Genomic DNA, 72,089 nt, shown 5'->3' with positions numbered 1-72,089 from the left:
TAAATATTCTGTGAAAACACCAAAAGTCAACCCTACAATAATGTCGTTTTATCTATATTGAGGTATTCTGTCAAAAATATCTTGATATTTGATTTTCTCCGTATTGTCCACCCAAGAGCACATTACTGACAAGATGGCGCTCTCATCCAATGATGTGATGAACCTTCACATTCTCTATTGTATTTCATAAAAATATTAGCCTACCAAAAAGATACTGTAGCTATTTTGATTGTCTTTATAAACTTCAATATTTCTGTAGAAACTTTGAGTTGATCTTCAATGCAGCTCAAAAAGTCAACTCAATTTGATGTATACTATTTGATGGATACTGAACATTGCTGCAAACTATTAATTTTCTGCAACGTCAAATTATCAGTGTAAATACTACTCTGACTACTCGAGCAGCCAGTCAACAAGTGAGCAGGCAACTTGCAAGTATCCCACACATCTCAAAGGTTACTGAAAGGCTACGAAGCAGCCGTGAATCAGGCAACTGCTTAACAGCAGCCTTGGCCTTTTCAAGGAACCAGCCACGGGTTGCTGTTTCCCTCAGTGATGGCAGTGTAAGTGGAACTAGAGAAGTAGTGGAACTGATGGCCATTTTGTTAAAACTGAAGAATTCACAATTAGATTTTTTCAGCTATAAGCAGCAGGAGGATTGAAAACTTATATTATTACTAAGTTAGAATCCACATATCAACATGGAGCACCGATGACATAAAATGTACGCTGCCTTTGTAAAATAACTGTATGTGACACATTATCTAAAAAACGCTTGTCTGACTTTTTAGGGCTCGCTAACAACTTCTGAAAAAGATGATGGAGAAAAAAGTCTCCAGAAAGTAATTACAGCTGGATTCTGGGCACAGCTCTGTGTAACATTATAGAGATCTCCTTTTAGTCTCTAGAAATAGGAAAGTTGAACATTACCGCTGACTAAAATAACTAAAGCATGATATTATAAAATAAATGAGAAAATATTACAAATCCCCATGAAGCCAAAAGACTTGAGTCTGAAGGATTTACTCTGATAACATGGTGATTATACTGAGAGAACAAGAGAGATAGAAGAAGAAAACCTGAGAGAAAAAGAATAAGACATAAGAATGAAACGAGTGGAGGAGAGAGGACTGCATTAACAGTGTATAAAGAGATTGTGGGTATTATTTGTTTATGTGTGAACTTTGCGGGAGGTGGTATGTATGTTAGGCTTAGTGTTTATGTGTTGTTATTTACAGTAGCATTAACAATTTGACCTGGTTTCTGTCTTTACTTCTTTTGAGGTTCGAGCCCCGCAGGGTCTGAGACTCGATTGTTTTTGCTCAGGTTTCTTATCCTTATTATTCTCCCCCTGCTGTTTCACAATGTCCCCCTGGGAGCCTGGAGACTTGTGTATAACCACATTTCTAATGATGTGCAAATGCTTCAAAACAAATGTTGCTCCTATTTGCCTAATGGTGGCGCTAAAAATAAAGTTTGAGTATTAATGTGTACTACTTATTTACTAATATACCGTATCTACATTTTTAGGGTATTATCTCAGACAATGTTCATAATTGGGGTTACAATGGCTCATGTGAGAATGATCACTGATTTATATCCAAATAACACATTAAAAGTTATTTAGGGACTGTATGAAAATTATTGTGGGCAGCTGCAGTGGCTAGTGTGACTACTTCTCATCCCAGATTTCTCTTTTATATTGTGGTGGTAATGTCAGAATTATTCCACTCTTAAACTTAAGGCGTACACATGGACTGTATAAAAATAATGGACAAGGTCACCATGACATCACCTATTATTTTGTGGTCTTACATCTGTCTGAGAAAAAATAACTTAATTCACTGGGTCAACCGCCCACGACTGTTAAGGTGGAATGTTTACTTGTTATGTTATTCAATGCATTAGGTGACAACATGATCCATCAACACACCTTAAATTTCAATGTGACAACTTTGACCGTTTCATTAATCTTTATTTTCTCTCTTGGATGACATACTTTTAGTAGGCCAATTAGTGGATCTTCAAGTGTTGAAAAATATATATTAATTTCAACCAGATTATGTGAACTGCATATATTGTAATCCTCACTTGGAGAAAAAAAGTGTTGTGGATTGTTGTTCCTGTGGGCTTTGGAAACACTAAACTCCTGCACTTTCTGGAGAAGGACTAAATACACAAATGTTATTTTTAAATATCTCATTGAGAGATACTCTGCATCTCGGTTCTGTGAATGATAAATGAGGTGCACACTTCCATCTGTGATACTGGTGAAGAGGTAATACAGTGAGTGCTGGACTGAGCAGTGAGTCACAACAACTCCGCCCACATTTGAGAGCACTGTTTCCAATGGGAACACTAAATGGACTAACACGGTCTAGGTACCATGTCTGAAAGGTTGCTTTTGATTCCAAAGGTACCATACCGAAAGTGTTGAAATGTGGCTATAGACTGCAGTGATGCCTTGCAGACAGCCTGTCACTCAAAGCAGCCCCGCACTTAACTATGCATAGCTTTAAGTCTTAATAAAATATAAATGGGTGAGTTTTTAAAAAATGTATCCAATGGTAAGTTGTTACAAAACACCTCTACAAAAACCTTTTTTGTACCAGGATGTATACATGTTTGTTTCTGCTGTAAAGTTGGACACCTTAACATGGGGGTATGTGGGGAGTGATCCATTCTTGAAGCCAGATTCGGCACTTCCATGGTGGTTTAATTTTTAAGCCATTGAAGGATACATAATTTTAAATTTCTTTATGCACTTTCTAATTCAGTATTTTTTTATGTATTTGAGAAGTTGGGGGTAGGATGTTGCAATTTTCCTCTTAGTCAAAGGAAGGGTAGGGAAGGAAGAATTTAATCATACTGAGTGGGATCCTTTTGTAAAGAGGTAAAACTTTTATTTACGATCCTCTCCCCACATAATCATTTTTGTACACTCCCTTGGCCTAAAATTTGATTGAAATACACTTTGGCAGCAGGTTTTCACTCCAAAGGCTTGAAAAATGGAAGGTATCCTGTATCACACAAGAAAAACAGCAACATTTTTAAAAAAAATTGGTGTAATTATTTTTATTTTCTGCAACAAGTCTTCCTCTCCGGTGTATATTCTTACTATGCTGTAATATACAATTATACTACAAAGAAAATTCAAGCCTATTTTGTATTATTTTCAGAGAGTAAGGTATGATTATACTGGTGTGTCCAGAAGACGGTAATCTTTCAACAGCATAGTATATTGCAGTTATTTGTTAAAGAATTTATTTCATTAAGATCAGACTCATCTCAGGAGGCTGAGTAAGACAAATGCTTTATAATTATTTGAAGAGGCGGACGGAAACATGCAAAAGCATAAAAAGAAGCTTTATTTCTTCTCCAGTCATCTATTGAATAGCACACTACAAGCTACATGAGAGGGAGAGGGGAATAATGATGAGAGCATCAAAGAGATGATTTGAAAGACAAAATAAGAGTGAAGAGATGTGGGATTTTGGACAACAGTAAACACAGACAGTAGGACCAACTGGGCACAGGGATGTGTGTGTGTGTGTGTGTGTGTGTGTGTGTGTGTGTGTGTGTGTGTGTGTGTGTGTGTGTTTGTGTGTGTGTTTGTGTGTGTGTGAGAGAGACATTGAGGATAAAGCAATCGCATCTCCAGCCTTCAATGTATGAACAAGTATTGACACAGACCTGTCTCTTCTCGTCCTGCTGTGTGTGTGAGTGTGTGAATATTTGAAGCTCAAAGAGGGCTCAAACTGGGAATAAGGAACTGTCCCGCACTACCCAAAATGCATCAGATCCAATCCCCCAGAGCTGAAAAATGCCCTGAGACTACTTTAAAAAATCACACTGATGAATCATGCTTCAGTTGACTTCATCCGTCATCATTTGTGTGTGCGAGCCAAACTTAATGAAACTAAAACACAGCAGACCATCAGATACACAAAACAACACCTCAGGATCAATACACATTTAGACAGCCTGTGCGTGGTTACAGATGCGCATACACAGACACACATAATGCAAATGCACGCACACACACACACACACACAGTTGAACATGAGCCAGACTCACACACACACTTAGCGTATTGATTGAGCTCCCTGTTAGCCATTTTCTCCACTAGCTGTACGGGCAGAGTGAAGGCTTACAGCTTGCAGTCTGGCCTCACCAAACCACTGCCATCTATCTACAGGTTAATGAGGCTCAACTAAGGTTTTTTTTTTCCTACTGTGCTTAGCAGTAGTGTAGTCAGGATTACACATGATTAGAAAGAACACACCTCTTTGTCTAGGATGGGACAGTAATATGTTCTGTATTTTAAAATGGTCAGTCCTCACTGAAAGAGTACTAAATGTTTATTTATTGAAAGGTATAATTCAGGATGATCTTTTATGCCACTGTACTGCCTTCAAGTTATACCCATTAACTACTTTGTGGTAGCAAAATATTTGGGAACAATGTAGTGCGACCTGGAAGTTTTCTTTTGTGATATCAAATAAAACCTAAATGAACTGTACTGCGTCTGCAGAATATTCTCTGCCATTATAATTATTACTGAATGCATTGCAGCTTAAAGGTGAACACCACCTAGATTAAGAATTTCAGTTCATTATTCAAATGGCCTAGGAATGCTTACACAATATTTGTGAACATGAGTTACTCTCTTTCAAAGCAAGAAACCACAGACGTCTCAAACTTATGATGTCATAGGGGACAAAGTCTGGAGCTGCTCTGTAGACAGTGAATAGGAGCCTGATTTTGCGGACCAACAGACTGAATGTTCTCTTGTTTATAGTCAAATGTGCTTTATCCTATTGTAATGTTTAAGGAATGAAACAGAAAATGCACCCATATACTCAGAACATTCCCCTGGGTGCTCTCAGTGTCACCTATCTTTCAGCATTCATTGTCTACAGAGCAGCTCCAGACTTTATACCCTATGACAAGGATACTCAATTGTCTTTGCCCAGGGGCCACTTTTGCAAAATGGCAAGAGGCCACTTAATAAACAAATATAACATAATAATATTTATCAGTATATATAATAAATGTGTTGCCTTTTTATAACCCTTCAAGGTTTGCTGTCCTCACTCATCTTTGTCAAGAGGCAAATCCAGTTGCAGCAGCCCTGCACACAGGTCAGGTAAGCTGGGGTGTTTCTAGGATTTGAGAACATTTGGGGCTTAGCCCAGTCCTCTGATGGGGGGTCTAGGGATCCTCCCTTGCTTTTTATGCACTCTGTTATATTCTTTACATTTTAACAAGAGCAAAAAGTCCCAGAATGAATCCATTTATTTTCATGAATTAGAAAATGGTCAGAGGGCCACCTGGCACCCTATCACTGGCATGGTGTGCCTAGTTTAGAGAGAGTTGTTCATGTTTTCTTTGCTAATAATTAGAACATGAACCTGGGATACCAATGTCAAAGTCAATGAGAGCCAAGCCCTGATGTCACATCCAGGCTAGCCTCTGTTTCACTATCTGAGCTAGCTGCAGCTCCTCAATTCATCCATGGACTAGACCAGTGGTTCTTAAACTTAAACTTAAGCTCTCCATGTACCACCATTACCACCATGGAACCCACTGGTTGATACCAGAAAATAAGAAGCTAAAATGTTATCAGATGATATCCAATGGATTTCGACATTGCATTTCAGCAGATACGTCCTGCCTCATTTCCTCCCCACACAGACTCTTACCTACAAACAGATATCTGCACACATATGCAGATATCTGTTTGTAGAGATTACCACCACTATAACAGATGTTGAAATACAGTAGTGTAGGCCTGCCCTGTTAAACTACGGACAGTTCACACAGAAGGCAGGTACATTCACAACAGAAAGATTTATTGTTGACCATTGTCAGTGCCTCCAGTGGTGCATGGAGTATAGTTTGAGAACCAGTGGATTAGACCATTTTAATCTGCAATAATGTAGGGTTTATATGATGATGATGAAATTATGTTTGTTAAAAGCTGTTAAAACCGTTTACTTGTTGTGTTCCAATGCTGATTGATCAGTTCTTCGTGTTATTACAAATGTCAGTGTGGTTTTCCTCTGGTTAGGTCCTAGTGTCACTTTGGCCCTCTATATGAAAGTGCTTAGATTCAAATAACACTATGTTAGTGAGAGGATATCTGAGTCCAGTTTCAAGATAAAGCAAAACGTTTTTTAACGCTGCACAGTTATTACAATAAATCATTTTGTACTCCTCAGTGATGTTGAAGTTCAAGTTACAATCAACCAGGAATGTTCGCACACATATTTAAATTGGCCAACGTAGGGCCTTGATGGATTGCATCACACTGGATTGCCACAAAGTTTTTGGCCAGGTTCAGCTTTTTGCAACACCACCCTGGATTTTTTCACTTTTACTTGATAAAAGGTAAGTAAATTGGCCTGGGCAGCCTAACTTATGCTGGCACAGTACAAAAGAGTTACACAATGCAGTAGTAGCTGTAGACAAGTCTAATGCATGACAGCAGACAGTACATCACACTCCAAGTCTGCAGTAACTACTTGCATTGACAAAAATGTTCACATTCCGCCTGCATACATGACAAATACAAACATATGCAAACAGATCGAAATACATTTAATACTATTGTTCATGTGCTGGAGAAGCAGCAGTGTTTTCTAATGAGGGCTCGTGTGTTGTACAGTTGCAGGCATGCTTGGAGGTGTAGAGTGGATGTGGGGAGTTTGGAAGGGAGAGAGCATGAATTCGTAGCATTGTTAGCAATACTCATGCTAGTGGAAACAATTCCACTATAACAAATATTACATGCTACCCGCTGTAAGCTGTTTCCTAATGTCAAATGTACAAAACAAACAAGATTTTCTTTCCTTTTTAAGAGTAGATACAGGACCTTAAGAGCAAATTCCACTGAGGAGGAGATGTTATAGGTCAACTTTTAAAGCGAATGCTAATGGCCATCACACAGACGCCCCATGAACCCAGCATGGGAGTCTGCCAAAGACTCAGAGACTAAGACCACAGCTTAGGACCCACTAGGCTGGTACACACACAAAAACATACGGAGACATAGTGCTAAAGCAAGAGAAGCTCAGAGGGATGGGGATACACAAGCTCACACATTCACACAGAAAATAGATCTCTGAGTCCTGCTGGCTTTCAGACAGACAAATTGTCTGTCTCTAGATAATAGAGCCTCAGAAGTGAGGATGAGGAGCCGTCCTGAAATTCATCTATTCATAAAAAAAGAATAAGAAAGACTGAAAGAGGAGATGCAGAAGAAGTCAGAATGAAATAGGAGAGAGTGAAGAAGACATCTCAGCAGAGTAATAGAGATAGGAAGGCCTCAGACAGAGAGGGGGCATGTTAATTAGGGAGTAGGTTGATAACAAATGTATTAGCAGGCCTCTGAAGGAAGGCAGAGGAGAGGAAGAGGGGTGAGAGAGATAGGAAAAGGTTAACAGAAAGAGGAAAGAGAGGGGAGACACTGGAAAAGAAGGCAGAGAGAGACACAGGATAATTATGAAGTAGTTGATAAAGAGGTAATAAATGTCCTGGAGGGGAGCAGGAGTGACAGAGACAGAGGAGCAGTGGAGGAGAAAATGAGGACTGGGATCCATTTGATAATAAACTTTGAGCATCGAATGAAAAGTTATTACCGCTTTTATTTATTAACTTTGGGGAACAACACTTAAGCGGTGATGTCGAAAGGTCAGAAATGATGATAAAATAAGGGAGGAAACGTCCTTTGAAATGGTTAGATCACATTTTTGCTAAAAAAAAAAAAAAAGAACTGCCTAGCTTCAACATGGATACGTATAGAGGGACAATTAATATTATATTAAATACAGCTGATTGCAATATTTAGCTTACACTAGCTGAAAATTTCTTAGGCTAATTAACAGTCTGGTAAAAACAGCCCGTATGGTTGTTACTGTTCTGCGCTAACCAGCTAGCTGGAATTGCAAAGCATGGTTAAAAGCTAGCTGCTGCCTGTGAATAGAGAATTCATAGAGTTCACAAATTGTGACATGTTTTACTGACGTTTTCAGAAATGGCAGAGGACATTAACATTTTTAAATAGATGGTAAGTTAATATATCATACTTTTAGTTGTATAGACTAGAGTTCATTTCATAATATGTCTGAGGAATATATTGGTATTTCAAACTACCCCATGTTTTCCCTCCGTCAGATGCCTTTGCATTTCCTGCATTTCATGACCCACTCACCAGCTGACTAAATTGTTAGCCTTGTGGCTTCTAGATGCTGACGGTAGCATTAATGTTGCTGTTGCCTTTAGCACTTGTGCTCTCACGACGAGTTTGGCATTTCGGCCGTTGCCATCTTGGTTTTTTGGAACCAGAAGTGACCATATGTGGACAAGATACTGGAGCCTTTAATTATGCATAACTTTAAGCTTTAATAAAATGTAAACCTGTAAGATATATAAAAATTCACACCCGAACAGTTGTTGTGAACGGGGAAATTAGCTATCAGGACCAAACCATTTTTTTTGTGCTGGGCTGTAAACGTATTTATTTCTGCTGTAATGTTGGGTATTTTAACATGAGGGTCTACGGACTGGCTTCTGGAGCCAGCCTCAAGTGGTCATTAGAGGAACTGCAGTTTTACGCATTGGTTTAATTTTTCAGCCCCATTGGTTGCAGATTGGCTCTATTTGTGTTTATCTGTCTTTCTCTTTTTCTCAGTTTTATATCCCCAAAATAAGTCTGGTAAAATGTAATTTTTCATGCAAGTATTGAGAACAGCCGAGCTGTGGGATTTTTTAACCATTGCCTTTGAATGTAACAATTTAAAAACTCCCTCTTGAATCATTACATTTTTTTTTCTTTTTTTTTGGTTTTACATCCTTGGAAATCTAAATAACACAGAAAATCCATAGGGGCCATAATTTAATCACTAATTTATCATTAAACATATAATTTCAAATAAAATACTTTGTACCACTTTTGTGCCCAAAATTAAAAAATGTTTTAAAATCTAAAATTCAGTTTAATACATGGCTTTCATAATCTGCATAAACAATACACCTCTAAAACAAGGTGTAAAATGCATATTGTAATTTTTACAATCACATTTTTAACATGCAGTGTAGAAAATATGTTGAGAATTGTTACGCAAAAAATTCTCCAATTAGTCTTTCAGTTCCACCATCACCATCATCCTTTTTTTTTTTTTACCTACACACTATGCACTGTCATAATAATAACCAACCTAAGATCTATATTTTTAATAAAAAGTCCACTTTTCTGCACTAGCTGTGAGACATTAATCAAATATTATGCTTTATTCATTTAAAACATTTCCTGCAAGAAGTTAAATCTAAATATTAATATTTCTGTTCATTCCCAAGTCCCAAACCGTTTAGCTGGTAATCCCTTTGGCTCTTCCCTTCTCTGGATAGCCCAAGGGACACACAGACATACGCACACACTAAGCTGGTCTTTGGGGAGCTGGGTCCTCTCCTTCAGGGGTAATAGGAACCACTGAAATGTCTTTATTTTACTGCTTAGTCCTACTTTGTTGAGTGTAGTGAAAATAAAGAATCAATGACAGAGCATTATGAAATACAAGATAATCTATTACCTTATCATCTTGCACCACAATGTAACATACTGTAGGAGTTGCAGCATCTCCCAAATTTTAGGGTTTTATGTGGGGAGGTTTTCTCCATCTTTGGCTTTTCCCATGGATCGCCTGTCAATCAAACAGCTTCTGCACTACACTTTCTAGAGATCACCTGTCAATCACAAACTGCAAGTGGGGTCTTTTGCTTCTGTTTCTCCATTGGTGGAGTTTGAATTGCTGTAGATGGTGCTCCTTTCTTTGTCCAGCCGTGTTGCTCATGCTAATCAACCATTTCTTTTTCTTTAAGACAAACTAATGGGAGACATCGAACACATCACAAGGATTTGCCCAGGACTTGGTAGAACAGCTTTCTCCTTTCGGCGGACATGACGGACAAGCAAAGCTAGCTTGCAAATACATACTGCAAAATATGATCTTAGTGCATTTTCCATTATTTTACATTCCATGTCTGTCTCCTGACTCACTGCCAGCCAGGCAGCTTCTCTCACACGGGCCAGTTTGTATTTTTCAAGGTCAAAATCATATCGTCTGCTTAAACACGCCAGCAATTAATGTCTCCTGCATGCATACTTCTTTGCATAGTTCACTTAAGTGCAAGTCCACCTGATGCAAAGATGCAAATTTGCTTTGCTGCTGGAATCAAATGTTTTATTCGTGCCTCTCACACTGAATGGAAGTGAACACTCAACAAACATTTGCCATTGCTGATGTCACGTATTTGCTGTGAACTGATTTTGTCTCCCTGGGATACTTCAGAGCTCTAATAAAAGACAAATCCATGTTACAGAAGAGTGCAACTGCTTTCTTAAACTTGATTTTGTATACTTTATCTGTTGTTCCTGAATGCTTTTAAAAGAGCATTTCAGCCTAAAATCAAATACACATTTTTTTTTTCTTACCTGCAGTGAAATTTATCAGTCCAGACTGTTTTGGTTTGAGTTGCTGAGTATTAGAGATAACGGCTGTAGAGATGTCTGCCTTCTCTCCAATATAATGGAACTAGATGGCACTTAGCGTGTGGTGCTCAAAGCACCAAAATAACCACACATTTGAAAAATTCAACAGCAATGTCTCTTTCCGGAAATCATGACCTGGTTACTCAAGATAATCCACAGACCTTGCTGTGAGCACCTTCATCTAGGAACTGTTTACTTTCTACTGAATTACACCGACAAACTGAATCACCACACTGAAGGAAGTGTGCATCTGCTCATGAACAAGAGGATCCTGCTTTTGTGCAAGATGTAAACATTAATGGCGTCTTCCTAAGATGGGCTGTAACGTTAGCTAGCTCAGTGGTGCTTGGTGAGCTAGCATTAGATGCAGTAGAAGAAAAATGTATAATTTTATTTTGGGGGTGAACTGTCCCTTTAACATGCTCTATTTGTATTTGTCCCTTGTCTGTTTTTGGCATACTCTGTTTCATAATGTAATTCTGTAACCTGTTTTGTAATGGTGTTGTATCTTGGTCAGGTCTACCTTGAAAAGAGATTTTAATCTCAAGGGACTTCCTGGATAAATGAAGGTTAAACACATAAATAAATAAGTAAAATCACTTCCTCAGCTCCACAGGGGATTTCCTTGAAAAGACCTGCATGACATCAAGCATTTACAGCAGTAAATAATAAAGCTTTCATAAACTGACAGCCGTTTAAAAGCTGCTGTGTGAAGGAGAATGGTAAAACAGACAGTTGTGCGAATACGCTGCTGATAATTGCCTGAAATTCTAAATTTCCTTTTTATAATGATCAAGTTAACGTCTCCACAGCAGCACATTGAAGCGGGTTTTGCAGTGTACAGTCCTAACTGTGCTCAAAAATTAAAACATCAAAATGTTGTGGTAAAACATCTCTTTATGCCAAGTAAGACATAGCAGTCCCATGTCAAAAATGCAGGTGTTGTGCTTTGATAAGAGCATCATTAGGCAGTGTGTTAGCAAATGTCTTCGGGGTTCTCGTGTTAACACTGTAGACCAATTACAGTCAAACACACACACTCTCTTGCCATCCCTCTCTCTCTTCTTTCACTCTGCGTTTCTCCGGGTCTCGCTGCCTCTTTCTACCCGGTGTAAATAATGTAATTTGTCACAGACAGGCCTCCATGTAGGAGATGACCTTTCGAAACCTCACAGTAAATTGGCCTCAGCGAGAAAAGCTACGTCATTAGCCCTCTCTGTCTCTGTCTCGCTCACACTTCCTCAACGTCTCCCTGCTTTCAAATTCAGTTTTATTATTTCTGTTTAATTTTAAATTCAGTGTTTAATCTACTGTCCTGTGAGGCTAACTAGCTCCAGCTCTCTGTGTCTTTTCCTCTTAAATGTGCTGCTGCCACACACTCGCTCGCACACACACACACACACTCACACACAAACACACAATCGACTCGCAGAGACGTGACCTTTAATTTAAAGGGGGTTTGATTGGCTGATGTGACCAAAAATGTTTTTCTTAAAACACTCTCAAGTTCTTAGTGTTCTGTGTGAAGTCTGTCCTTTTATATTTATTTGTGTATCTTGTGGTTACAAATGTGTCTGTATTGTTTCTGTGTCAGATTGCTGACTGTGTATCTAGATATGTATCAAATCATCTAAAGCCCACATGTGACTAGTAACACATGGGGACCTCTAATAATTTGTAATAATTATAGTGGTCCTTAATCCTGTATGAATCTGCTTTATCTGTAATTTTTCATGCAAAATTTCACCACAAATTACCTACCATATTTGGTAGGTATATCTGCCATACGCAGACGTCATGTAATAATAATAATAATAATAATAATAATAATGATAATATTAATATTGGAGTTGTATGTAGACTTATTGTTTTCTATTATATACATTGAGGCTGCTTTGGTAATTATCAAGTCCATCAGAAATCTCAAAGATGAGATGGATGACGAGACATTGTGAGGCAGAACTAGCTCTGTTGGTTTAACTATTATCAAAAAAAGATAGCAGGAGAAAAGGAGGTTAAGACTGTACTGTAGTGGTGCTGTGTATTGTTTCTGTGTTGAGTGAAGCTAAAAATGACTGTGAGCTGACAGATACCCAACGGATAATGCCAGTAATGAAGACTTACTGTGTTCTGGACACTTGCTGCAGTAAATTCACTTTATTGCCTTCTTTTCTCTGAGGGAGGGTCTTACGAGTCAAAACAAGTTTGACTGACTGTTTTGGACCAATCACTCAAGAGAAATCATAAAAAAATCCTACCAAGAAACACGTGAACACCTGTGAACACTCACCGTATTCTGGACATGTACTGCTTTTAACTGCCCAATTGCATGCTTTTTTAATGCTCTCAAAGCATTCTTTTTTTGTTTTAAATCAAATGTCATTGAATAAAGTATCATTTTTATTTCAAAAGACTTGCATGAAGTTATTCTCCATTTTCATGTCTGGCAAAGTAACTTTACTTTTAAACTTGTTTAGAATAGATGTTTCTTGGAGGGCCAAAAGATACAAATGAGGGAAAAATGATGACACAGATATTTGATTCCTGACCTGGAGGTATTTATTTAAATAATCTATGTCTAAAGGTCAATACTGTGATGTCCAAAATACAGTGAGTCTATGTTAAATTTAAGTAAAATACAGGCTTTGCTTATGTGAATGTGCTGCATGGAACACACATGTGGGGGTCAGGGGCGTAAGGTAGTTACGACTGGTCCCAGTGCATGCTATTGTGACCCTAATGCATGCCAGTTACTAGGTATGAGACACACACACACACACACACACACACACACCCCTGGCAACTGTTGATACAAAATCCAAAGGAAACTAATTTAGGGAGCTTTGCTACTTCTCCTTCCTGTTTGTTTCTCTCTTGTTTAAAAGGCACGGCTGCTCACTGGACTCACAGATGTGCTTAGCTTTTCAGTTTTGATGGATTTTGCGTCTAAACTAGCTGCCATATTGTAACAGCTACATGTTACCCAACAATCATCATTGCATACCTGTGCATGTAAAAAGATAACAGAGAATTAGAAATCATCCATAAAATTGAACAGATTTTTTTTTATATGTATAGTAACTATAACTATAGTTATAGTTCAGAGTTTTTATAGTTTTTGTAGGATAAGCATTTCATTTTGTTACAAATTGCTACTGACTACTTTACCCAGAAAAGAAAAGAAAGAAAACAAAAGCAAAGAAAAGAGAGATGATGGGTTTGCATTTCACAGCAAATGGCACCATTTTTAATTTAATATGTTTTTTTTTTGTTTTTTTTTTAATAAACACAGGTGTAGTTCCATGGCGGCAATCTGAATCATTCCCCTGGTGGAGGTATAATTTCTACATCACATGAGGTCCCCTTGTAATACTAGTCCTGTGTGAACAGGGCTTTAGAAGGAGAGTTACACACCCCTAAGATAATGCAACCACAAGATATAAGATAAGTTAAATGTCAAAGTTACTGCTATGCTATTTAGCTACATGATTACATAGAAAAGCAGTACATGGAATACTGTCTTGAATATAGTCTTATAACTTACTTCATATGGTATGAATTGTATTAAATGTATAGTCCAGTAATAAGTGAAATAAAGCAGCACATACTGTTGTTACTGTAATTTGCTAAACAGCTAGCTAGAAATTGCTAAATATCATTAGCTGTTTCCTGCAGATAGAAACCAGCCGGCATCAGCTTCATGAGTTAATCTTTCTCCTCAGTTTTCTCCAAAACTGAGCATGGTAAAATGTAATGTTCATGTGAATTGTAACTATAACCTGTACAATGTTTTGTAAGCCATTAACGTCAAATATAATCAAAATACAAAAAAAAACAGGATAAAGAAAAAAAGATGAAAATGTTCAGTGTTGTAGCATTTTAATTTTAATTTTAACCAGCATATTTTTGTCAGTCCTAACCTCAGTGACAAAAGCAACTGTGTAGGTATGGAGGTTTACTTAAAATTACAGAAAAAAGTCACTACAGTGGAAAAGTACAGGAGGTCCATTATAATTAAATTTATAGTGTCTTGTCACAAGATTTAAATAATTAATGATTATATCCACTTGCACTGTATACAGGATTTTAGAAATAGCCTACTGTGGTCCCCAAACACACCTGCCCTTCCCCATCTATGTTTTAAATAGCAGTAACAAGTTTGGGTTTTTTTGACAGTAGGTGTAGTAATCCCAACATGTACGTATGTCTGAACTCAGTTTTGAATATGTTGAGCTTTACTAGAATAAGCCAATTTAAAAAAACACCTACTGTAGTGTAATTTCTACACTAACTGTAGAGTGCCAAAGATCCCTCCAAGTTGCTAAAATTTTGCCAGAAATTTCCCAGATACAAACATGGAGGACATGACTTCAGTGCCCTCGTGTTAGTGATGCCTGCGGTGCCTGCCCTGCGCAAGCTGTGTGTAAAATTACGTGTGACTTATCAGAGGTCTCAGTATGCAGCTCAGCAAACAGGCTGGTGTGATGAAACATCGAGTATGCTTTCCCCTCTGCAATCTACATTTATTTATTTATTTATTTATAAATGATATAATTATAATTGCAGGTGCAGGATTACAAAGGGGAACCTGTGCAGACTCATCACAGCATCTTGATTTTCACCATAATGATGATGGACACAATGAACCTGCTAAAACATTCAAGTTCAGAAGGCTAAAACATCCTCTAACAGACAGCTAGACAGGCTCCCAATATGTCTGTGTAAAGCAAGAATCAAGTTGGCTTACTGCCACCTTAAAATACTCACACACACACACACACACACACACACACACACACACACACACACACACACACAAACACACACATTTATACAGATACAGTCACAAAGTGGGTATCAGCAGTATCAACTGCCAACTACAGCAGAGAGGAGCGAACTATAGAGCACTGGGTTCAAGGCAGGGTGTGTGTGTGTCTGTGTGCGTGTCAAAGAAAGACAGAGAGCGTGTGTGTGTGTGTGTGTGTGTGCTTGTGTGTGTGTGTTTGTGTGCATGCGTTATCATTCCTCAGCACCATGCTCCTCTTGGCAGATGGCTCTGCCAACCTCGGGGGCCTGGGGTGTGTGGGTGTGTGTGTGTGTGTGTGTGTGTGTGTGTGTGTGTGCGTATTGTCTTGGTATCTTGGGGGCACAAGGGCAGAAGCTACCTGGTGTTGACTGCCAAGACTCTCGCTCTCTCGAGCTCTCTCTTTCTCTAAACCCTCCAACACACACAGACGTACATACACACACACACACACTCCTGCTGATATGCCTTGCCCAGTCACGACTTTTATTATGTACGCGACTGAATTTTGTTTTTTAATAAGGTGCAGCAGTTAAAACTGTTTTTTAAAAATATGCTGTAGTAAAGAAGATGATAGTGATTATTATTTGGATTGCAAAGCTTATTATATTTACATGTAGGTAAGAGTGCTGGTAGCAGGAGACTGATGCTGGTGAATCACCCGATGTTATCACAGAGAATCACATCGTTACATCACCATGACATAACTCTCCTGTCTGAGTCACTGTTACAGAGCAAACACTGCACTTCATTAACTAATTACTAATTAAAATTTCACAACAAATTATAGAACACTACTTCAAGTAAATACTTGATTAACTAAACTAATTCTTAATTAGTTTTAACAACAAATTAAAGAATGTAATTTCAAGCAAGCTCTTCATTAACTAACCTGACCCACTCCTAATTCAAGTCTCACAGCAAATGAATGGATATTATCTGAGGCAAGCAGTTTACTAATTAAATTAATACATTACTAAAAAATACACATTTCATATTACCATGCACTCCATATTGAGGTGAGCAACAATTTCCAGCCACTGTATGCTGATACGTATCTGATGGATGTTCCAATTTCTGGTAATTTTCACATCACTTTCTTTGTGGGTTTAAATGTGGTAAAAAAGAAAAAAAAAACTCAGCTCACCCGCCCCTTATCTCTCCACTGTGAATTCTCTGATAAAGAAAACAACCCCAAAAGTAATCTTTAAAAAAAGACATAAAAAGCACTCTGGAGCAATAACTACACAGATAAATACGAGTATTAAAAGGTGGGTAACTCTGCCAATATTAGAACAGCAGCTCCAACAGTGATCTGATCCCATGGGGGAGATCCGGTACAGTTATGTACGCTATTCTGCTTTATAGTCTAATTAGTAGTTACAAGGCTTTTAGTCACATCTATTGACAAAGCTATTGCATTTTTGCACACCATTAACTGATAATAATATCTCAACACAATGAACAATCTCCATCCTGTACTTGGTAGGCTGACAGCTTACATGTGAGCTGTTTGAAACGGCCTCTGATGTGGGGAACACTCACTTCTACCCTATAAGTCTTTTTTAATAAAGATATTGCAGCTCAGAGAGACATACCTCAGTATAAGTACTTGAGCTGCACTCATGAGTGACTTTTTATTGCACCTCATTGAGCCACTGAGTGCCTGTTGGGTCTTATCATCTGATGTTTGTCATGGTGATTTGCTGTGTGTGAATGCTGTTGTTTTTATTTTAATCATAGCTTTATTCTGTGTTGGAAATTTCATTGAATTCTTGAAGACGTTACTAATAAATAATCACTTTTTTCACTGATGATGAGAGATGAAGAATGTGTGATGGTCTAGCTACAGAGTTCATGTTTTTCATAGTCCAAAATTTCATAGTAATTCAATTTATTTAAAGATTTAACAGAAATATTTTTCCAAGTCAATAAATAAAGTAGAGGTTTGACATTTGGGGATACTTCTGTTATAGCTAATAGCCATATTGCACTTAACTGAGCCCTGTGGGCTTTCAGCTAATTATCCATGACATGCAGGGGGAAAGTGGAGTGTGCAATAATCAAATTTATTTAGGGAAAGCATACGATGTCCTGTGCCAATGGAAGTGTTAATGTTGCAAATAATAAAGAGCTTTCTGAATAGTGATGGTGATCGAGAACCATTTCCAGCTGGGAACTGGTTCCAAGTGTCCAATCCATCAGAGGTGTAGCTTATTAGTTCCTTTAACGGATGCCTACATGTTCTGACAGCAGGGTGGGGTGATATGGAGAAAATCAAATATAGCAATATTTTTGACATTGCACATATTGTAGGGTTGACTATTGGTGCTTTCACATTTTTTTTTTGATAAATAATCACCAGTCAAGTGGATAAAATAACTGAGTAAAGGTAAATAGAACAGTCTGGTAAGTTTAGAGAATTACATCACTTTACTGTAATGTAGGGCTGGGCGATATGGCCATTAAATAATATTGCGATATTTTTAGGCTATATTGCAATAAATGATACACATCTGCATATTTTGAATTCTCCACTAAACTACTGCAGACTACAAATTACTAAAATACTAAATAAACTACTTTTACGATAATGTTTAATGAAGTGCTATGAAATTATGCAATAAATTGAGTTTAATATATTTCCCAACCCTGCTGTAATGCAGCCTTTAAAACCAGGAAAGACATTTAGAATATTACAACATCCAAAATCAAAGACAATGTCTAGTCTCATATCACATTAGTGATATAATATCAACATATAGCCCGGCACATTGTGGAACAATGACGTCAAATTTATGTGTGCTGGAAACTCCAAGGTGTGGCTTATTTCACAAAGAAAGATGACAACAGTGTTGCTGCAATGTCTGTATGATTTCAGCTCAGGGTGGAAACACCAGCAATATGCTGAAAGATCTTTCTGCACAACATGGACTTCCAGGAATGCCATGACACTCTACGCACGAGTGCCACTGCTTCCCAACCAAGCAGCACGCCCGTTACCAAGGGTAAATACCCCGTTATGATAATATTAGCGTCACACAGACAGGCTTAGCAGAGTTTTTCTTTGACTGAAAAGGCCTGAGTGAAAATGAATGTTGTGAAAATATTCTCTCATTTCATCCATTTTAGATGATGACAGACAGACTTCCTACAGTGAAGACAGAGTGTAGGCCTCCTTTTTTCCCCCACACAGCAAACGTATCAGGAATCAATACGAAATCAGACCAATAAGCAGAATCGATAAAGGCAGTGATATCATTAAAATATGATCAATTCCCTTGAAAGACTACAAACATGGCCACAATATCCATGTTAAAGGGATTCACAAAGACATGAATGCGGAACGTGTTTCGATCAGTTTCCTTCAGATCTAGTTACCAGAGTTCCTCCTCCTGCAGACTATGAAAACATTAAACTGGAGCAGGTAAATCACACCTGTGCCCTTGGCCAGTGATTATTAGATTTCATCATTTATCCAACAAGAAGCACAAAACATTTGACAAGTTGAAGTTGATGCTCTGGCAACGCAGCATGTAACAGAACATATGCGTTACTGTGTCCCGCTGAGGTGCAAATTATGGCTGATGGAGCCTCCAAGACCTTCGACACCCCTGAAGAAGTCGCAGCATTGAAACACTACCCTGGACTACAGATGGCAGACAGCATGTGTCTGGACGTTTCCAACACTCGATAAGTCTTAAATGCTTTATTCCTTCATACAGTTTGTTTGTTTACACGGTCAACACAGTTCTACTTTGTGTAGGGAATTACTGTATGACTTTGCCAAGATCGAACCCTAGGCTGAGGTATAATGTTGTAATGGTTAATCTCTGTGTTGGTGTCAGACAGAATATATCATACTATACTGTATGTCAGGTAGATTTTGTTGCAAAGGGCCACCATTTACCTCCTTTTATTAGACTAAAGTTAACTTGGGGTGCTGTTACAGCGTTATAATACATCTGCAGAAGAAATGTCCAAAAAAAATCTTAGCACCTTTTTCACTTTGTCAGTGAATACGGTGACACACCTGGGACACATCTGACAAAACTTCTGAAAAAGGTTTGATTTTTAGTGTTTAGTGAATTAGCTCAGGATGCTGACACTTCTTTCTGATATTACTGATATCCTCAGTCTACTTTCTGCTCATTGATTTTCCTCTGTAACAAAGAATGATGCCTCTGAGTTCACAAAAACCTTCTTCACTGGATTAGATCTGCCATCCACTTCTATAGAGGGAACAGAAGCTTCCATTACCACTGATGTAGCTACAGAAAACATACAGAGGAGGAAAGCCCCTGGACCAGATGAGAACAACAGTAAAAGAGTTTATTGATATTACATGTATAATCACTCATTTCCTCTCATCTTTAGGGGATGCCAATATTTCCTTTCCATCTTTTTCCAGTGTCAGAGAAGATGTCCTTAAGCAGGCCAACTGCTTACATCTGAACTGAAGGTGGGAGGAAGGGGACCGTACTTTCCTTACATCTTGGTTGGGCAGAATTTCACTGATAAAGATAAATGCTCTGCTGAGGATTTTATATCCCATCCAGATGGTTGATATTTTATTTTCTTATAAGACACTTAAGAAACTGAACAGATGGCTCAGCTCTTTATATGGAGCAAGTGCAAACCTTAAAATGTCTACTCTCCAGCTCTCTGCTACAAAGAGGGGTCCAAATTTACTCAATAATAAAGTTTTAACTATTGACCTGTGTCTTATACCAGATCAGTAACAACCAATTTTTATACCTTAATTATGAAAAATGACTTAAAAGCATGGAAGATAAAGGTTTTTGTGTGAGGTGATAATATAAGTGGATTGTCTGCTGAACAATTAGCTCAAAGCCTCCTTAATTATGACTTCTTAAGATTCTTGATATTGAGGCATTTTATTATCTCCTCCACTACTTTGATGACTGACAGCAGCGCTGTTTCTAGTGTTATTCTACTTCAAGTGTTTCTATAGATATCTCTTGCTAAGGATAGTAAAAAGACGTGGGAAAAGCAGCTGTCAGCAGCAAGTGCTCATGGCATGTGAGAGATATCTGTAAGAATGCACAAACTGTATGTAATCGCACCAAAGCAATTCAGCTGAGAATTACTCACATCCTTCACATCTCCTCTTGAGATATGGTGGATGCTCTTTTTAAAAAAAATCCTAATATGTCACAGATGTGGTACTTGAGCTCTTTGTTTACAGCCTCGTGTCATGTTGCAGTGATACTGGATCTAAATCCTAAAAGAAACTGAGAAAACATTTTAAGTTGATTTGGTTATTCTGTGTCATTATTACTTCCTTGTTAAAATGTATGAACAGCTGGAAAGACACATCTGTATAATATTACATCCTTTGCAGGAAAAAATTCAGTCTGCATTGGATCACTGACAAGTCCCTGCAATTACGCTTTGGCCCAGAATTAAATAAATACTCCTGGAATACATTAAATCCACATGAAACTGGTGACTTTAAAAATCTGGAAACACTCTCTTAAAGCTGCTCCAATCAATATTTTTTATATTAACAATAGATCCAATTGGCTGTGTTTAAAATTGTTAATTATATGACAAACCAACAGAGAATTATCACCCAACTCAGTTTCCTTCACCTCTGCACAGCACTTCAGCATCTTTGAGCTCACCCAGTTTGTCTTACTGCCCACAACTTCAGGTTCAGTCTCACAGCTCTCATCAGTGTTGTTTTCAACTGTAGCAGCAGGGGTGGATTATCAGACAATGGGCCCCTGGGCACGGATAAGCAAAAGGCCCCCCACCTTGTTCAACCTCTTTTTTTCCCCTGTTGTTTTGCATCATTTGTAATTGTAAGGCATCTTTTTGTGCATTTTTGGTCTGTTTGTGGTCGTTCTGTGTATCTTTCAGGTAATTGTGTGTCTTTTTTTAGCAGTTTTGTGTCTCTGTGTGGTTGTTTTGCTCCTTTTCGTAGTTATTTTGTTTCTTTGCATCTCTTTGTGGTCATTTTGAAGCTCCTTCTGGTCAATACATATTAATTTGAATAACATTTTGCAGGTGAGGGCCAGGGGCTCCCCCTACACCTCGGGCCTCTGGGCCTGTGTCCGATAGGGCCCTTCAGTAATCCTTTCATGTGTAGCAGGCAACTATTTTCATCAAGAAAGCTCTTCAACCACATTGTACCTGACCAGCACCAAACCAACAGACAGAGTAGGCAACTACGAGGTGATCACAGCTGAGCATTTAGCAGCTAAAAAGCTAAATATTTTTCAGTAGTTGGAGGAGACCAAAAGCAGAGCTAAAAGAAGAGTATATATTGGACATTTAGTGGGATATGTTAATATGGCAACATGTTTACCTTTGTTTTTCTTTAAAGAAGATAATATGTTAGTATTTACACCTTGTTGCACTGCCCCCAAGTGGCCAAAAAGTCAACTAATGCAAATTTAAATAAGTAGACTGGCTTTACAGTGGGGTTTCTGCTGAAACAATTGGCCAATTAATCAATGTCAACCAAAAAAATAATAATTAAAATAATAATTAAGGACAATTTTGATGAATCATATAAGAAACTTAGCATGCAAAAAATGTTAAAGATTTCCTGGGCTTAGCTTTCTAAATATGACTGACTGCTTTTCTCTTTGGGTTCTTCCTTGGGTTTTGAATTGTTGGTCAGACAAACAAAAAAAAAAAAAAAAGAGAAAGAGAGAAAAAAAAAGATGAGGGCTTTGGGAAATTTTAGTATAATTGGCAAAACAACTGACAGATTAATCAGTAACAAAAAGAGTTGTTATTTGCAGCCCCACTTCTAATTATTCATGGTTTGTCTGACTGGATTTATTTCATTCTGCCAGTGTCGTTACAATTTTTGAGTGAAATTTGTATATTTGTTTTTCAAAAACATTGAGACTGTGTGTCAGGATTTTTTCCTTACATCCATTTTGTTTTAATCAGCCAGTTGTTGAGAATATTTGTATTCGTTTTAGTTATTGATTTGCATTTGTCTTTGTGTATTGTTCATGTGGAACAGAACAATAATAAGTAAAACCGAAAATTGACGGATGTTTTCTTTCTCATGAAAGGTTTCAGGACCACGGACAGCGACTGCTTCCTCCCAGATGGACTTTGGGTGATCTCACTAGTTTTCTCAGCTTCTTCACTCTGGTTCACACATGCTGACTGAGCTCCTATTTTACAGCCCTGAGGGATAATTGTCCCACCAGTATGGGATAAAGAAGGATTTCTTCCAGATAGAAAGCTTCCTTCAGTGTTATCTGCCGTTAGTTTTTGAGCATTTGTTTGTGAATTCTTGGCAGTTTGGGATGAGACACAGCTTCCTTTCACAGCCTCTGAGCTGCTGGTGATGCTGGTGTGAAGTATCATCAAGTGGAGCTGGTTTGGCAAGCCGAGGCCCATCACACGGCGAGGGTGGAAATTTCAGTGTGATGAATGATTTTGTGCGTATTGAGCTCACACGTGTGACTGAGCTGATTGAGAGCTTGGGAGGATTGACGGGCAGATTGAATATTGGACTGCGAGACTGAACATTGAATGCATTGACTGGAAATTGACTCTGTCACCATTTTTTTTTCCTGCAGACCCCATCTTCTCCACTTGTGAGCTTATCCCCAGACTCAGATTTTTAAATTGTGGAAACATCATTGTGACTACAACTACAAAATGTTGAATCTAGTTTTACATTTTAGGGCAGCATAAAAAAAAATCATTCAAACAATTTAAAGCTCCAGTCATAACAATAATAATAATAATAATAATAATAATAATAACAGTAGTCAGAGTGTCTTCCCACAGATGTGAACTTTTAAGCCCCCAAACACGCAGCTGTAATCTTAGATTTCTATGCTGACGATATGTGTAATCAATTCCCTAATTACCTACTTAAACGGTTCAACCAATCACCATCAGTGTCAATTAACAGTCAAAGCGATCTCCCCCAGATTCCACTGCCATGATTAGCCAGCTACATGATGGGCAATTACAGCGAGGAGTACGCAACATTCAATGCAAGCCCTATTACAATTATACAAAGCCTTCAGATCTCCGAGCGAGAGAATGAAACAAGGAGCGAGATGGGAGGAGGAGGGAGAAAGAGCAACAAAGAGGAGAAGAGATGAAAGGGTATTTCTTCAGGAGGAGGAGGAGGAGGAGACCTACAGTGTTGGATTCGTTCAGATTTAACAAAGGCGTGGGGAGCTTCAAGATTGTTTTCTCTCTCTCTCTCTCATTTTTTTTTTTTCCCTGAAAGGGAAAATCCACTGTCAAACAGGAGCCGCACATCAATGGCAAGTGACAGACTTTTAACTCCAATCTGACTGATTTTCATGGTTTCTATTGAAGGTGTGTGTCAGCTTTTATGCCTGTAAAATCCATTGTAAAATCTGAGGAAAAATAGGTCCATTTGAAAATAACTTTCTCTCCATTCTGGTTTTCTTCTCCGCAGTGGAGGTGTTCTCTTTACAATCTTGGACAGTTGAGTCCATTTTAACATTTATTAGCACTGATACATCAGCTACATCAAAGCAGCTTTTCCAGAGCTGCTGGTAAAAGACACTGGTTAGATTCTGGTTAGGAGCAACAACATCATGTGCAGCGCTGGCTTCATTCCCGACCAAATACATGTCATCATGTTTTCTCTGGCCTGGAGGATGGAGGAATTTCTATTTGTCTAGATTAAGGATTTAGTATAGTCACAGTGAACTGATTCGTATGAGTCAACCACGTTTAAAGGCAAAGGTGTTTATACCCATTCAGACTGGCCACGCTCAAAGACACTGCAAATATCCTCCTCTGGCTATTGTCTACTTCTTCATGTCTTTTGCAAGTCTCAGCACATTGGATTGTATAAACGGGGCTAACAGTGCATATTTTTTGATTTTTTTTTTTTCAATATTTATTCTTTGAAAGCTTTTATGGTGTGCCACTTGTTTACACATTGATGGAGGTAGTTAAGTGAAGAACGTAAAAAGAGAGGCTGGGTAAGAAGTTAAAGCCTTGCCAACTTTGCTCACCTGCCAACTTTCTGCATGTCTGCATACCTGATCAACTGCCGCTTAAGACTCCATACTCAAAAACAAAGAATTAGAAAAAAAGTCCAAAAGATCAATATCATTTTTTGCAACCCAACAGATTTTTTTTCTTCTTTTCTATTTCATTAATTTTTTGTGACCCCTCAGATTTATCTTGTGAAACTTGAAAGGTGTCCTTACCCATAGGTTGGGAACCACTTGGCTAAAAGTGCTGACAAATCAGGCCAATGGTCGCCATCGGTCAATGTTAGGCCATCGGAGAGAATCTATCACCCTTGTTGGTGCAGTGTGTTGTGCATCGTTTGCCTTCACTGGCTTTTTTTTTTTTTTTTGGCCTGTTGAGTCAGTGTCAGAGCCAGCGGAGCCCAGCAGTGAATGAAATCACTCTGATTGGCAGTTCGGCTCAGTGCACAAAAAGAAAAATTAAGTGAGGAAAGTAAACAAAGACCTTAAGTCGAGAGGGAGTGAGACCAAAACCAACTCATTACATAAGGTTAGATTATTTTCTTTCGCTGTTGAGCTCTTTAGCAGAAATGTTGGTGACAGTTGGTGTTACTGTTCACTGGCGCACAGTCAATATAGTCTGTTCTTTCAACATTGGATTCTGTTTTTTATTGTGCTAACTGGCTAACTAGCGTCAAGACGGTCTTCCAGTTTCCCTTTTTGAGTGATGAATATAGACTACCGCCTTCTGCTGGTGTGGAGAGTTCTTTCCTCTCATGCAGGCAAAGAGCAACATGCTGGTTGACCGTCACCTGTAGTCTTTGCAGTGTGTTCATGTGCAACTTCTTCGCCGAGACACAGTGATGTCAGGCGACACAGCAGGGGGCCTTCATTGCCGCTTATTCTCTGAAGTCGATTTGGTGCGTCTGTGCCTTAATACACAGAGATATTAAAGAGATTGCTACCATCATATGAGCAGCATGGCAAAATCTCAGAAAATGTTGCAGCAAAGTATCTGTTGTCAAATCGTCCAATCCTACATAAACATAGGTTGCTTTAGGCTTTTGAGGAAATGACCAGTGCAGCAATTTCCCCAGTGAGGACCGTCTCAAGTGGTGCAGCTGAATGAGCTTGTCTCCAGCGTTTACACCGTCTGAGGACATCTACAGGAAACACTGACTAAAAGCATGAGTCCAGATCCTGCTTTATTATGCATGACCATGAACATGCAATCATATGTCAAGGAGCATCTTCTAATCAGGTTTCACCTTTCAGCTGATCAACCCATCAGCAGCTCTGCTTATTGTTTTTTTTTTTTTAATCAGCTGTTTCTGGCACGTTCCTGTGTTTTCTTTTCTGTAATGAAGCTTTTTTTCTGTGCGAGCCTAATTTCCCATCAGGATCAACTGACAGCAGCGGTGTGATGGAGTGGTGGCGGGGAGGGGGCGTTACATGTGTAGACACCCTGAGCTTGCTGTTGAGCCCTGAGCGGCTCCACTCCAGCAGCGGGGGGTTAAGTACCTTGCTCCAGGGCTCTTCCATGGTGGCTGCTGAGGGACAGCAGTGTGTGTCACTTTCCTCGCTCACATTCTTTCCCCGCTGGAGTACGGATTCAAAACAGCAACACGGTTGCCAAGTTATTGTGCTCCCACTACAATACCTTGTTGAAGTGGAAAGGCTGACTGTTATACAGTATATATACTGTATCTCTTACAGTCCTCCTTGCTATTGTAGCACTGTGTGAAACAGCCCGAAAATACATTCAATACAGTATTTATCCAGCATAAAACCCTGCAGTCAAATATGTCTCGTGACACATGGAGTTTTTTAGGGTTACCTGAGGATGTATAGACTTCATGTAACCTTTTATGCCCAAAATATATCCAGCACAATATTTATCCAGCATGTAGAAATTTTATTGCAACATGCTCCAAATCTAGATTGTTTTTTATCATCAAAATTGCAAAGGCATTTCCTATTTTTATTCATCCAGAAGGAATTCCCTGCCCATGGATCTACTCCCTATCTCCTTATATCACACTCACACATACAGCGGGGCAGCAGTGGCTCAGCAGGTAGAATAGGCTGTCCACTAATTTCAGGGTTGGCTGTAAGTGGGCGAAATTGTAAAGGGCTTTGGATAAAAGCTCTATATAATTGCAGTCCACACTGTAGCCTAAACTGGGAGCCAGCCAGTGCGACTGGGGTCCAAGCTGTCAAGCTGTTCTGAATTTTCAAATAGCCCTTCCATTTCTTTTCATACGTCTGATTTCTCTCTACAAATCAATGTTGTAATAAATTTAAAATCATGCAGAGGAATAGAATTGTATTTCATTTCTGTCAGCTGGCGGCCTCTCGGTATATCGTTTAGTCTCCCCAGTGTTAAAAGCCTTGAACAGCATTTCTCAGCACATGTGAAACTTCTTATGTCCTCTGCTGCATGTAAAATTACTTCACTGAGGATTGTAATGTAAGACAATGGATTATTATACAGCATGGATCAGAGCTGCAATTGAAGATTATTTTTATTACAGATTACAGACCTACACATACTGAGTTTTTGAGACTGACAGTGTCATTGATATTTGGGAGTTTGAAGATCTGATAACAACATATGGGCCAGTAGTTTTTAATTTTTTTAAACATCAAAACAATACATAAGGAAACAGTCATGATACAAATCCCTTAATTTTTTTTTCAGTGTGACCGAGATACACCGAGTAGGAAATTTTAAGTGTAAAAATCAGCTTGTCAGTGCCCTCTTGTGGATAAACCATGTAAAGGTTAGACCTAGTCACTTATCGGCCGACATTACACAGATGCTGATATACCTGCATCGATATCAACGTGGGTGATTTATCAGTCGAGCTCTATCACTGATTAATCTGTCAATTATTTTTGCTATTAATCGATTAATCATTTAGTTTATTAAATGTCATTACAGATAACAGCCCTCCGCATTCTAAATTTTTGACACTGAGAGTGTTAATGATATTTGGGAGTTTTAAAAATCTGCTAATATATGGGTCGATATATATATTTTCGGTTAAAACAAAACATAAAGAAACGGTCCTGATGCGGAACCCCTAAAGTATTTTTTCTAGCGTGACCACGATATACTGAGCAGAAAAGTTTAGAGTGGAAAAATCAACTTGTCAGTGCCCTCTTGTGGACAAACCATGCATAGGTGAGACCTGGTTACTTACTGGCCGACATACACAGATACTGATATGTCTGCATATATATCAGCCTGGGTGATTTATCAGTCGAGCTCTATTAGAGAGTAATCTTTCAATTTTTTCTATCAATCGATAAATGATTTAGTTTAATACATGTCAGTAAGAGTGGAGCAGGCTGATCACAAGTACAATGTACCCAAGGTGACGTCTCCAAATATCCTGTTTTGTCCAACTGACAAACAAAAAAATGAAAAATATCTCATGCCTGCAGAGGGAAGCTGCAAATGATCCCCTTGGAGAAGCTGGAACCAGAGAATATTTAGTGTTTCTCCTTAAAAAATGACATTTAATGGATTATCAGTGCTAATTCATTTTAACGATCAACTAATCAGTTTACCCACTAACTGTTTCAGCTCTATGGATCCACAAAGAAGTCACTCTACTAACTCTATATCAGCCTGCACATGACAGCAGCATGTGAGCCTGCGTACAGAGCACTGTAGCACAACACTCGTCACACATCTCATGAAAACACTGCTGTGTGTTCAAGAGGACATCAGTGTACAGCACTTATAAACTAAACAGCTTAACTGATTGACTACAGAGATGCACATTCATTACACATTAATGTTCCACTGACATCCCAGAATCATCACAACCCAACTTCACTCCTTCAAAATGTGTCCCTGACTCTGTGAGTCTCCCCAAAACCACACCGACCACCAACATCTGTGCTGCACCAGGTGGAGACTAAACTCACCTCAACTCTGTTTACCAACACTATTTATAAGCGGATGAGCTTTTTAGGGACTGGAATTAAATAAACTCTGGTATCAAAGTGTCAAACTTATGTTACCTAACATTCATTCACATTGTGTGATGTCTCCCTGCATCTCTGCTGCCCACCATGTCACCGCTCTGTCACACAGCCCCGCACATAAAATCAAACATTCCTTAATATCACAATGAGACAGTAAAAAGCCGGCGTGTGTGCATGTGTGTGTGTGTGTGTGTGTGTGTGTGTGAGTGTGTGAGTGTGTGTGTGCGGGCTACGTGTGCCTCCCGGTTCGTCTCAAGCAACAACGGCAGCTTTACGGTGACAAAGAAAAAGACGGTTTGCACGATTTCTCCGGGACTCACTTTCTCTCCATCTCCCCCCCCAAAAATAAATAAAAAAACGCAATTTAACCCTTGATTTCATCACCAAAGCGGGGATGTCATGTCCGTTCATCCCCCTTTGAAACAGTCCCCACTGAGCACGCACACATAATAAAAACATATAAGATGATAAAGCAGTGTGCGCAGGACTTACCATGGTTGTTCCAGCTCCCAGTCTCTGAAAAAGTCGAATTCAAAGAGATCCATAGCCGCTCCGGCTGCTGCTGCTGCTGCTTCTGCTGCCGCTGCTGCTGCTGGTGGTTAAAATCCAAAGCTGGTGCTACGTGGTTCTACATAGGCTACTGATACTGAGTGTGTGTGTGTGTGTGTGTGTGTGTGTGTGTGTGTATGAGTGTGAGTGTGTGTCAGAAAGGAGGGAGAGTAGACACAAGCGGCTGCCGCTGCCAGGAAGCTGCTACGTGGTCGAGGCAAGCTGACAGGCAGGCGGGCAGAGGTGGAGGGAGGGAGAGAGCACACACACACACACACACACACACACACACACACACTGAAGAAGGCAGAAGAAGACAAGTCACACCGAGATATTCACTGCAAACATTTTCCTTCATAACAAGTACAGCTATTTATACTGCAGGGATGTTGCAAAAATAAACCTGGTCGCCATTCCCTGACTTGGTAACAGCTAGAAAATGATTAAAATGTATGTTTTTTTTAAAGAACACAAATTGTGTGCTTGGTGTGACAGAAAACATGTAATCAGATTCATCTTAATCTTGCAGGAAACTACGTGACAGTCAATGGAATACGCACTTCTGACATGTCATTTCACTATTACAGATCTCTGATGCACTTCATGTTCCTATGAGTCACAATCTTCACAATCTCACAACCCATTAAAGGTAATTTCTTTTGCAGCTATTCATATTCTACATAACTGCTCTTTCTCACTGGGTAAAAGGATTGTTTGCTTAGTCACAGGGTTTGTGGTGCAGAGAACCATGCAGGGCCATAACCAGGATTTTAGAGTGACTAGAGGCCCAACCCCACTGAAGGAAACTTTGACTGGCCACCCAACACGTCCTCATCCCAACTTGTCAAATACTGGACTTTCACCTCTGCATATGACGCATTAAGTGTCCTATTGCTCTGTTGTTGACATCGGGACGCTGTGTTAATTTATGCTTGTTACATGCATTATGTCTTTTCAAAATACATTTCCATTTTCACAGGAAACGTACAGTTTCTGCACATTAGATGCATAGAGTCTTTTTCAAAATAAACTCACATTTGTTAAACACCTCTTTATTTCCTTGTGCAACAAAAGCATGTGAAAAAAAACACATCATGGTTTGGCTCAACATTGACACAGGAAGTGAACAGCAGGCTCCTGGGTAAAAGTCCAGGTTTGTTGGACCAATCCACCTCCCCTCCTGCCTGCCTGCCCTACTGGGACTCTCCAGCTCCTTATATCACGTTGTTACTGGCAGTGTTACAAACTGCTGGCAACATTACACACTGCCACCTGCTGTGTTTCATAACGCTGTATGTCCTACGCAAAAATCCACTGACACCAGTATTTGGGTGGTCACAGCGCCGATAACTGCCGGCACACGGTGCATATTATACCACTGTGAAAGGTGCCTTTGTGCCTCAGTATCTAACGCTCAGATCACTGGCAAAGCAGCGGTATTTGACGAGTTTGGAATGAGAACAGGCTGAGCCACCACGAAAAAGATATTTTCTTTTTTTCCTCCTCATTTTATTTATTCATTTATCTATTCAGTAATCTTTTCTGTAAATCTTATCCTACTACCTGAAAGTCTGAAGGTTGTTTTTTCAAGGCCCTCTCCACACCAGCTGAATATAATTCTGGTGATAAAATACTAAACCTTTATTGCATTTTGATTTGCCTTAAATTCAAATATATTCAGTCTGAAAGGTTCAAAATCAGCCTTCAAAATCCACCATGTATAAACTGTATGTAAAGTCAAAGGAGCTGTCGGCCAGTCTCAGAGCATATCTATGAATCAGGGTCTGATTCATGTTGTCTGCATACAGTTCTCAACGTGGAGGTGGCTGAGCTGGCAGCTAACAGTGCTAACAATGGCAACAGTGCTGACAGAGCTAACTGTGCTAACCTGGGGGGAAATCAGATGTTGGGCAATCCACTTCCGTAACGATGCTGTGGGTTGAGTAACCGCCATATGAGCGCAGTGCAGAGGAGTGGCGATTAGCTAACTAGTGGAATCACACACAGGGACTCACATCAGGCCCCCAGGAAGTGTGCCAGGCTTTGAAGCCAATTTTCACTGTGGCCAAACAGTGTAATTACATCGTCACTGGATGCCCTGAAGCCCCAAAGACTTTTCCCCCCATGACGTATGTGGTGACAGAAATGTCTTTAAATCAGTGGATGAATTTTTTTTGAGCGTCACAGCTCCGACAAAATGACTTGTTTCAGTATCAGGATTTGATCCATTAAGTCCAATAACATCTGAAAAGTCTAGAGGAGCCGCAAGATTGAATCTTTTTACCCATATTTGAGTTAGCAGAGGGCTAAAACGGAAGTAGTTGGCTAGGCTAGGAAGTCTCTAGTGCACCTGCTCTATGGGCCACACAGTGCAAAAGCAGTGACAATAATTCCCACATCATTCGGGTAATTACATACAAGGCAGCTGAACCATTTTGGCTTCATGTGCCACTTAGCAACTTACATACATCCATGACATACACTAACATGCACGCACCGCCTGACTGATTATCATAACCACAAACAGAAAAGCTCAGATTACAAACCACACAGAGTGAGCGTGACTTAATTCTCTGGAGGCTCATTTATAAAACTCTGCTGAGAATCCACTCTTTATGTTCACGTATGTACAAATGAGGAAATACACGTATGTCAGAATTGATCTGATTTACAAAACCTTCCATACACCTGCCAGTGCACAATATTCATTCTCTAAATGTCTGCAGACATCGTAGTGTGGTTGATCCACGTGCGATCAGCCTCATATCCCTCCTTCTACATGCCAACATTCAGCCATAAATGATCAATGCAGAGCACCTCATGAATGCTGCTGACCAGTGGTTCTTTACATTGAATCATGGCAACAACATCAGTGTCACTGCAGTATTTATATGTTTACAGCAATCAGACTAATTGCTTCACACCTTGCCAAAATGATTGTGACTATCAGTCAATCAGTCGGTCCTATAAAAAAAATTCTAATGATATCCCACTCTGGGATATCATTAGAATTTTTTTTATAGGTGAACACTATTTATTTATTTAAATTTGTTATGGTAAACTTGGCCTGCACTATGAATATGATTAGGACTCCTTATGAGGATATGGTGTGTAATGATTGTGTGGGAGCTGTCACTGGCTGTATTTCCACACTTTGTTAATTTACACGATCCATATGTGCAGATGGTGAGGATATATGTAAGGTGACTGGAAAAGGCAGAGTGTGTGTGGCAGTCACTGTGGTGTCCTCTGTGTGTGCACAGTCTTGCTCAGTGCAGAGATTTTACACACAAAAACTATCTGAGGACTAAAATCATACTGTGTGACACATAAAAGGTATTATCGTAGACTATTGTTGCTCTGTTCTGTTCTGTAATTATTTTATGCTATTTAATGTTATCTTGGATTTCTACAAGCTATGACGATAATTTCATTAGTGATGTGGTTGAGGTGAAAAGGAGTCAGAATATTCATGCTTAATATCGTGCAAAGGCAAGCCAGACCTTCCTGAATCCTGCCACCTGCCACACTTTGGCATCATCCTGGCATTTCAACAGCTGCGGCGCACTCCACAACTGCCTACGAGTGTCAGCAGCATACAGTACAACCCTCTCCTCTGTGTTGGCAATGTGATGGTGACTCAGCGCTAATGAAATATTGAGCAGAATTTGAGATTTGAGTAGGCTTCAATCTTTTACAATCAAAGGGTGCTTATGGAAAAACTATCACTCACTGTTGGTTTGAATGTTTATGATAAAGAGGATCTATGAGTGTGATATCAAGTTAAATTAAATAGGTGAGCAGTATCATTATACGTATGGTGATTCTTCTCACATTTAATTTCAACAATCTGGCTCCAATTCACCATGTCACCATCTGTGTCGCCAATGTCCCCTGAATCCAAAATGTGTGTATGAATGGGTCAGAGTTTCTGTAAAAGTGCACATTTTCTCACATCAAGTTTGTCTTTATAGATCTAAACTTTTGCGTGGGAAGTGGCAGACACTCCTTTCAGGTCTTGTATTGTTCATATGTAATGGTTTTACTGAGGCATCTGGTCAGGACGCCATTACTTGCACTACTATCTTTGTTTAGCAAATAATGGTTATATATTATATTGTATAGAGCTCCTTTAAGATGTCAAAGCCTCAAGTTCACAGAAACAATACTATGGACCATTTGGCCCAAGTGTAGAGTGGTATCATTTCTGTTGTTAGTCAAGATGAATCGGAATGGAAAGTGTAGACTGTTAATGATTGAATTCTGCATTAGAAGAACAAAACTGGCAACGATACATCTTTCTAATCAGTTTAAATCACAAAGTAAGTCTACAGTAGAGAAAAACAAACCATTCTGAGGAGCTGAGGTCCTGCTCACGGGCATTTTTCCATAGACAGAAAGTGACTCATCGAAAGTGAAGGAAGAAACAGAGTAACCACACACAGGATTACAGCTGCCCAAGTTTTCTGGACTGAACCAGTTCCATTTTGGCCCTACCAAGTCTTGATTTGGCAAATGGCAAACATGATGTCCTTGCCCTCTGATCCGAAATGATTTGTTTATGTTTTTTATTTTTTTAGCAGCCTTATGTGTGTTTTTACATTTCACATCAAATAAATCCAATTAATGCATCCTGTTGTTAAAAAGATGCAGTTCATTAATTCAGTACTAGTTAATACATTCTATATCCTTCCAAACCTTCCATAACCAAATGCATAATCAAAGGTAAAAACCCCCACTCAGCTCCGCCTATGTGACACATTGTTACCATGCCCTATGTATTTCGGCTGTGTGGTGGGTCGAAGTTGAACGACAAAGTCAGCCTGCAAGCTGTGGTGGATGTTTACAGTGGAAACATTCTCAGCACTTACTAAGACCATGAGGTGAAAATATATGTTAAAACAGTTTGCCCCAAAATAAACCCCAATAAGCTATAGTGTCCTTTAAGATATGTTTTTGAATATATTCAAACATCCATCCATTTTTGTAACCGCTTATCCTCTTGAGGAGCCTATCCCAGCTGACACCGGGCAAGAGGCTGGGTACACCCTGGACAGGTCGCCAGACTATTGCAAGGTCTGGCTAACACTCACATTCACACCTATGGCCAATTTAGCATCACCAATTAACCTATCCCCAACCTGCATGCATCGAACCAGGAACCCTCTTGCTGTGAGGCGACAGTGCTAACCACCACACCACCCTGCCGCCCTATTTAAACATTGTCTACTTAAATTTGTTTGATTTGTATAATATAGTAAGTGGGTTTTTTTTTTTCAAATATTTGATTTTTGATAAGGTATCTTGCATGTTTGTATTTTTATTGGTGTTGTTTAATTGATTGACCATGACATCAGCATGATGTAATCAATGCTTTTACCTTGCGTATGTATGTACACCTTGTTCTTTGTCATGTTTTGCCATTTAAGTTAACAATCACCTCTGTCATCCTTGTTTACCAACTAGCAAAATCCACAAACTGTATCGGTTTGGCCTGAATCTTCTCTGTGTGCTGTATTTCCATGATAGTGTTTGATTTGTTTTAATTATGTGCACCTGACACCACGTAAATGTGTTTAAACCATACAATAGGTTGAACTGTGTGAATCACTGAGCCTGTACACTGAAGAGGGCAAACGTTCGTGCTTGGTACTTTTCTAGGTTACAAAAAGAAAATCATACTGCAACCATCAAAAGACATTTCTTTACTCTAAGTGTGAACCTGTCTAGCTCCAGTCAGGCAATGCCGAAACATTGCATCTTCAGGGTGTCCTTCAAAGAAAGAAAAAGTGATTAACTGCCCTCCAGGGTGCCCTTCTGGTAGAGAAAACAAGTGCCCTCTGGGGTGTCCTTACAGTGGAGAAAACATGACAAAGTGCCCTCTAGGGTGTCTTTCCATTGGAGACAACATAATGATGTACACTATAGGACTTCTCTCCAGTGCAGAAAATGTGATGACGTTCCCCCTTAGGGTGTCCCCCCAGTGGAGAAAACATGATGCAGCACCCTCTAGGGTGTCCCTCCAGTGGAGAAAACATGATGCAGCACCCTCTAGGGTGTCCCTCCAGTGGAGAAAATGTGATAAAGTGCCCTCTAGGGTGTCCTTCCAGTGAAGAAAACATAATGAAGGGTGCTCAAGGGTGTCCTTCCAGTGGAGAAAACGTGGTGAAGTGCCCTCTAGGGTGTCCCTCCAGTGGAGAATAACATGATGAAGTGCACTCTGGGGTGTCCCTTTAGTGGAGAAAACATGATGCTGTGCCTTTTACGGTGTCCCTCTGGTACAGAAAACATGATGAAGTGCCTTAAAATTGTGCCTTAAAAACATGGTGTACTGCCATATAGGCTGGTCTACATGCTAGAAAATTTTCTGCATACTTGTGTTTCACCACAACCAGCTGGTGAACTTTCAAAAAAAAAAAAAAAAAGTTTTTCACCCCTGCCCCTCAGACAGCCTGAGTCCGCCATTGTTTTCACACAGTTCTGTAATTTGGTGCCACAATTGAAAAGTTGCCTTGTGCAGCTTTAGTGAAAAAAAGTCCTATGCAGAAAAGCATGAAAGCAGGATGCCAGCACTGACAAATGTTCCCTAAAACATTTTACACTGCACAGTTCTTAGTCCAGGTGGTTTTTGAAACAGGGCGACAAACTTTGTTCGCTTTTGTATCTTTACCACTTCACCTTCCTTTGAGATTAGCCGAGGCAGCAGTGTGTTAATAACAGTTTAGCAGCCCGCCATCCTCACTCTCTATCATACACTTGCTGCAACACATGCCCAGCGGCACGTTTTACTGTTTACGCCTCGCTATGAATAATGATTGACCAGATGGTTGAAACTTCTCGCTCAGCATGTGCTGTAGCTGTAACTGTGGTGCCTTTGTGACATCATTGTCCTCTCCTTTAAAAAGTCCTCCTACGCAGAAGCCTGCGTGTTTTTACTCGTGATGAGAGAACGCGAGAAGTCCAAATGTATCGGAAGTAATATTTTGAAGATATACTGTGGGCTGTGTGTGTGTGTGTGTGTGTCTGTGTGTGTGTGTTTGTGTCTTTGTTTTGGATGGTGTATATCTGTATTTGTGTGTGTCTTGGTGAGTGTGTGTGTGTGCATGTGTGTGTGAGTATTTTGGTCTGGTCTGGGGCAACATGCCAGCACTACTCTGCATCACACTCTGCAAGTACAAACAGCAGCCTCAGATGAAGAGAGGAGAAGAGAAGAGAGTTAACCATAGAGCATGATGGGAATAAAACACTGCCTGCCATAAGCAATATTGTCTGAAAGTGCTGTTTCATGACCTTGATCAATCCCAGCCATTTCAACCTCACAAATCAATATTCCAGACGTCTCCGGACCTTAAAAACACCACATCAAAATTCAAACAATTTTCAAGGATTTTAAGCACCTGCGGGAACACTGGTTTTGTGTGTATGTGTGTGTGTGTCTGTGTCTGTGTGTATGTGTGCGTGTGTCTGTGTCTGTGTGTATGCGTGCGTGTAAGAAAGGCTGTCCAAAACTAGGTCAGACACTGAGAGACAGAGAATGACTGGAGAGAGGGAGAGAAAAGGAAAGATGTGGCAGAATTTTAAAAAGCAATTGTCGGAAGAGTCGATGAAGGATCAGATGACAAAAAAAGATAGAACGACATTATGATAAATGCAATTAAAGGCAAATATACGGAGAGCTACACACATAAATTCAATTTCAATTCATTACACGGTCCTTACGACAAACCGAGTAGCTGTTTGTTTAGAGATTTTTCCTTTTTTTCCCTGCTAGTGTCTTTTGCAGTATTGTTAAAGCCACAGCTGTGCCAGTAATTTATATTTAAATGATGACATAGAGAGTTAGAGTCACACACACAGACACAGAGCCCAAAAGAAATACAAACTGATAGAATAGTCAGGAAGGACCAAGTTCTCAGCTTTTAGCTCATTATACTTGCTGTGTATCTTGCACAAGTTGAGAAGTGCATGTCATGAATTTTCAATATGGGCCCAGGCTCTCTCTCTCTCTCTCTCTCTCTCTCTCTCTCTCCCTCTGTGTCTGGTACATGAAGCAGCAGTAAATCAACACGGTACCACAGCTCCCCCATGTGGCTAAAAGCCAGTATTACACTCTGAAAACAAATGAGTTAGTCTTATTTTTCATCACACAAATGGAAAAATCTCTAACTTAATCTTTATGAAACTTGCTGAAAACCTGCAGTGTGATTTCACAGACAAATTCAAAGCCATACACCTTGCCAAAGTTGTTAAGGTAGTTCTTTTTGGGGGGAATTTTATTACAAGTAAAAGAAGTTTTGTTACAAAAGGGCACAAACATATTTCATTCAAATCTTTTTACTGCTGAAAAATACACTGACATCATCATCAGCTCTCATTATATCTGAGTCATTTTAATTGCCAAGCAAAGGGTTACCCTGTGCAGCATTTAAGCATTTTTGTGATCCGCAATACTTCATTTGTGTTCTACATAATTATGCCACAAGGCTGTTAATATAGACAGTACAGGCAGTGCAGTTGCACTGGGGCTTGTGGGGTGGAGGGGCCCATAAAGAGAGCCAGCCCTTGCCAGTGATTCAGATTGCCACCTTGAATACATACCTGTTATCAAAGAGGAATGATAAAAAAAATGTTGCTAATTTAAAAATGTTGCCATTTGGTATATATGTCCTCAAAAAGGCAAAACCATATACGTCATGATTTACTTTCTTATTTCTATTTTTTTTCAAATAGTTATTAGCTATCTTAAACAAAATCATATGCTTTTTCTACACAAGCTATAATATCTATATATAAACTATAAAAGCTATTCAATTAAATTATAAATTTCCTTTGATGATTTTGTCAGATATGAAATGATGATTACTGGATAATATGCATGTTGATGCAGCAAACGGGAAGACTGCAATTTAGACTGTTTTAAACCTAAGTACAGCTTGACACAGTAGATTATTCCATTTTAATTGTCTCAAAACCTGGTTTGGCATCAAGGACATTATACACAGTTGGTTTTATTCTTACTTTCTTAGAAAGAACCCACTCGGTCACCATAGGTAACTGCTCATCTTCTACAACTGACATTACCTGCGGTGTACCACAAGGTTCAATGTTAGGTCCACTTTTACTTTCTGTCAACATGTTTCCATTTAGCTAAATCATTCAATGTCACAGCGCATCTTTTCATTACTATGCAAACAGCACACAGAGATATACCGTCCCTTGGGACCTGGTGACCCAAAAAGCCTATCTGCTGTTTTAGATGGTCTCAGTGACGTTAACTATTGTATGGCACAAAATTTCCTTTAACTCAATAAGTCAGAATCATCAATCCTATTGTCTTTTTATTTTTAATTAAAGGTGATATATATATATAATTAGTATTAATTTAGTTATTGCTGTGAAATAATTTGAGTTTAGCTCATGAGCTAAATGCATTTCGTATAGTAGGTTCTGGATTTTTATTTCAAAAACTTTTCCAGAGTTCATTTGAAGAAATAAGAAAATAAATGTCTTAGTCCTGGACATGTAGCTATCTAGCTGAAAGACTGAAGCTAAATTTCAATTCTGATATGTGTAACCAGGTTCAGCAATTAATTACCACCAATGACTACATTTCAAGCCTTTACCATGATAATGATCTTCCAGGGATTGAGACTGAATAAAGAAGTGGGTCTACTGCACATATGGCAGTATGGTTAGGGTGATCATTTGTCAATTTACTGGAGAGCCTCTTCCATTTTCCAAAGCAAATACTGCTTTGTTGAAAAAGCCATAAAGCTTCTAGAATTATTAAATTAGCATTTAGAATACTTACTATGCTCCACTCAAATAGTGTTTAAATGATTTCAAGAGTTTTCCTTTGTCCAGTTTCAGAAGTAGCGGTGGAACGGAAGAGTTTGGCCTTGGCTCTTGATTGTCACTGTGCCCCACAAGGGAGCCTCCTATTATAATCTCATTTTATCCTGAGCATCCTCTTGGTCATTTACTAATGGACCAAACATGCTGATCCCATTCAAGGCCACAATGTTCCAGCATGCAAGGTTGTAATGAAAGGAACAAAGGTGTGTCTATGAAATAAACATGGAGGGTAAAGACTCCTGACCACCACAGGTGCCACAATAAATCTCAAGTTACAATATATCTGGTTATAATGACCATGTTTGAAGCAAGACCTTCATGACATGTCATCTTCTGTTTTCCAAAACCACTCTGCCCCAACACACACTCACCGCAGTGTTCAAGAGTAACGAGGGTGATAATCAACTCTGGGTCACTCAATAAATTATACTGATAAAAACACATTAAAGCTGTACTAATTAGAATTTTTACATCAACTAGCCTTTCGCTCATTTGACTGTGTAATGTGAAAGGTGTTGCGCTTAGTGACAAACCCACAGAGGATTATTACCCAACTCTGTAGTTAATTTAACTTTACAGAGCGATTTAGTACATTTTAGCTCACTGTTTTGGTTTTGCAACCTACAACTTTATTGTTTTGATTCATTCTCAATATCAAGTTTGGTGCAGACATTCACCTCAGGGAGGAGTGTAATAACTTTGGTGTTTGACTTTTCATCTAGTGCCATCATCAGGTCAAATTCTATGGTTGTCCAATTCTTGGTTTATGACCAAGCTGTATTTTGTCTTTTGCACTAATTAGCCAGTGTTGGAAGTAAGATGGTGAGCATGGTAAACATTGTACCTGCTAAATATTAGTATCTTAGCATCGTCTTAGCATTGTAGGCAATGCTTCGGACATTAACTTTTAGCTAAAGCACTGCTGTTCTTAAGTACAGTCTCACAGAGTTGCTAGCATTCAGTCATTCATTACACAGGTCACAGAGTGAATTATCCCACTTACACCATGGCAAGATGACACAACAATAACTAACGTTTATTCTGATATCAGATTGGCTTTTTAAATGGAACTTTGGGTTGACACCATGTTTCTCAACTTTGGCATCGCTGTTGCTTCACCATTTAGACTAGCAGGAGCCTCCCAACAGCTGAAACCAGCAATTTTACGGCATGAGTTTGACTTTACAACAGTGAGGACCGAGGCTGTGACATCTGCAACATGAATTCATCTAGTCTAGTGTCACAGTTGAAACTGCTGAGCATGAGTTACTGTTTTTAGAAAAATCCCGGCATAGAAAAATCTAGTATTTCCAATTTGCATTATGTGCCCAGCAGCCTCTACTGGCTAGACCACACTCGTGAAGGCAGAGAAATAGTACTAAGAAAGTATTCTTTTTTTTTTTTTTTAATTTTAACCCACAACTTGTTACAGACAGCTGTGGTGAGTGTGTTGGTGCAGATGATGGTTCTGGATTGCTAGAACACACTACTGATCCTTTTACTCAAACACAATACTTAAGTGCAATTTTTCAATTTCAGGTACATGTACTTTACTTGAGTATTTCCATTTTGTTCTACTTTATACATTGACTTCACTACATTTTGGGGACAAATTGTGTCATGTTAAAGATTTAGTGTCTACTTACTTTGCCATTTAGATTATTAATACAATACCATACAAATACAACACCAACAGTACATGCATCAATACTTATAATGCAGCACTGTAATTTATTATTTTCAAATGGGTCATTCTGCATGATGAGTACTTTTACTTTTGGTACTTAAAGAATATTTTAATGAAAATACTTTTGAATTGTTTTTTTGTTTGTTTGTTTTTTTATTGGCCAAATTATTCACATAAGTCTCTTTCTGTCCAAAACAAATGGACCAGCTGATTTAAGCCAGTAAAAACACTGAATAAAGCAGTTTCACATATATCAAAAAAAGTGTTTTTACGACGCTCTTGTCAAGGAGGGGCTGCGAACTTTGGTGGCTGATGTGAAGCAGCATTTGGTTTGTCTGTTCTGGGCTACTGTAGAAACATGGTGGTACAACATTGCAATCTCCCGCTCCCTATGTAGATATAAATAGCTCATTCTAAGGTAAGAAAAAGACAACAATCCTCATATTTGAGGATTTCTGCTAATTGATTCCCCTAATCCTACACACTGGACCTTTATGTAACATTGTGAATGAAGACTTTAATTTGTAACACAGTATTTCTGCACTGTGGCATTGCTACCTTTACCTAGGTAAGTGATCTGGGTACTTCTTTCATCTCTGCTTCCCTGTCTGGACGGCTAACTCAACCAAACATCAGTTACAGAGAGAGTGCCCACCTGGTGAGCGCATAGACTGACTGCACTCTTTCACAAAAATTCATCCTGAAACCATGTTTTTTTTCTGTGGTAAGAACAGTGAAGGAGCATAATTCAGGAAAAGTCTATACCAGTGGAATAACCAGCTAGTGACTAATAGTAAGGATAGCAGAACCAGTTATACAGTGATGGCAGTTGAGTTGGCCATGTGGCCAGTGGAGCCAGCTGCTGTAGTCCCAGAAAATACAATGTAAATAGGGCTTAGTGAGGGCTAAGTGTATAATGACAGCACGTCCTAATTCCCTCTGCAGGGCCTATAGGTCAAACCATCATCGAACAAGAATTCTGGGCTTCCTTTAGCAATGCTCGTCCAACTTTTGGCACAGTTTAGTGCACACTGATAGCTGACAGTGAGATCCTGAAACTTATAAATACAAAGATCAGCCGGAGCTAACGGAGGAAGATCGACCTTTATTTATTGAAACTGCTTGCATACAAAATATATTGCACTATAACCAGACATGTCAACCCAAACATCTTAAATGCTAGTAGTATGTACAAAAGGAAACAAAAAAAATGCCCAAAAGTGCACACGAGGTTTACAGCTTTTTTGACTACCCTGGTTTAAGTATCTACAGATTCTCTGCGTGTCTTCACTTTCTGGCACTATGCTGTTAAACAGCCCACAACGTGTCTAGTTAGTATTCGTTAATGTTATATACATTCTGCTAATATGGAGTATGGCAAGCAATGACAAGGACATTTTTGGGTTGTCTCATCTCATGTGGTTCCACATGAACCATGTTGCAACCCCAGCTGGACACAAGGCTTAGTTAAGTAGGGATGCAAAATGGTCACATGGGACTCTTTTACAGTTGAAAACATTGAAAGTTTTCCGAACTGAAATGGGACTCCCCAATTCAAATTCTTGTGCTTTCTGCATTATCACTGTATGTTTGACATATACAGTATCTTCTGGCATATCAAATCAAAATTAAGGTCTGTTGACAAAGTTGTGTCAATAGTTCGGTCACCTGACCGCATTAGCAAGGCAACACAACACAGTGTTGAAGTTTAGATTAATTCAGTCTAATGCCTGGTTTGAATTAGAGCATCCCTTGGGGCAGATGAGGAATGAAAGTCTTTCACGCAAAATGCAGATTAAATCACTAGCATTCCCCTTCTGCAACCCACTGGATCATGGGTAAAATGTACACTCTATACACCAGAACATTAGAACAGCACAACATCACGACAGTTGAATATCAAGGAAAGCCACTACCCCGCATTTTGCTGGAAAACACCCTCAAAAACAAACATTTCATGAGAGAAACGGTGAACGATCCTACAACTATCGGTAACACTGTCAATTGACATGAAACCTCTCATTATGTAAACAGCTGCCAAATCATATTACCTCGAACAGAAAGTAAAGTACCAGTCAATTATAATATCAAAAGTTTCATGTGAGTTAACAGTGCTTCACTATTTTAAAGAAGCATTACTCTTTCAAAATCCATCTTTAAGTATTATACAGTTTTGGTAGAGCCATTCTACTTTATGGAGTACCAAACTACCTTTACTGTTCTAATGTACTGGAGACAGAGGATTGCATTGAGGACAGTGTCACGCCTAAACAAACATAAGACAGTGCAACTAAGTAGCATCTTAAGAACAGTGCATCTGCAAAACATGGATGTCCTCAGCAGTGTTCTTCATAGTGCCATTGGGTATCCCATATGACATCTTACATTGCCAGGCAGAATCAAAATGTACACAGCTTGATCCTGGGAATTAAATGTGTGCATGCTGCTCCTTGTCCTAAACTTTGGTTTGGGATCCCAAATAGTTTGTTTTCCCCTGCAGCTTTCCGTATGACCATATTTGCAATGTTTTAAAAAGGCTGGATACCAGATCAAGACGCTACAGTTATTTTTCTGCCATGATCTCGACCGATCTCATCTTAAATTAGTGGTTTCCATGGCAGGCCACCGGAAATAGCAGGATTGGATAATGATGTAATAGCCAGTCAGTTATAGGAGACTCTTAATTAAAATCCCCATTGTAGAAATGCTTCATTAGCACCAATTCTTCAATGACCCAACTGGTCAGCATGCAACAGTCCTCCCTCATCTTTTTTTAAATTTACATTTTCCACTATAGTACAAGCCTTGGCCTAGCATTACAGTTTGTTAGTAATCCCGCTAAAAATCAAACCAAAGCATGAAAAAGCCATTAAACTGCTTTTGATGATTCACTTCCAGCAGTTAAAAAAGTCTAGCATACACTCTAAACCTGGTGTTTGGAGGCACAGTAAAATACACCAACAAGCAGGTTGAAGCAGCCACAGATGCAAAGAAATTCATTGTCTCTGGTGTGACACAACAGAGAGCTGATGTGAAGGTCAGACCTTTGCAGCCCCAAGGTCTGTAACACCTTCCAAATGCATCAAACTTGCATGTGGTTCTTTTTGTCAGTTCAAGAGGAACTGGCTTTTGGGAGATAAGTCTCATCACCAGCACCTTGCTGGCTTAACCTTATGAAAATTTTTACATCTGTAAGTCAAAAAGAATAATAAAATGATCTAAATGAAACACCTGTCATTACCCAGCACTGTGGTGACTGAAAAAAACAAGCTGGGTCTCTGTACATGAGAGATGACAAGTCCAGGAAATGACTACATGTACAAGACTCTTCTATCCCGTCAAAGTTTAAGGGAAAGTCCACCTTAAAACATTATTCACAAAGGTTACATCACTTAAGAGGTTAACTTTCCACAAAGCTGCAGTGCGATACATGTTAGACAAACATGTTGCTTTCTTTCTGATGTTGAAAGAATTGTTATGCTTTGGAAAATACAGAGTGAGATCACAAAATCAGTACCACTTAAGTGTGTGTGCATAATGTGGAATGAGGATATACTTAGCTCAAGAATGTACCTTCTTACATCTGCAAAGGTCACTAATTAACAAGTTGTGTCTCACTTGTTGAATCTGTACACAAACAGAACTGTAAAAATACAAGTTGTGGTTTCATGAGAACTGAAACTACTAAAACTTTTTTGGTTTCTGTTTGTGTTTGAAGTGAACAAATGATAAATGATGTTTCCATTAGTGTCGGTGGCTGTATTCTAGAGATTCAAAGACAGCCAGGCTAGTGTTTCCCCGAGCTTTCAGTTGTTATGCTAAGATAAGCAAATTGCCTCCAACTGTTAGCGTACAGACATGAGATTAATATCATTTCTGGGTTTAAGCTTTAAATGACACTCTGACCAAATTTTTAAAAAACATATTAACTCAAAGTCCCATCTCATGGTCCTCCTCAACTTCAAGTTAGCAAGCCTGCAGGAACAGTGCAGGGATTCCGAGCCAATCTGACCTGAGCGGCCAAAACTGTGGAATGACAACTTCCAGGTCTGTCACATGACGCAATTGGACCCAAAGAGACTTTCTCCCATAGACTTACTATGTGACATCTGTAAATCTATTTGATCCCTTCAGCCCGATAACATTTTGAAAGTCTATAGGAGTCACAAGATTAGATAAGTTTATCCCCATTTAGCTTAGTGAAGGGCTAAACTGGAAGTTAGCCGCTTGGCTGGCTAAAGTCTCCAGTGCGCTTGCTCCGTGGGCCCAACAATGCGGAAGATCCGGGTTACTTTACATAAAGAAAATCAAACTTTTTGAGCAACATTTATTGGAATGAACGCTTCCAGCACTGTATCCCGTTCTCTTTGTACCTACATGGACCTGAGAAAAGACGTTTGGTCATATGATATGGTCCTATCACATAACCAAACATCTCAAGGTCAGTTTAACTTCAGTCAAAATTCCTGTGTGGGTTTTCATTCCTGAATTCAGCTTTAGGGTGGATTTTCCCTGTCAAATAAAAAAATCAAACTCCATCTCTTTCAGTAATGTAACGCTATTTTTCAAGTTCTGCAGCACTATGGACATTTCATTATTAGTGACAGCTGTGTGTGACTCAACCCTGCTATAGAGGATACTATTTTTTTTCACACATCATTAAGTTTATTATCAAGAGCTCTAGCATTTGACTGATATTAAACAGCAAAAAAAAGAGAAAATATCAGGATAAGTGCACATTTGAAACAATAGTACAAATCTTTTCTCAGACAAATAATGACATCATTATATACAGTTTGCCACCCTCCCTTCTTTTTTCCATCACTTTTTTTTCTATTTTTTTAAACAATACAAAGCAACTCCATACTGCTGATGCTCAACTGACAATATAGAGGTTACTTTCACTTGAGCCATGTGTCGATGCACTGCAGAGAATGCTTATCGGGATAAAAATGCAGCATGGCTGCAGTGTGAACGGCAAGTGAAAGCAAAGGTCCTAACAGATTAGTGAGAGAGAAATGGAGACACCAATAATACTTCTGAAAAAGAAAGATGGACTTCTAATCAAAAAAACAAACAAAAAACCCCAAAACAAAACAAGAAAAAGAGCCTGTTTCATGATTCATTACTCGTGTTACATAACCGTTTCTTGTGACATTTTCACTGACTCTAAGTTGATGGTTGTCAGAACTCATCACTGGCTACTCAAGCTGAACTCTAGTCAAGGAGAACTGAGACAAAGTAACACTGATTTAAAACAAAACAAAAAAACTAAACTTAAGTGTGTCTTTTTGGAACATGTGTCCGAACCTACTGAAAGTCTCCAAAGTCCATAATAAAGATGAACATGCATCGCAAGACTAGAAAGGTACACTGATCTCTGGTAAAAGATAAGACCTGGCTCAACCTCTGAAATCTTTTCAGTTACTTCATAACAGTTACTTTCCGAGAAGGAAAGAGAGCGAAGGAGTAAAGTTACACTGGGTCACATTATTTTGCATCTTGAGGTAACATTTTCAAAAAGGGAGAAATGGCAGTCTTTGCCTTTGGAACAGAACCAAATGCGCCAAAGTAGCCACTCAAGGTCATGAACTGCACTGGGGTACAAAAGTAACTGAATCCATTTCCCAGATCAGTTGAACCAGGTCATAAGCTACGGGCTTATGTTTGTCATCTGTACAAGGATACAACACCGCCAGCGTTTAAAAAGGATCAGGTGGTTAAAGCAGGCAGTTTCCTGGTGTGCCTAAACCACCGGCGCAAATAACACCCACATCTTGAGTTTAAAGGAAGCTCAGAAATGCTCGGCTTTGCCAGCGATGACCCGCAGTGACTCAACGATGTCACGGCAGGAAGTAGCCACCTTTACACATCTGGTCCATTATCAACGTCTCATCATCCCTGATTTACATGTCTAGGTTGTGATACTAGCCACAATTAAAGGCACATGTCACACAAAATATGGTGAGGTTTCTCTGAGCATTCGCAGCTTTCTAGCTGATAGGTCAGCCTACTTTATGTATAAATCTCGTTTTTTTACCGCAAGATTTTAAGCATCTGTTGAAAATGGAGCACAGTGGATATTTTGAAGTCCAGTGGGTTTTTTGTGTGTCTGGTTAAAAGTTGATCCAACCTACTGTAAAGTAATGTTATGCTCACTGACGATGCTCTGAACGAATGCTATTTTAGAAAGGAATAGTTCAACATTTTGGGAAACATGCCATTTTGCTTTCCAATCTCGTGTCTATCTGTAAGGAATGTGGTGTCAATCTTCTTTTCTAACTTTTCACCAGAGAGCAAAACAGCCGATTTCCAAAAATGTCAAAACGAACCTGTAAGAGCACCACAAAGAGAGAAGCTAGATTTAAAGGCTAACTTGACAAGGTTATTCCTAAACAACTTGTAGGCTAACACTGATTAAATGAGTAGATTTAACCTGGTGAATATTTGATTCCTCAACATTTGCACGTAGAAACACTGAAGCTGAAGAGCACAGCTAATTGACTAGTCCAAATATTCTGCTGGTTACTTGACTTGTTACAGTGAGGAGATACAATATTGTGATTTAATGCCGCATTGTCCTTAAAAAGATAGGCCGACGTATGCACAGAGAAACTTCGAGAAACTTTTTTTTTGCTTAGCTTTTTTGTTTTACAGTGACTTTCTCACATTTCAACAGTTTTTTTTTGTTTTAATTCAAACTAACGCTATTATCAATCTGCGTTCAATCATAAATCCACAAGTACTTTCTACACTAGCCCATCTAGGTTACTGCAGTCAGTTTGAATTGAGGGTACAATTCAGGACAGCTGAGAATGTACACGATCATCAAAGGCCTTCGTCCCACATAAAGTGTTCCCTATATATTTCGATGGTGGTGGTAATGATGATGATGATGATGATGATCCAACAGCAGGTTGGAACACCTTGAGATAAGAGCTTGAAGTTAACACATTGTTTTGCCTGATGTCTGTTTGATGTCTGAACACCTGCGCTGTTTAAACAAAGTCACTTTCAGTTATTTGATGACACGGCTGTCTCTTTTTGTTTAAGTCTGCATCGGTGTGTCACAGAGGCTGACAAGTTTGGAGCAACGATAGACGAGTGGAAGTGTTATGGGACAAAATGAATGGCCAGAAACTGTAGAGCTCATCTTACACCACTGTGCCTCCCCAAATAGTTTCTAAAAATGCATATAAAGGTCAAGGAATCACCCATGCAAGAAACACCTATGTCCTCAAAAAAAAATGAAAGGGGTGTTACAGTGGGTTTAGACATATAGTATAAAAAGCTTTGATCTTTTCAGAGCTATCAGGTGCTTTTCAGAATGGACCAAATTCAGACATGGAGAAGCATATACCCAAGGCACTAAGATAAAATAAAAGCCTCATTATGATCTCGAGGAGTGGCAGACTGGACTTGTGGATCAAAATCTTGCATCTTTAACCTGATTTTATATTCAAAACTTCAACTTTTAACTTCACGATTACTTTAATTTAGTCATGTGACATGCAAAGTCCTGCTATTTAACAGCAAAAAGCAGAGAAATGCACAGTTCAAATCATGCATGTAAAAAATGCATTGCACCCTGCATGGCAGCGGAACAGGGCCTGATATTGTGGTTTAATAAAGATTACAAATTGTTGTAATAAAAAATATATTTAAGGTCAGAAGCCAGACTCCTTCCTCCTCCCTACCATTAACAAAATACAGCCAAGAGGAAATAACAAAATTAAATGAGATTAATATAAAAAGTTTAAGTAAGAGGGTTGGGCCCAGAATAAGTTGGAAAACCAGGAAGAATAAAACTTACAGCAAATTTTTATTTTTCAAGGTATAACTCAATGAATGTTTCCTCTACAATAATACTTCAAACAGGTTTACTAACTGCATAACAAAAAGGGATAAACACAAAGGTTTCATAAATTAAAGAAAAGTTCATGTGATCAGGTGACAGGAGTTCAACAGTCACAAAGCTGCCGCCTCAAATCCTGCTACCTGATCAGGTTTGTCTGAAAGCTAAAATTAATTGGACTAATTTCAGTGGCCTCCATCCAAGAGTGCTTTGTTGAATGTAAGCGGAACTGGCCAAAGTAATTTTAGCTCCCAGCCTACGCCCTCTCTATGAAATATCTCACTGCTGAGGTTGAAAAAGCTTTCATCAGTTTGATACAGGATACAGGTCTTCACCAACGAGATAAACAAGTACTGGGAGGATCATTTAAAAAAGGAGTCCAGTTCTGCTGAGAACAACTGCAGAGATGTTGTCATGAATGTATCAGGACAGCTGGATTAACTGTACCATGAAGCTTTTATTCATGACTGCAGGAAAGGCTTCACTCACTGTTTCTTTTATAATGACTGGATACCAATGTGAAGAAACAGGTTTCACCTGTTCCTGGCTATTATGTGCTGAATTTGGAATATCAGTGATGAGATTTACAGTAGGTAGTGTGGGTCTAGTTTTTTTGTGCAAGTCCTTAAGTATCAAGGCCAATCCACATAGAGGACGTATGACCCCAGGACTCCTCCGCCTATTTTTTTTCCCCCTCTAGCGCCCTTAGAGCAGCACAAATCTTCTGCCATTTATATGTTCTGAACTTATTAACAGTATTTGTAATAACTGGCTCCCAGTCTCACTGAGAGCTTTCTTGTGTTACTGTGCACTATATGGACAATCAGTGGATCCTAGACTAAATGATGAAGATGGACATCATGACAGCTCCACAAAGTAAACCTAAAACATCCCCTTGCCCCCTGGTGGATGGCTGCAGTACAAGTCATATACCCCACCCCCTCCATGTAAGCAGATGGGACATGGACCAAACTAAAATATCAAAATGCACATCAAATTAACTTTTCCCAAAGTTGGTTTCTGTCATTTTTGGCTGTTTGTTCAAGAGGTTGTTTTTCTGATAAGTCTGGTTTTAATTAGTTATTCTATACTATAAAAAAAAAGGTTGTGATGTCATGTTTAATAGCTGAATGTGGAAACTGGTGTGCTCACATTCAATGGTGCTATTCACGACTGGGTTGGACAGCGGGAACTCAATACTGCGGAGATCTCTACCGCACAGAATCTGGCTCCAAATGCCATCACCAGCGCAAGATGGCAGGGGCCATATCCGTGCTGTTTTGGCTTCATTTTTGTATTGTAGATGGAAGTGGAGACACGTTGTCCATCTTTTGTATAGTGTCATTGCAATGGATTTATAAATTAAAGCCGGTCACTGTTCGCAGAGATGGTTGAACAAAGTTGGGTGGACTGAATGGACAGAACGCTTCAGTAAGGCTCATGCACCCATCTTGCTTTTAATGTCGACGCCCAGTCGCTGTTGGCCAACTCATGAATAATCCTGGTCAGTAAATTTTAAAAGTTACAGCAGTACGTGCCATTTTGTACCCTGTTGAAGACTGCTGGGAGTTAGTATCTTTTTTAACAGTTTATTTGCATCAGAGTGCCTCAGATTTATGTTTCCCCATTGGTATGTCTCATATGCTGTTGAATTCATACTTAGTCTAATGCTCCACGAGACTAAAAGAACAACACAGATGACTTGAACCATGAGATAAGTACTCATTGGCAATTTTTTTCACATGCATACCTGTGAGCATTTCATTCTAAAACATGGACACTTTGAACTCCTCTTTGACTTGCTCAAGTGTCAGCATGGTTATCAGGGTTCAAATGACTATCCCAAAGAAACAAAAAGAAAATACAACAAAAAAGTGCCCTCTACAAACATTTTTTTACCCATCCTGACAGCTCTCGTGTTTCCCATATACAAAGTGAGAAAGATTTGGTATTTTGAAATGACCAATTAAGTTCAAAAGGTCTCTCCGGAGATGCACCAGAAAGATGCTAAATGATTCTACTCAGTATGGTTACAGTATATTATAAATGCAATGTTGTGTTGCAGGTGATTCCTAAGTGTCCAATTTTGAAACTTTAGAACACCAAAAATAAATTCTCATACTGTGGGAAACACTGAGCCCCTAAACTGTGCACTACCAGATCTTTACAATAAACATCCGCAGTAAAAATATGTTTTAAGTGTAGCAGGAACACATATTTCATCCTGCTGTCTGAAGTGGCTGTGACTTTGTGTTTCCTTGTCAACCAATTATTCCCTTGATTTCTTTTTTTCTGGTGTATTAAAGTCCAAACAGGGCCGTGGGAAAAAACAGAAACCTTCCAATTAAGTTGATGCAAAAAAACAAACAAACAAAAAAAACCCAAACAAAACAAAACAAAAACACACCAAGCAAACAATTGTTTGCCTTGGATGGGTAGGGGAGCATGTTTGGGCTTGATGCCTCTGTGAGAGATGAGCTTTAGTTAAATCCCTCCTCTTCTTTACCTTCTGTCCAAAAAGCAGTTTTCTTATCTGTCACTCCAGAGAAGAGCAGGAGGTACCTGAACAGTCGAGAACAAACCAGACCAGTCCACTCAAAGAGCTCCACAGAGCAGACCAGCAGATACCAGATCGCCTCTGGTCTACGACTTCACTACGGTAAACTCTTCCTTGCTGATCAAATATGTGTATTCATGTGTTTGACAAAGACAGAGAAAGAAAAAAGCGAGAGAGACACTACGATGGTTTATGACAAGTTGCCTGTGAGTGTGTCTAAGTGAGAAGGTCCTCCAGTGGTGTATCTACGACACTCCGTTCACCAGCGGAGGAGCGTCCTGTTTGTCCTTCTTCATCCCTCGGTCTCTGATGGGTCTCTGATGGTGATGGCGAGACGGGCCCTCCCCGCTGGCACTGAGGCCACCCTGGGATGAGGAAGGCCCTCCTCCTCCTCGCCCCCCTGAGGAGTGCTGCACGCTGCGCTCGTTGTTACCGTCCACACGGATCTGTGGGAGAAAAGAAGTACAGTCTGGGTCCACACTTCACAGCTGAGACGATATGATCCAGGGTATATGTAGGAATCCTGAGGTTAATTTCAATACCTTTTTAAGACTTTTTTAAGACCTTCCAAAAAAACCTTAAGACCTCATCGCCACTTCAAGCTGTCGTTAGCAGCAATGCATCTTTAACTTACTAAAAAGTTGTAGTTTGAAATTAAATCCATGGAGCACAAACATACAACAGAACTCAGATAAGATGAGATGGATTTTTTGTTGTCTTTTGCTCCTCTGTTTGGCGCTAGGACGTGCGCCATCGCATGATGTCATACAGGATTTGTTGTATTAATAATTTATGGAATAAAAAAATCGACACTTGGCACTGTGTGACGATATGATATTGCACACAAAAATATTGTGATATTTTTCCACCCCTACATGTCATTTTTAGATTGTCCCATGCCTAAAATACACCATAACTATATGAACATATCTCTCAAATATTACAATTTGAAATAAATAATTAAAATACTAATAGTTAAGCACCAGCATCTGACCTGTAAGATAAGTAATCACAGCCATAGCTTTACAGATATCCCTTTTCATCAATAAGCTGTTCATGCAGGGGAAATGATTGTGTTCAAATCAAAGCTTTACTGCGCTCACGCACAACACTGAAGGTTCTGTGCGAACAAAGTTTCGTTAATTACTGCAGAAATAGTTTGATGTTGCAGAGAAGAGACAGCATGTGTTGTCTGCCAATAACTCGCACAAAGCCAGTCACAGAAATGATTCCGTTTTGGTCAGATTGGTATCTTTTAGTAAGCTCTAAAACATCTCTCCTTTCATGGATTGTTTCAACCTGACTGTTTTGTCATCTGGATCTATCCCAAATATTGCCTGAGATAGGAGTCATTTCTTTGGTTGAGAAAGAAGAAGGAGAAACATGTTCATTCCTAATTCCAAAAACTCTTTTTATATTATATTTGGTCCTACATCTAGTAGAACCGCATATGTGTCAGAGTTTTGGCCAGTTTGGACTGATGCCCTACTCTGACACAAATAAATACAGGAAAAAGATGTCTGTAAATGTTAACATCATTTTCTTGACCTCAAATAATTAGGGCTGGGCAGCTCTGCTCTTGTATTTCCCAAAGCTCTTCTTCTTCTTCCTTCCCATGCATGAAAATAAACAACTCTTTGCAGCTTGGTCCAGTCCTATGCCTGATGGTGCTGCTTCAAACTTTAAAACTTCGTAATAAACCAGTCGAACATGCTACGACTTTGCATCTTTTACCAAAAAGTTATGTCCAAGGGGGCAGAAATGTTATTATCTTTGAGCTGCAGGAATTATGATTTCCATCACTGTTTTTCTCGAAAACTGTAAAACTAAAATAACCCTTATCTCCTCCCACATTTTTCACTTAATTGACACCAAATCCGCTACACGGCATCTTCAGACTCTCCAGCACAAACAATCCCACCAGATTTTTGAGTTATCAATAACTGAGCATCAAAATGTTTTAGTGTGAACAGCCACTACAAATTCTCGCTAAATAAATCAATGTTTATGGAAAAAAAGACTATATGTTCATGTCATGGTAGAAGTAGTGTGGTATATTTCAGATTTGTATCTAAGAAACTTATGACAGTAGTTTGTATTAGTAATTATGTCCTCATGTAAGCTACAAAAGTCAATGGAACAAAGAGCATCTTTAAACTGTCACTTATGGAGCAACCTATTTAAAAACAAAAAATAGAAACATCTTTGTTGTCTATATGAAGTACAAAAATACTCTTATTTACTCTTATGAGAAGTCTTATTCTCATTCTCGTTAACTGAATTTCTGACACTAGTTTGAAATCTGCCTTTATACGCAGGACTGGTAATTTTCAAGGTCACAGTGTGAAGCTAACTTCTGGTTTCTCACTTGGCTGGTAGCTCAACAGGATCATGACTTGCCCTTGGTGTCTGAGGCTGTGAGTTTGAGCCCTGGGTGATGCAGAATAAACATGCTAATGCCTACTCAGGCATTGTGCTGTGTGAATTAGAGATACGATTTCTATTTATTGTTAATTCTATTTTGAATTATCAATTGTCTTCCTGCTACTCTTTCTCCTCCTTCTTCTTCCTCCAAATCCAGCAGATACAATTCAATTTAAAAACCGGTGGCTCTGTGTAATGTTGAGTTGAACTGTTGAATGTAAGTGTTTGCTTGTTATTGTTGGGACTGACACCCAACAGAGCTGATCATTTCAGTGGTGAATGTGTGTTACCTGTAGAGTGTCTTCCTGCGCTCTTGTCTTGGGTTCTCTGACATGACGAGGTCTTGGCTCACTCCACTGCATGTCGTCACCTAAACCAGGACAGACAAATTCAGTCTCAACTCACAGGTATCATCCTCGTTCCTATCACCTCATGGGTGATAAAACTGTAGAGCGAATCAAAGTGGAATCAAAAACCACTGTCTGTCACTGCCATGTTGCCAAAACCTTCAGCAGTCCCTCCAGTCTCAGGCAGCAGCTCGCTGCAGGTATCATCTTGAAAATGGGGTTAAATCTAAATGTGTCATAATTACATTTATGTCAGGGGAAATTCTTTTTTCACTATAAATGTGGATCTCCTTGAAAAGCAAAGACTAAATGAGAATTTATTATCGAAGGGAGTCTGCAGGGATCTCATTATTGGATTCATTCCCATTCTTCTGGCTATAATTTAATGAAAAGCATCTCAAACTGTTATTTATTTCATTTCACTACACTCATTTATTTCTCCTTCTTTGTTTTTTAGAACTTGAGTAACGATCATCTCCATTCATTATCCTCAAATTATCTTCATCTCTGTTTAAATGGGAGAATAACAATAGGTTACTCAAGCTTTTCCACTGTACATATTTGACTTCTCTTCTCCGTTGAGGACGATCCTGAATGACATGAAATCAATGAAGAAACATGAATGACAGCCAATAATAATTACTGCCTACCTTTATACCCTCCTCTTCCTCTCCCTCCTCGTCCCCGCGGCCCTCCTCCGCCCGCTCTCTTCCGCCCATCTGTCCGTCTGGGCAGGGTCCCTCCTCCTGTCATAAGCTCCTCGGTGGGGGCCAACGACCAATCACTGAGCTCGTCTCTGTGGTCTGACTCCGTCTCTGAAGCATTGGATGCCTCCGAGTTGGTGCCTGGGGGGACGGCGCACACGAGTCAAACTTCATTAAACTGCCTCAGCGAGACATTGTGGAATTAAGAATTAAATAATTGTTTCACCAGGATGGATGGATGGATGGATACTTTACTGATCCCGAGGGATATTTAGGCACCCAGTACCATACGTAAACACAGATCAACATACGAACAGAGAATGTAAGCTTAAGAATAAAAACATAACATTTTGTTTAAGAAAAACTCTCCATTCAGTACTGATATCCTTGTACGAGCTGGATGTTTCATGTACTTCACATTGAAATAAAGGAAACACTTACTTTACCCTGAAAAAAGGACCACTGTTCACAAAAAGAGAGGTAATTACCTTTCATTAGATATGGCTGAAAATAACCTCGATCTAAACCAGAGAATCAGCTCTTTTGCTTAGTCATTGTGCCTTTACATCCGACCCAATGACACCACTTGCACTCCGCTAACCCCAACACTTGAGATGAGTATTTCATATTAAAGCTTCAGATCATTTAGTTGAGCTTTTATGTGTGCCAGCACAGTGCTTGAAAGCAAGATATAAATGTAACTGATTCAAACACATTTTAATGAATTCACTTGTTCTTTATCAAGGTTTAATCATTTTATTGTACCTGAGGCGAAAGCTGCACCTCCTCCTCTTCGCCCTCGTCCACCTCTTCCTCCCCCTCCTCCATAGGGTTTCCCTCCTCCGCCTCCTCCTGCTCCTCTCCCCATCCCCAGCCCCATGCCGTTATCGAACACGTAGGTTTTGTCTTTAAGGTTTCGGGGTCCCGTCCCTCCTCCTCCACCTCCCCCTCCTATCTGTCTCAGCTGCTCGTCGATCTGAAGACGCTCCAGACGAAGCTGATCCACCTCCTGTGGACATGAATAATAAGGAAAACACATTTTTACATGCACACAGGTAGTCTGGTTTTAAATATATATTGTAGCACCCTGGTAGAGCAGGTGAAGTGGAAAGTCTGTCTCCCAGCATTTACCATGGTAGCAAGTTTGTGGATATCAGACTCTGTCCACGCATTTTTTTGTAACATTACTGCCTCTGTTGTGTTTGCTATTGTGCTCTTGTGCTCCCACTGTTTCTACAGTATATCAATTGTTATTTCAGTCAGTATAAGGGGCAAATATAGTTTGAGTATGAATGTTATTGTGTGTGGGTTTGGTGACATTCCTTCTGATGCAGGATCTACACCATACACTACTGACTTCCAGGAGATGACTCCCTTAACTGGGCTCTGAACTGGATCTTAATTTGTAAGAACCCAGAGCACTTACAGTAAGGCTGGTTCTTTTATCAGTATTTGAAGAAAACAGTGAGTGAAATTAGTGGATCAGAAAAATGGGTTTAGGTGTAATTCAGGGTTGTACACGCAGTCTCTCCTCTCTGTATTTTTCTCTCCTGCTCCCTGTGTCGGTAGCTCATTTTTAAAATCTGAGCTGAATTAGTAGATCATATGCTATTTGAAAACAGATACACTTGTTGCATTAACTGGATGATTAATAACTATGCTGGATGTGGTTCTTCATCTGATTACCTGTAAAGCAAAGGGGGGAACTGATAAAAAATGTGCCCATTGCGTTACTGTTTTTGAGGACTTCATTATAATGTTATGATGGTTATCATCGTAAGTTTTCTTCTACTGACTAATGAGAGGTGAGAAGGCACTTCAGAACATGGCAGGCAGTGATCAGGATACAACCAATGATTAACATCTGCAGGTTTCTTAAAATCTTATGATGATGTGCAAATAAATACTATAATAATAGATACTCCAAAACCTAAATCTTTACTGGCATACAAATGTATATGCAAACACCCTCATCTTACAGAGGTCAACATTTGATTTATATGAACACAAAAGGTCAGCAGTGTGGCTAATATTTGTCACCAATAAGGCAGAAAAAATTCAACAGTTTGAGAAACATTTGCTTTCTTGCAGAGCCTTTGATGAGAACATCAATACTGCTCTCAAGTCTGTCCGTTAAATATGAAACTACAGCCAGGGGACAGTTAGCTTAGCGTGGGACAAAGAATAGAACGGGGGGACTTCAGGGTCAGAAATTAACACCTGCCAAGCGCCAAATACGGGTAAATTTTCCATGGGGCAAGTAAATCTCAGACGGCTATCCACCACACTGGCAAGTAAATGTTTGTACCAAAATAGTCATGTCATGTCATAATAAACTATGCTAAACTATGCTTTCTACTGCCTTTTGGTGTCATTCAGGGGCACACTGCTCTGTGGCTCATGTGCTGTCTGTTTCACACACGAAGCTGACCGTCTCCTTCCAACCTCTCCAAGTAACGAGTGTCATTAATACACATACTCCAGGCACAACATTTAGTTAGAAATAAACAAAACCAAAGTGAAATTGAAGGAAAACTGAAACAATTGCATGAGAGTCAATAGAGCACAGTCGTGCTGTTGTCAGATGCTGGTCTGAGCCAGCCCAATGCTATGCTATGATTGGTCAATCTCTGTGTCTGGGGGCGGGACTTGGTGGAGGGTCAATTTTACGGTGAACAAAGAGCATGGATACCAATGAGGCCAAGAGGCGAAGCTCTGTTGAATTTTTGCCAACAGCCACTAGGGGCGCTGCGGGAGCGCTGCCGCCATTTTGGACTGTTGAGCTTGGACTGTTGCGCTCAGACAACATGCAAGATGTCAAGGAGAGAGGAGAAAAAAGTAAAAGAAAACAGTGTAGTGCAATTAACAGCAACAACTATCAGTGGAACACCCCGCACCTGGCCTTCCACCGTTTCCCGAAGGATCCTGACAGGTAAGAACTCCTGAGGTGTAAGTTTTAAAGTGTTTTAATATCAATTTAATATGCCAGTTTTGGAGAGAAGATAACACTTATACTTATACTTATATTTATACTTATACACATATACATACACACACATATACATACACACACACACACACACATATATATATATATATATATACACATACATACATACACACACACACACACACATATACACACATATACATATATATACATATATATATATATATATGTATATACATATATATATTATATATATGGCCTCTTGGACCATTTATAGGCGTATGTTATGGACAACGAACACAGGTGCATTTTATTGATGGCATTTTGAATGCACAGAGATACCGTGACGAGATCCTGAGGCCCATTGTTGTGCCATTCATCCACGACCATCACCTCATGTTGCAGCATGATAATGCACGGCCCCATGTTGCAAGGATCTGTACACAATTCCTGGAAGCTGAAAACATCCCAGTTCTTGCATGGCCAGCATACTCACCGGACATGTCACCCACTGAGCATGTTTGGGATGCTCTGGATCGGCATATACGACAGCGTGTTCCAGTTCCTGCCAATATCCAGCAACTTCGCACAGCCATTGAAGAGGAGTGGACCAACATTCCACAGGCCACAATCAACAACCTGATCAACTCTATGCGAAGGAGATGCGTTGCACTGTGTGAGGCAAATGGTGGTCACACCAGATACTGACTGGTTTTCTGACCCCCCCCCCCCCCAGAGTGGCCTTTTATTGTGGCCAGCCTAAGGCAATAAAATGGCAATATTCATGCTGTCTAATCAGCATCTTGGTATGCCACACCTGTGAGGTGGGATGGATTATCTCGGCAAAGGAGAAGTGCTCACTAACACAGATTTAGACAGATTCGTGAACAATATTTGAGGGAAATGGTCTTTTGTGTATGTAGAAAAAGTTTTAGATCTTTGAGTTCAGCTCACGAAAAATGGGAGCAAAAACAAAAGTGTTGTGTTTATATTTTTGTTCAGTGTACTTCAGTTTGTCTGTGTGTTTTTGTATGCAAGCGGGTCTGCTGCGGTCTGCTGACAGTCCAAAATGGCGGCGGTAGGACAAAACCATGGGTGAGTCTGTTGCTATGGGGCATTCTATTGAGCTTCGCCTCTTGGTATCCATGCTCTTTGCGGTGAAGACAACACTCCAGGAAGTTACTGCTCCTAGCCAAGAAATAGCCTAGCACATAACCCTCCATAAAACATCTGTACAAAATGTTTGTGTGTGTATATCTTATTATATAATGATGAAAACTCTGTCTGTGGGTGTGTCTGTGAGTCTGTTCCACGTTTTTCTCCTCACTGACTTGGTCAATCCATGTGAAATTTGGCACAGTGGTAGAGGGTCATGGAGGATGTGAATGAACCAGTATTACATCAACTGACCAAAGGGGGGCGCTATAGCAACCAACTGAAATTGCAAAATTGCAAACTTTGAATGGGCATATCTCATGCCCCGTACGTTGTAGAGATGTGAAACTTTGCACAGAGATGCCTCTCCTCACGAGGAACAAATTTGCCTCAAGAACCCATAACTTCCGGTATATAGATTTTCCGCCATTTTGAATTTTTTGAAAAACATTTAAAATCGATCTCTTCCTAGGAAGTTTGACCGATCTCCATGAAACTCAGTGAACATAATCTAGGGACCAATATCTAAAGTTCCCTCTTGGCAAAAGTTGGAAAACTTACTAAAACTGAGCTTCTATAAGGCAATGAATATTGCGGAGGGCGTGGCTCATCACATAAAGGTGTGTAACATCTCAAGGGTTTCACCGATCACCACGCAACTTTGTAGGCATATGAGCACACATAATCTGAGGGGACCCCTCCATTATTGACCCCATCAAACAAAATGGGGGCGCTAGAGAGCTAATTTCTTATCTAGGCCTAACCACCATATTATATGATTTTTACTAAACTTGGTAGATATGTAGAACAGGATGCCTCAAGGTGACTGGAGAAATTTAACTCTAATTGGCAACTGGGTGGCGCTATAACAACACAAAAATGCTTCAAAATGGCTAAAATGCGACCGATCGCTGTGGCTCCCCCTGTGGCCCAATGTTGTTTTTTTTGTAATTTTTGGTATGACTAAGTCATGGTATGGTATGCTGTACAATCACGGAAACTGTCAGTGTGTCATTCTGTCTGTCCCACGTTTTTCTACTCACTGATGTGGTCAATCTATGTGAAACTGCACATAGGCATTGAGGATTGGCATAGGTAGAAGGTCACAAAGCTACCAATGGGTTTGGACTAGTATGTGTATATATACACAGTACAGGCCAAAAGTTTGGACACACCTTCTCATTCAATGCGTTTTCTTTATTTTCATGACTATTTACATTGTAGATTCTCACTGAAGGCATCAAAACTATGAATGAACACATGTGGAGTTATGTACTTAACAAAAAAAGGTGAAATAACTGAAAACATGTTTTATATTCTAGTTTCTTCAAAATAGCCACCCTTTGCTCTGATTACTGCTTTGCACACTCTTGGCATTCTCTCCATGAGCTTCAAGAGGTAGTCACCTGAAATGGTTTTCCAACAGTCTTGAAGGAGTTCCCAGAGGTGTTTAGCACTTGTTGGCCCCTTTGCCTTCACTCTGCGGTCCAGCTCACCCCAAACCATCTCGATTGGGTTCAGGTCCGGTGACTGTGGAGGCCAGGTCATCTGCCGCAGCACTCCATCACTCTCCTTCTTGGTCAAATAGCCCTTACACAGCCTGGAGGTGTGTTTGGGGTCATTGTCCTGTTGAAAAATAAATGATCGTTCAACTAAACGCAAACCGGATGGGATGGCATGTCGCTGCAGGATGCTGTGGTAGCCATGCTGGTTCAGTGTGCCTTCAATTTTGAATAAATCCCCAACAGTGTCACCAGCAAAACACCCCCACACCATCACACCTCCTCCTCCATGCTTCACAGTGGGAACCAGGCATGTGGAATCCATCCGTTCACCTTTTCTGCGTCTCACAAAGACACGGCGGTTGGAACCAAAGATGTCAAATTTGGACTCATCAGACCAAAGCACAGATTTCCACTGGTCTAATGTCCATTCCTTGTGTTTCTTGGCCCAAACAAATCTCTTCTGCTTGTTGCCTCTCCTTAGCAGTGGTTTCCTAGCAGCTATTTGACCATGAAGGCCTGATTCGCGCAGTCTCCTCTTAACAGTTGTTCTAGAGATGGGTCTGCTGCTAGAACTCTGTGTGGCATTCATCTGCTCTCTGATCTGAGCTGCTGTTAACTTGCGATTTCTGAGGCTGGTGACTCGGATGAACTTATCCTCAGAAGCAGAGGTGACTCTTGGTCTTCCTTTCCTGGGTCGGTCCTCATGTGTGCCAGTTTAGTTTGTAGCGCTTGATGGTTTTTGCGACTCCACTTGGGGACACATTTAAAGTTTTTGCAATTTTCCGGACTGACTGACCTTCATTTCTTAAAGTAATGATGGCCACTCGTTTTTCTTTAGTTAGCTGATTGGTTCTTGCCATAATATGAATTTTAACAGTTGTCCAATAGGGTTGTCGGCTGTGTATTAACCTGACTTCTGCACAACACAACTGATGGTCCCAACCCCATTGATAAAGCAAGAAATTCCACTAATTAACCCTGATAAGGCACACCTGTGAAGTGGAAACCATTTCAGGTGACTACCTCTTGAAGCTCATCGAGAGAATGCCAAGAGTGTGCAAAGCAGTAATCAGAGCATTATTTTGAAGAAACTAGAATATAAAACATGTTTTCAGTTATTTCACCTTTTTTTGTTAAGTACATAACTCCACATGTGTTCATTCATAGTTTTGATGCCTTCAGTGAGAATCTACAATGTAAATAGTCATGAAAATAAAGAAAATGCATTGAATGAGAAGGTGTGTCCAAACTTTTGGCCTGTACTGTGTATATATATATATATATATATATATATATATATATATAGAGAGAGAGAGAGAGAGAGAGAGAGATACATATACACACACACACACACATATATATACAAATATATATACACACATACATACATACATACATATACACACACACACATATATGTATATATGTATATATGTTATGTACATGTAGTGAGCTTTAGAAGGGCTAGTAGGCATTTTTTCAATTTCCAGTATTTTCTGCTAAGTTACACTAACTGTCTCCTGGTGGTAGCTTCACATTTTACAGATGTGAGAGTGGTATCAATCTTCTCATTAACTCTCAGCAAGAAAGCAAATAATGCAGAACTATTCCTTTATACATTTGTGTGTATGTATTCAAAATGCCTGAGTACTATAATGCTTATGTGGAAAAAAACATTTTTTGGTCATTGTGATTACTTAAAAAAGCCCACAAATAGTTCCTGTTTTAATATTTTACTGTTAGGACTTGCACACAGCATGGGGAAAAATGTGACAAAAGCATGAGCTTAGATTTTTCTGGTAAACATATTCTCTTTTGTTAAAGCAAATATAGTGACTTTTTTTTTTTAAAGATTATTTTTATGGGCTTTTTGCCTTTAATTGACAGGACAGTGTGTGAAATGGGGAGAAAGAGAAAGTGGGTGGTGACTTGCAGCACAGGGCCGCAGGCCAGACTCGAGCCTGCGGCCGCTGCAGCAGGGCACATGCCTCTGTACACGGGGCGTCTGCACTATCCACTACTCTACTGACGCCCCATATAGTGACATGTTAGGTTATAGTCAAAGGGATTTGTCTAAAATGAAAACTGCTGATACAAGATACTGTGATTACTGATAATTATATGTACCTTAAGGTAGTTGAGGTGATAGTCCAGCAGTACTGTAGCATTGGAGATGCTTTCCTTGGTCCCAACAAATACAAATGGCACCATCCCCTGTGAGAGAGAGAAAGAGAGAGAAAGAGAGATTCACTTCTCTTTTCTTTAATATGATCTATTCTCAAAGCAGAGGTCAATGTTTCAGGGATATGAGGGTTAAAAACAAAGTTCAGCCATTTACTGTGTTTTCTTTCCCACTCACCTCATCTGCAGCCGCTGCTGCTGCTGCTGAGGGCTTTTTGTCATTCTCAGGCTCAATACGAACCCGAACCACCCCAGACTTATCAACCACTTCCTGGATCAGTTTGCCGTTTTTGCCTATCACCTTCCCTGTAAGGGCAAAAACATCATTAGTCAGAGTCTGTTAGGACTTTGAAGTTCATTCATCTGGCTAATTCCTAAGTAAACTCAAGTCACTGCATGAATAACCTCACTGTCTCAGTTGGGGGATTTTCTCACCTACTAAGTTCCGGGGAACTTTGATAACATCTTCAGAGAACTCCAGGAAACTCCTCGCCATACGGACAGCATCCTGGTCCTTTGACAAACAACAAGAACAAAACAAATGTACTGTAACGTCTGTGCACCTTTATCATAACAATATAAGTAAAAGCAAGCTCTGAAACATGTTTTACCAGATCATACAGCCTATATAGCAGGTAAAAATCTCTACACTCATGTCTGTATAGTAACAGCACACATGGACATATCTATTAGAGTGTCAGTTCACTTATGTATTAGATATCCTACCTCTCCGTATATGTGAAAGGTGCACGTCTCCTCGTCCAGGTCTATGTTAGTCACTCCAGGGACTTTACGTGCTTGCTGTATGTTGGCCCCATGAGTCCCGATGGCCAGACCCATTAGATCATCCCGGACTGCAAACTGTTCATGAAACCGTGACGCCAACTGTCTGGAACTCTGCAGAAACATAATCAGAGGAACAAACAGAAAAACATGAACAAAAACATTATAACAGAGTGTGTAGGAATTATGTGATTCCTGAAAATAAAATGAAATTCAAAATGATTAAATTATACAAAGAAGAACACACATATATTTGAAGTTACAGTTGTCTGTAAGCCTCATTGTGTGTGTGTGTGTGTGTGTGTGTGTGTGTGTGTGTGTGAATATCTACCTCCAGTTGTCTGTTGGCCTCTTCGTTCCTCAGCATGAGAGACAGTTTGGTGCGGAGGCTCCTGAAGTGCATGTCACTCATCATATTGGCCCGCTTTGTTGTGACCTCATTCACAGACTGCAAGAACAATAAAAGGTTTATTAACACAAAGCATCTGAGTTTAGGATTTGATTGTTTAAAGTCACACTGCAGGGTGTCCCAATCAGACTGTATCAATGGATGAGTAAAGAATTGGACTATATGTATAAAAAGTACTTTAAGCAATGGTTAGACCACTTTTGTCTTTATGTTTTTAAATCTACAGTTGGTGACTATAAAAGTAATATTTGTCATTTTTTTCTGAATCTGTCACCATATTCACACAGTAACACTTGAGACAGATAATATCTAAAAAAAAAAATCACGTTCGTCTGCTTCCTCATACTGCTGCTAATGGCAACAGGCCTTTTTCACAGCAGGCATTTTAACATGTGATAGTAGAAGACACACAGGTGTATCTAATAACATTATTAATAGCTGCATTCCATTTCAGGGAGGTCCTGGTATTGTGCATGCTGGCTCACTGAAATAGCTCACAGGCACACTTAATGAAACTGAGTCATTATTAATGCCATCATTTTCACCTGCGCATTTCCTACTATGACAAGTCAAAATATCTGCTGTGGAAAAGATACACTGCTATAATTTATGGCGGGTAAACGAAACCAACCGCGTCTCTAACACAGCTGTCAATCACTGCTCATGAACTGCGGTTAAACTGTCAAAGTACGCGGCACTGATCAAATACAAATTAAGATTCTGTTACTACATTACCTATTTCTCACCTTAAATATTTTCAGAAACCTTTTAGTGTGCTGCTTAGCTGTAAAATGAGAAAGTGCGTGACCCAGCTGTCATGTTGGATGTGGTCAAACCAAAAGCAGGCACCACCCACTGGCCAGAGCAAACTTTCTCATCTTACAGTTAAACAGTACATTAAAGACAATGCAGTAATACAGACTTGGTTTATGTTTGATCAGCACAGCCTAGTTTGACAGTTTAACCAGAGCTCAGGAGCAGTAACTGACATGAATGACAGCTGCCTTGGAGACTACTTGGCTCTGATTGATTGTTTTCCAAAAGGTGCGATTGATTTTAACAAATGCCACTAGAAGCACTATGAGGAGGGACAGGAACATGATTTTTTTCACAGATTATCTGTCTCATGTATTACTGTCAGGATATTGAGACAGTTTCAGCACAAATAACAACAAATTATTTTTATAAAAGTTACCAGCTCTGGCTTCAAGTTAAAAAGTTGTTCAACCAACCAAAATGACCAGCTGCTTTTTCTCTGAGTCGTAGGTGACATTAAACGCTCCCACAGCCTTTTTAAAGTCCTTGTGCGCTGATTCCTTGGAGCACCTGTAAACACACAGATTCATGTCACGTTAATTTATGTCCCTAAATGATTCAGTAATCATTACTGACTATGGATTTAGTGGCATGTTTGAACATACCTACAATTCATTTCTGTGTATTTCTGTAAAGCTGAGACACAGTCTAATAAGGCTATATTTAGTCTTTTCGGAGCCTAATACAAATGTGCATATGTAGCCCACTTATAGCATTTATTAAAGGCGTATGAGAGTTTGATTCTTACATTAACAGGTTTTACAGGATAAAACCTACAGTATGTGACTCACACCTCAAACTGCTGCTGCAGTGCTGCATTAGTGGCATATACAGTACCACTCCTTACTGCCAGCATTGACACAGTGTCATCTATAAACACCCAGACACTGTGCTCCTCTGACAGATAAGGCTACACATCAGCAGGTTCTGTTTAAAAGTTGTATCCTCCTGACAAGGTACTGACCCGTGTAGGCAACAGTCACCTAGTTTAACACCTTGGGTTATGCTAAGCTTGCAGACTGCCTTCACGAAAACCAGTCATTTAATGCTACCATGGCCCGGCAGCTGGTGGAGAACCCTAATTGCTTTTAAACTGAAATTCTCTTGAAATGTCAAACTGTGAAATATTCTGGTGTTTGTGCTTTTCCCCCCTCTCCTCTTTGCTTCACTTTCAACTTGCACAGTCAATACTGGGCCCAAGTTCTAAGCACAAAGCCTGCTGGAATTGATCTAACCAAAAGGCTACTCACATGCCTTGAGGTGTATTTGCGAGACATAAAAGTTTCATATCAAACTTACATCTGCCGTAGATCCTCAGGTACATCCAGTCTGATCTTGATGAAGGTGGTTTTGGTGGCTGGTTTATTTGGGTTGACCGGCCGTAACCGCTCCAGCGTCACTATCTCATTTAATGTAGCGTCACATGCGGCATACTCTATTACGTAAAACTGGAGATACAAAGAGACGAGGAAATGTCAGTTCCAATTTTTGCACATTACGAAAAGCAAAATGTGTGACAGCAGGGCTGAAAACGGTAAGTAACAACTGTGAGTGAATAAACATAATTTTTAATAACGCAACTAAAATGTTCTGGGGAGAAAGTGGGTAAGGAAAAAACAAAGAGAAAGGGAGATGGAGAAGGAGTGCTAGAGGCATCAAAGGACGGTTCATGAGATAAAGTGTAAAACCAGGCCAAAAAGAAAGAAATGGGGAGTAGGAAAAAAAGTGCTCACAGCAGTGAGACATGTCTGACAGGTTAGCTTAAATTGAATCTTACATGCACTCATTCTACAGTTGATGTTTATATCCTGATCACAGCAGTGAGACCTTGAACACAGGAAGTAAACTCACTAGTATCCACTATCAAAACTAACATCAGTCTCCAAAAAATGATGGCTGATTATCCACACTGAGTCACTTCAGGAACCTTAAAGGACATTTATATTTTTCTGGGTATTCTGAACCACTATGATATATGAACCACTGAAGACTGACTGATGTGAACATTGACGTTGTCACAACACTACTTTCTGCTGTTTCAATTTGACTGATATCCTGATACCCATCTCTGTATTGCTGAACGATACTGTAACCCAGACTTCGAAAGAGCCCTACCTCTCCTTTGACCATGCGAACCTTGGCCAGCCACCATCCACATGGCTCCTTGTCATTAGCCCTGGAATATACCTGGCAACACACACAAACACACGGCGTCAATTTCACAAAGCTTTCCACTCAATACCCAAACCTGAGATGATTATGATAACATCTGGAACAGAATACACAAATTCAGTGCACAGATTAACTGATGTGGGCTGATTTCTTTTTCAGTCATTTTAAAAAGCAGACTTTAAGTACTAAGGACACTTGAGGCCATATAAACATAGTACAAAAGAAAAAATAAATTATTTACTTGTATAACCATTATGAAATGAACGAATGCACTTTCTGGGATGATTTTTGAGAACGCGGGTGATTACACCATTATACCTCAAGATCGGGGACGGGTCGTCGTCGGTCAGGAAAATGCGGTCCGAGCCGTGCTCTAGTGTGCTCACCTGCGTGTGTGCGCTTTGTGTGTGTGTGTGGGTGTGTGCGCATTGCGCGATACAGAGGGCAGAGGAGAATTGTAAATGGCGGTGCGCCACTGCTAGTTGCATATAGGGGAAACACTGCTCTTTTTGGTATGAGTTCTTCTGGGTCATCGTGTACAGTTGCTTTGCTTTCAGGACTCTCTCTAGCAGCCATTCTCGCCTCTAAACTTTTCTATGCTCTCACTCTCACCCGCTCAAGCGTGCCTGTGGTGTGCAGCGGTGAAATGGGTCCCCACTGAAACACTTTCCCACCGCGCACGTTCCGGGCATTGTTTGGGCTATTCACCGGCATTGCGGTATATGAAAAATTCATATCATAATGAAACTAAATACCGGTTTTCGGTACAAACCGGTATACTACCCGGCCCTATTTATTATCCCTTTTTATTTCCACATCCTACTCGAGGCTTTCCTTATGATCACAGGTGCATGTTTACTTATTCCTATGATGAACAACATAAACTGCAGGAAGATTAAAAAAAAATCAGAGTTCAACCTCTTATTTCTGGTTTGAAAATCTCTAAAATGGAAAACAATAAGCCTAACGAATCAGCAGAATTTTATTCTATAGCATTTCTTCTCTTGCACTCCAACTGGACTGTCTCTGCTTTCTACATAAACCACATCTGACGGTAATGTTCATATTCTGAGACAGTGAAAGTGAAAGTATTGAATCAGTCCCACCTCGACCTCATCACTCTCATTTATCTCCTTGCAGAACCCTGTTGGTGGAGGAAAACGCACGTCCTGGAATGGGATTTGACGCTCTGGCTGCCAGCTGGGACAGAGGAACACATACACATTTACAAAGGTAAGTGTGAATTTCTTCACTGGCAAAGGTAACATTTTACAGTATATTATATTTGGTGTTGTATGCACGTCACTCACTTGTTTTCAAATGCCACAGTGACTGATCCTTCATGAACATCCTTCACAAAGGCCTACAAGAATCACAGAGGATAAATAACAAATGTTAGAATAACCAGGGTTTGACATTCCTGTTTAAATGGTCAACACAGCTTATTACTGGCATCAAGCATGCAAACGGGTTACAGTTCTGCTACCAAACCCTGACCCAAGCCCAAAGCTCAATGCAACACAACAGTCAAAATTCTTCTTTTTGGGCTTGAGTCAGGTTTGGCTCTCTCTCTCTGATTGTACACACAGTCTGCGTCCATGTGTGTCAAGTACTGCAAGTAGGACATGCAATGCCTAGAAGGAAAAGAGAGAGACGGCGTGCCGACTCTATGGTTTGCTTTAGCCTGACAAGATAACGGTCAGCAATGCACAAAAAGAAGCAAAGATTTCGAAAAGGAGAGGTTCACAAAATCTCCAGTGATTCAGGAAAAGCTTTTCTACTGCACTAACATGACCTGCTTGACCCTTGGCCATGCCTGTACAAAACTCCTTACACATTTGTGACTTAAAGGGAGACAATTTAGTTTGATATTATAAACTAAACTACTATAAACAGGTAAGGTAGGTGGTTTAGTATGAGATGCTTTAGTGGTGTGCTGGCAGTAATGTGCCATGTGTGGTGTAACTGCCACTAAAGACGTTAAGAGAAATGGCTAACTGGTTTTTATTTAAAAGCAACAGTTGTGGAGCTCTGAGAAGTTAAACCATTTATTGGTTTTATTAGTATTAATTTAAGGGATTTTGGCACATAATCAGCTTCCCTTTCTTTCCACAGAAGCTAACTATAAATTGCCCACATCACAGGAGGATTTACTGCAAGAAAAAGTGGAGAGAAAGTCTTCTTAGAGCAGGAGACACTTTTTATATGAAACAGTAAAATTCAACTGAAAAAAAAAAAAAAAAAGTATTTATTGCAAACTACCTGCCTCATTCGTGAAATTATGAGTCTTGTACCACTCTGTTTCTTAAAGACAAGAGTAATGCCAGAGACATGACTATCCTTCATTAGGTAACAATGATAACTAAACACTCATTCATCACTAACAGACAATCTAACAACTTGTTGACAAATGGTTAAGTCGACCAAAACTAACACAATCACTCACAAATAAAAAGTAAAACTCTTTCAGCTGCGTTCAGGTCCAAAGCTGTTCTGTTCATCAACAAACACCTCCCACCTATTTGGCTCTAATAAACCCTGTATATGTGCCAAATTTACCACTTCTGGGATTTGCATCCTGGACCCAGGAATCCACTTTCCTGTCAAATGAACTACTGTACAGTACAAGTGTGGCGGAGTGAGAAACACACCTCTCTATCCCAAAGCTCCATGTAGAAGGTGGGGATTTAGGACATGTAAGAAGTGAGTGACCTATTCCACAGGTCACAGCTAAAAACATTGAATCTCAATGCAGAGCACCAGAGCACATGAACAATAGTCCAAGAAAGCTATCTAGCTTATGATATTGACATTATACTTATTTCAAGAGTGCCTTTGTCATTTCAATGAACAAACTCAGAGACTGGCTCAAAGCTTGTGAATGCACCTCTGCATCACAGCCCTCATCAGTATTTTTTCCAGCAATCCAAATACAGTAGAATTAAATGAAAACAAAATGGCTGCTCAAGCAGCAAAGGTTGAACAGTTGGCAAAGTGATGATGAAAACTGCATTTTTTAAGGGAACCTACTCTGAAAATTGCCTTTTAGTGTTACAATTTAATTTCAACTATAATACCACCTGCCAAACCATAAAACTGATTTCAAACAGTACGCCAAAAAACACATCAAACACATCTTTGCATCTAAAAAACTGTGTCTGGCCAGTGCCACGCCCAACTAAGAGACAAAGTCCATCCACTGTTGATGTCGCCACCTATAACTCCAGGAAAGTCCAAAGTGTAAACTTTTTCTTTACACAATTTGCTGGCACTGAATGCAGCATGAGAGTCCATAATGAACATTGCTACAGTGTAGTGCAGGTTGGCAGGATGGTTTGCAGGCCGACTCAACACTCATTAAGTCTCAAAATGCTCTCTGATGATGCTACTGCACATTCCATTATTCCTTACGCTGGGTTGGTAATAACATGGCCTCTACTTCTAGAAAGATTGCAATGCTTTAAAAGCAATCAATAATTAATCTTATTAACTGTGCAACCAAACTAGTAGAGCTACTGTTGATCTACATCTTTACATACTGGTCTGCTACGCACTGTCGAACTTGAAGTAGACAGACAGCGGATGGGAGCTGGTGTTATTTCATTTACTGTTACCATCTCTCTTAGATCTGCTAAAGATACATTCACGTGAATGCATCAATTATATAGGTGATCATTTTCCTTCCTTCTGTCTTTCCTACAGCATTTCTTTTTGTAATGAGTAACATTGTTATCACTTCAGTTACCTCAGTGTGATCTATTTCAAAACGTTTTTTTAAGTCATACGATTCTTTTCATTGTGGTACAGTTTATGTTACTATGATGAATGATTTAAGTGCTTTTTCAAACGCATATCATAAGATCAACACCTGTATATCAACATCTATCAGCACGACTCAACCCCTACCTTGAAACAGACACACTCCTAGCAGACTCCTTGTAGTATAACATCATCAAACAGTCAATGCATTAACGTTACTGACCCAAACTCCTGTTTGACCTACTTGTTCACTTTCGTCTTCAGAATAATCCCCCAAATCTCAGCAGCCTTCATAAAACAAAAGGTACCTGCTCACCAGGTAAACATACAGGCAAAGTAAAACAGCACCCAAATTTGCTTCTGTTATCCTGAATTAAGTTAGCTGTTAACGTTACTTTGAAAACCACAAATCATGAACGAAATTTAGAACTCGTGCCTCTGCGACCAACCCCTGCCCATCAATTCACAGGTGACAATCACCTACGATAATTACATTGGCTTGGCGACGTCATTATCGTGAATAAATCAAAAATGTAGCTAGCAGCACTCAGGTTACAGCAGCATCTTCACGTTAGCTTTGTTTACAGATTTTCAGCCTCCACGTCCCGGTGGAGGCTGGACAGCAGCACTGAGGCCCGGACATACAAGCAGGTATCTCTCCGCTAACGGTCGTCCGGCTAACGTTATACACTTTCATGTAAGTGAGCCAAACGTTTGCTCGTGGTGGAGCAGCTGAGAGGACAAAGCTCGGCAAAAGTCACCAACTTACCTTATAAAAGGCCCCACTTGTTCCCCTCACTTCCACGACTAGTTCATCCATGACGCAAGTTACTACAGCTCGCTAGCTAGCTAACTACCGTTAGCGACGTTAGTAGCTAGCTAGCTAGCTGGCTAGCCTGACGCTAGCCAAGGCAGAGCTTGCTATCGTTGGCTTCGCTAGCTAGCCGAAATAGCCTGCCAGTTGGATGCGAGAAGAGGCCACGGTAAATGTGTGTGACCGTACTGTTGCTTCCCGTTTTGCACCGTCTATGAATCTTGCGTTTGTTTCTTGCAGTTTTGCAATTCCGGATGTATGATAAATCAGAGGCGAGTTATGTAGCAGGCTGTGTTAGCTTGCACTAGCTAGTTATGTTAATGTTGTGTGATTAGTGGTGGAGCAGCTACTGCTGGTTGCATCTCTCCATGTGACGTCTCCGCGTTCTTCCTCTGCTGAAATCTGAGGATGGTTGCACTCACCGAAGCCTATTGCTGCTCTCCACAGGTAATAGATAGGAATGTCTACTTCACAGAGCAGGATATTTCATCTAAATAAAAATGACTATTGTGTTTATCCTGTAATGAACCCAAGTCCTTCTTGTCAACATGAATCAGACCAGACAGTATTATTCCAGCATTATATCCCAATCACTGACTCCCAGAGCCCAGACTTCTGTAAGGGGGTCCAGTGAGATCTTCCCCCGAGATTTTTTATTTTATTTTTTATGATAAGCTCTATTTTTTTTATTTTATTTCCCAGATTAATCATGAATTATGATGTTTAAAATATTAGTAGTTATTAGTAATCAGTAATGAGTAGAAACAGAATACCTTGCAACTGCTACCATTAAAATATAGAAAATGTAAGGTACTTTTACTTGAGTATTTCCATTTTATCCTACTTTATACTTACACTTCTCTACATCTCAGAGGGAAATATAGTACTTTTTATTCCACTACATTTATTTGTTTACTTTAGTTACTTTAAAGGCTTATGTTATTAATACAAAATAATCAACTAATAAATGATGATGTCTAATTGTAGATAAAATTACCCAGAAGTATATAAAGCATTTAAAGTGAGCTCCATTTTTACCAGCTGCAACATTAACGTGATTACCGGTGTGCTCTCTCTCTTGCACGTGATCACACAAAATGTGCGGCTTGGATGACACCAAGGACCCAAAACCTGCGTTTTTGATCAGCAATATCTTGTTATTTTATTCTTATTTTTTTCTAAATGCTATTATTGATAGGCCTGTTAAATCAGCCATTGAAACAACAATAAAAGACACACCTGTAA

The 72,089-nt window shown here is 39.6% G+C and overlaps 2 protein-coding genes and 1 long non-coding RNA gene across 4 annotated transcripts in view; 1 reads left to right on the top strand and 2 right to left on the bottom strand.

Annotated features, from left to right (window-relative positions):
• The window catches only part of LOC125894455 (uncharacterized), an 11,516-nt gene extending 1,604 nt beyond the window's left edge, over window positions 1-9,912 (top strand). The window contains exons 2-3 of the long non-coding RNA XR_007450071.1: window positions 5,084-5,150; window positions 9,884-9,912. This is a non-coding gene — a long non-coding RNA (uncharacterized LOC125894455). The remainder of the gene's footprint in view (window positions 1-5,083; window positions 5,151-9,883) is intronic.
• Window positions 1-29,037, bottom strand: part of aff2 (AF4/FMR2 family, member 2) — a 228,876-nt gene extending 199,839 nt beyond the window's left edge. Inside the window, exon 1 of one of the 2 annotated variants that reach the window (XM_049585826.1) lies at window positions 28,815-29,037. In XM_049585826.1, coding sequence (XP_049441783.1) covers window positions 28,815-28,867 — 53 coding nt within the window. In that variant the 5' untranslated portion in view covers window positions 28,868-29,037. The remainder of the gene's footprint in view (window positions 1-28,814) is intronic. The other variant, XM_049585825.1, reaches the window with a different exon arrangement.
• Window positions 29,038-41,498: 12,461 nt separating this feature from the next.
• fmr1 (fragile X messenger ribonucleoprotein 1) lies at window positions 41,499-71,229 on the bottom strand. The gene is made up of 15 exons (XM_049585834.1): window positions 70,800-71,229; window positions 67,582-67,634; window positions 67,378-67,471; window positions 66,215-66,286; window positions 65,399-65,547; window positions 64,516-64,609; window positions 63,206-63,322; window positions 62,818-62,988; window positions 62,527-62,605; window positions 62,270-62,397; window positions 62,038-62,124; window positions 55,066-55,309; window positions 54,247-54,441; window positions 53,540-53,619; window positions 41,499-51,271 (listed from the first exon to the last, which is right to left on the bottom strand). Exons 1-15 carry the CDS (start codon window positions 70,848-70,850, stop codon window positions 51,071-51,073), a joined length of 1,815 nt encoding a protein of 604 aa, XP_049441791.1. The 5' UTR covers window positions 70,851-71,229; the 3' UTR covers window positions 41,499-51,070.
• Window positions 71,230-72,089: the final 860 nt, after the last annotated feature.

This window comes from Epinephelus fuscoguttatus, linkage group LG9, assembly GCF_011397635.1.
Source record: "Epinephelus fuscoguttatus linkage group LG9, E.fuscoguttatus.final_Chr_v1".
NCBI classification, from domain to species: domain Eukaryota; kingdom Metazoa; phylum Chordata; class Actinopteri; order Perciformes; family Serranidae; genus Epinephelus; species Epinephelus fuscoguttatus.
Note: the sequence above shows the minus strand (reverse complement) of the source record. Positions and strands in the feature narration are given on the sequence as shown.

What these genes read in the sequence shown, in the direction of transcription:
- fmr1 (XM_049585834.1), bottom strand. Translation starts at nt 70,850, where the DNA reads ATGGATGAACTAGTCGTGGAAGTGAGGGGAACAAGTGGGGCCTTTTAT. An exon ending in TTCGCATGGTCAAAGGAGAG is followed by an intron (nt 65,548 to 66,214) that starts GTAGGGCTCTTT and finishes TTGTATCTCCAG; the next exon opens with TTTTACGTAATAGAGTATGC. An exon ending in CCTGAGGATCTACGGCAGAT is followed by an intron (nt 64,610 to 65,398) that starts GTAAGTTTGATA and finishes GTGTGTTTACAG; the next exon opens with GTGCTCCAAGGAATCAGCGC.